The sequence below is a fragment of the Schistocerca cancellata genome, chromosome 5 (assembly GCF_023864275.1).
Source record: "Schistocerca cancellata isolate TAMUIC-IGC-003103 chromosome 5, iqSchCanc2.1, whole genome shotgun sequence".
Lineage (NCBI taxonomy): Eukaryota > Metazoa > Arthropoda > Insecta > Orthoptera > Acrididae > Schistocerca > Schistocerca cancellata.
The window spans coordinates 224,432,437-224,504,525 of NC_064630.1; positions in this window are offsets into that span (position 1 = coordinate 224,432,437).

The following is a 72,089-nucleotide window of genomic DNA, read 5'->3' on the forward strand; positions in this document are numbered from 1 at the left end:
CTGCTGCACACGTGGAAGCATTTCAGCGGATATGTTTGAGCAGGCTGCAGTAATGCATCGTTGCATATCATCGACTGTAGTGTGTATGTCCTAGTAGATAGCATCTTTCAGCTATTCACACAGAAAAAAGGCATCAAATCCGGAAACGGGCCGCCCTAAGTAAAGATCCTCTGCGTCCAATCCAACGGTTTGGAAACAATTCAGGTAGACATGCTGTAGTACTTCGTGCACTGTGTGCTGGACAGCCATCATGCTGGTACCACTGGTCTCTCCTGGTCCGCAGAGGAACGTTTTCTAGAATCTGTGGAAGATTGTCAGTCAGAAGGCTGCAATACTTACATGCGTTCACTGTTCTCTCTATGAAAAACAGGCCAGTGAGCTGATGGTTCAGTGTCCCACACCACAAGTTTATACTCCATGGACCTTGAGACCTTTCACCTGAAAAGACAAGTGGGGATTGTCAGAAGACCAATAGTGCATGTCTCGGAGGTTTATCTGGCCATGATTGGTAAACGTGACTTCATCACTAAACAAGATACATTATACATCTAGAATGTCCTGTCTTAATGCCCATGTACAGAAGTCAACATAATTCTCACAATCGTTTCCATGCAGATCTTCATGGAGAGAGATGTGGTTGTGATGGAACCTATGTCGATGGAAAATGCGATGGACACTTGCCTGACTCATGTCAGTTCCTCGCGCAATTGTTCAGGAGCTACCATGCGGATCAACTGCAATGGCAGCAAAAACATTAATTTCCCCCTCTTCTCTCGTCACTTTTATGTTGTCTAGGTGTTACACCACCACTTACACAGTCGTTGATAAATAATTTCCGAAATTCTTGACGTCTACTGGAATAGTTTGCCACATACACCATACAAGAACGAACTGCATGTCAGCTTTTCCTGCCTTGGTAAATCCCATCGTGCAGTCACGACCTACTGCCTGGACTCTCACACACTGACTGATTAACATGTCGCAATGCACTCAAGGAACACACAACCACACTGTCAGTAAACATAAAAACATCGTACTTGGCAACTAGACAGGTTGAATGGCACAAACAATTGACAGTCTGGAAACTTTGCACAAGACGATATCTCATAAACGGCTCACACTAGACTCATATAGCAGACACCACTGACATTCTAATTTAACCTACTTTTAGTCCGTTAATGTCAATAGGCTTTGTTGCACTTAAAAAGCGTATGTTTACAGAAAACATACATTTTATAAGTATTATTACTAATTGTTCGTTAACTAACAATACGTCCCTTACTACCAAATAATTCAGTGAAAACTACACATCAATAACATTTTCCATTTCCGCAATATTTGCGGTGCAAGTTTTACGTGATTAACCCTGCATACAAATAAAAATGCAAATGTTGTTTGTGCAGAATCATAAATCTCCAAAAGTTCTTCACTGATTGCCTTGACAATTTGACACTTTGACACAACGTTGCGTCCAAATACACGCGTTATTATATGTCTAATGGAGCTCCAATAGTACACACACACACACACACACACACACACACACACACACACACACACACACACATATATATATATATATATATATATATATATATGCCATGAGGAACGGATATGCGGACTCACCGATTTTCGAGTCGCGTTCATGCCAAACTTTTCTTTCAGTTAAACAGTTAAATTGTACCCAATTTACACCTCCACAGTGAGGTATCTCGTGTATTTCTTTTTGTTCCTGTTATCTGCATTTAAACATTAAGACATAACATGAACTTGCTACAAGTGTAAACGACCACTTTGTTCCGTCCATGACACAAATAAAGCCAATACAAAACCTTAACTCTCTGAAAGTTCTTCACCAATCACTTTAAAGTTTTGACAGTACATTGAACAGAACATCGAATTCTAATACGCTAATGCTTTTCAATACCTACTAGAATGCTACATATAATATATAAAAATGTTTGTGATAATTTCAAGGGAAATCTGTATAAAAATGTAAATGCCCGTTTGTTCAAAATCTTAAATACCTGAAAATTTTTCACCAGTTGCTTCCAAGTTATGACACAATGTTGGATTCGGATATGTACGTAATTTTATATATCTTTTTCAGATATAATTAATATGTCAATAAATTTGTAATTTATAAAGTGTAAACGATATTTCCGAAACTCTCGGAAAGTTTTTATTCAGTACTCTAACGAACTTTTGGACGGAAATAGGCTATATATTTTTAATATACAGTTGAAGAAAGAATGTTATAGGGTACAATAAACACAACAGATAGGCTACGCTAGATTGCACATTTTGCTATGAACAATAATTCCATTCTGTACCTTTGATGTCCAGGCTTAGAGAAGGTTTCAAAGCGACCGCCTTGCATTTGAAAACACTGCGCTACTCACTGGATCATATTTTGCTGGACCCTACGCAACACACCTGCTTGCACTACTGCCGGCGTGACACGCACGCGAGCTATAAAGGTAGTGTACATCCATGGGTGGAGTACTATGAACTTGTTCCTTGAAGAGTCCTCACAAATAAACATCTAGTGAATTAAGGTCCAGCAGACGTGGAGGCCAGAACACTGGATTTTAACGACCAATCGATTTCCCTGGAAACACTTAAAAAGTTATGCAGAAAATCATTCCAGTGTGGTCGCGCACTATCATGCTGAAACCACAGCTATCGCTGAACACCAAGTGGAACGTTTCATAATGGGTCAGACACAGTACTGCAAAGAAACGTACGATACAGGGGAGCATTCAACTTGTCTGGCAATAGGTAATGCCCTAAAACCACTCCTTCCAGGATTCCAGCCCACTGGTTTATTTCCAAAGCATGCCTGAAAGCCACGCTCACGAGTTGCATGTGTGTTGTGTTCCGACTCATAATGGCTGTTTTGGAGGCTGAAAATACCTTCACCGGCGAAGCTAGATTCGTCAGTCCACATCACGTTATTCACAATATGTTCGTTATCTTCCACTTGGTGACAAAGCCATTCTTCTGGTTGCTGGTGTTGATGTAACGTGTAATGATATGGATGCAGTACATCGTGCGACACTACAATAACAGGTCTTTGAGATAACTGGAACTGCCATGCAGTATCGTGGGTACTTCAAAATGGTTCAAATGGCTCTGAGCACTATGGGACTTAACTGCTGAGGTCATCAGTCCCCTAGAACTTAGAACTACTTAAACCTAACTAACCTAAGGACATCACACACATCCATGCCCAAGGCAGGATTCGAACCTGCGACCGTAGCAGTCGCGCGGTTCCAGACTGTAGCGCCTAGAACCGCTCGGCCACCCCGTCCGGCATGGGTACTTCGCCGAGGTGATTGATGAATGGTTCAAGAACCACGTCCTCTGTTTTTGGAGTACGTCTATTCCTTGGGCGATGTCTGCCCATTACTTGTGGATGAAGAATACCAGTTTGCCGAAGGCGTTGCTCAAGGCGAAGAAAAACATTCGTATCGGGGTGGCGCCTGTGACGGTACCGTGCAACATACACACGAACATCATCAACAGCTTGGTTATCGGACGCACCCAGCACCGAAAGGAAATCGACATATTCATCGTTTGTGTTTTCGATCAGCAAGCCGCCCTACATGAACGTTACAGGGCCAGCTGTGGTTGTGCACTGCACAGTTAGTAGATACACATGCGCAGTTTAATGGATCCCACTGTCATGTGATACGATGTTGTCGTGTGACAAAAAGTTGTCCTCCTTATAAACAACGAGAACTAGGAGACGGACGTATAAAAAATTAAAAAAGGAACCAGACGAGGATCCGAACCATAGCTCTGTTACAGTTGTGGGTTTAACTTCCCAGTTGTCTCGTAGGTGAGCTACAAAGCCTGGTACTCTATTGTGGGGCGATACAGCTTCCTCCGTAAATTCCGATGCGCTGCAAATTCTGACAGTGTTGCCAGCTCCTCGTTTTCGCGAAAAGTTGTTGGCAAACAAAAAAAGTTGTGTTTGTAGCTTTTTGGCTTATGATTTGAACAGTACTGTAAAATTTGAATTCACAATGCTCAAGGTGAGAGAAAGGGGGCAGGAGGAGATGGAGAGAGCAGAGAAGAAAAAGATGGACAGAGAAACGGGGAAAAACAGGGTTCAGGAGGAGACGGAGAGACTGAAGAAGATAACAGAGAAATTGGGAGGAGGTGAAGAAGAAAGAGAGAGGGAAGACGGGGGGAGATGGGCAGAGAGAGGGAGGAGGAGGAGGAGATGGACAAAGAGAGGAGGAAGAGACTGCGGCAGAATGAGATTGGGATGTATGTCCAATTCCCATACTTGTTAGAAACCTGTGTTTTCCCTTTGCTTTTTTTTTCATTTAACCAGACTGAGCCACAGCAATATGTTCCTGGGAATTGCTAGTTAGACAATAAGATCTATTTTTTTATTTTCTTCTTTCTGTTTCTTTCGAATCTTCCCGTTTTAAGAAGATATCTTCTTCTGCATTTCCTCCTTCAAAGAAGTTTTATCAAAAATCTTAGTGTATCTGTCAGTTAATGGAATCTTATATTCATAATCCAAAACACAATTAACTTCCTTACTGAAGTTGCTTTCTTCGTAATTGAATCTACAGCTACGAAATACCGCTTAAATCACGACATGTTTCTGTTCATACTGTAACTTTATTTAATAATTGTACGTACCTGATACTAACTAATTTCAACCTCATGGCTATATTAATCATTTGTATGTAAATTATCGTATTTCTACTGTCTGTAGATCACACTGAGGTCAATAATTAAAATATTAGGAAGAATGAGAGGCACGTTACAGTCAGTGTTGTCGAACCATGGCATATTGGCAATTATTGCTGAACGTTTCTTTGTCTTAGATCTAATGTTCTGGTAATAGCTTGCGGCTGTTAGTTCCTGTATGGGAACTATATTACTTCAGTCAGCTAAGGAAAATTAGGGGTAAAAATTCATGCAGTTGCAAAGTACTGTATAGTAGTAGGGTAGAGTGTTGTGGACAACATAATAAAAATCTCTACCGGTGGGATGTGAGCATGGGATCTCGCGGTCTTTGAAGGTCAATTTTTTATATTTTTCTAGAATAACTCGAACACTGCGGATTGTAGCGAAAATATTCCCTGGTAAAGGTCATATCATTTTTTTTCTCTTGGAGCTTTTTTAGTCCCCACAACTGAGCTATAAGTACATGACACAGTTGCAACATTTTCGCTACTGCATTGGCTTTCCGGCTGTTTGGAATCCAGAGGGCAGCAACATGGGTCATGTTCAACATGTCGTGCATGATGCTTTAAACTATCCACGACTAAGTTGCATGTTCTCTTCTATCGCCTCGACCGTGGTTCGATGGTCTTATAGCAGCTAGGATCGGAAGCGAATCTACCTGCTTTACATGTGGAGTAGCGTGCTGAGGTGCATTGTTGTTTGCACACTTCAACCAAGTATCGACTGCGGAAACTTTGTTCCATTTCATATGCAGAAAACGAATTAAAGCACGATTCTGCGCTTTTTCAATAGTCTACGTCAATTTCTTTTGGTTCTCTCTGTGTAGCGTACTGAGGTTCTGCGACGCAGGTGACTCAAAAATTTCCACGGTTGCAGGCATGTACCTCCAAACAAGTAAAACATTAATTACGTCGTATTTAGTTTTAGAGATAACAAAACTTTTTTCCATCCTTTCTAATGTCTGTCCCTAAAGACCACGTACAATTACGTCAAATTTACTTTTAGAGGTAGACTTTTTGCCATCTTTTCTAATGTCTGTCTCTACAGACCTCATTGTCGACTGAACGTCAAACCACAATCTTCCATTCTCTTCTTCTTTTAATCGACGTTACGTCAATATCGGGTGAAATTTTTCTTTACACTAGTAACACAGTTAATTTTAGTTGCTAGAAAATATCCAAATACACAAAATTTGACATTATGGACTATTGATATCTACATTGTGTCAGTGTAATTATTGCTCTTGTAGCTATTAAATATTTTCATTCACAAATTCATGACCTACAGAGGCCTTAGAGAGGAGAGATAATAGGAAACTGTTGAGCTTAAAACAGAACTGTACACTTGAAATACCTTCGGGAATATAAGAGTGGTTCCTTAAGTCAATACAAGTGAAAACGTTCAAATAAATGTATGTCCGTAAAAGTTTCATTTATTACACGGTCAAACTGTGTTGAAACTCGGCGTGATGGCTCACTGGAGCTGACGGTCGCTCCCATCAGCAGCTGCTCCGAGTGTCAACACAGTTTACCGTGTAGTATCAGATAGCAGCACTATATGGTATTTGAACGTCTATGGTATGGTCTATGGTGTGAAGTTGGTGTAACGTTATTTCATCGCAGCTGTTACTTTATCAAACATTAAAGAGAATAAACGTAGCTGATGCTAGAAATATTAATGTCACAAGCAGTCTCTCTTTAACACTAATGGTTTGACCCCGAATAGTATCTAGACTGATAATTTTGGGTCCAATTGTAAAGAATATTCCTTCCATCTCCGTCGCTGTACTCTCGTAAAAATTTCGGTATTGTTTAGATCTTCCATCGCAAGCTGGGTAATGAGATTATTCCTTGCTTCAAAATCATCCTGCTGCCTAAACCGCTGTCTTATCCGATGTGAACACTGGTGTTTATGTTTTTTATTTGCCACAAAAATATTAAAAGCCCGACGCTCTTCCATTGCATCCTTTTCCTTCACGCACAGAAATACGACAGCAAAAATCTCGAGGAGAGTGATATCTCAATTCTCACCGACACCCTGGCCCTGCGGTGTGTAAACGCTTCCAACATCTGCTCTCACAAGACTCTCTGACAGTTACAGAAAGTGCTCGCAAGGAGCTTTCGGACAATAACGACCACTGAAAATTGGCCCCAAGTGTAAACAATTCAGCGAATACTATCTGAGTGTACCAAACTGTCTGTGAACAGAAAACTATCACGTATATCCCAGCCATTACTACGTACTGCATACTGAATATCGCCTGGTAATGCTCCAGGTACATGCTACAGTAAGGTGAAACGTTTCGCCGTTTCAAAATCTACTGAAGTGTAAAAGAATTTGTCACCGTTCGTGGCAACAGCTAATACTGTGAATAGTTCATCAAATGGGTGTGTAAAGTCAGCGAAGTAAAAATACCTGTCTTCTTCATTTTTATCTGTTTTCCGTCTTTCCATTAGTTGCTCTAAATTCGTGGAGGCATGCACTGTCTATGCAACTAAATGAAGGCAGTTTGTTTGTTGCCATAAGCGTTTCGCTTCATTTAATTGGGAAGCACCATCAGTGGCCTGAAATACATGCTTTTTTTATACATACAACAAACGTATTATGTGATTGATATAAAAAGCTGATGTGTTACATTTTGTCGTGTTTTTCTCTTGCTTTTCAGCTTAGAAGCAACTTCTGTAGCACAAGTTTCGTATTGTGACTGTATCGTTCGATGTTACTTTCGATTTCCAGAGCTGTTAACACAAGTGTGTGTTCGTGGAGATGCATTTGTTGTTCTTCATACTCCAGCTGGTCGATTTCTGGCGTTGTTTCATACACACGTGTCACATTGCATGTTTCACTTTCGCTTCCGTTTGGTGATAAACGTAATTATGTGTGTTTTCGATGTGTAGTGTTGCTGACTGTTGTTGTGTGTTTATCTGGCTTTTGTTTCTGTTGTGTTTGATGTTTTTCATTTGTTGTGTGTGTGTGTTCGCGTGCGCACGTGCGCGCGTGTGTATTCTGATTTTTTTTTTTTAATAAATATGAGTATGTGTGTGTGTGTGTGTGTGTGTGTGTGTGTGTGTGTGTGTGTGTGTGTAATTTGCTGTGTGCATATGTATTATTATTATTATTATTATTATAAATACGAGTTTATGTGGGTGTATTTTCTGTTAGCAATTTTTTTAATAGATATATTAGAGATATGTTTTCGACATTTTCTGTATGGCAGATGAACCAACAGAGAAAATGGATAAATTTCATACAGATATAAACAACGTACATAAAAATATTCAATTTACCATGGAAAAAGAAACACAAAAACAATTACATTTCTTGTATTTGACAACAGAGAGAGAGAACAATAAACACACATCTGACATCTTCAGAAAGCCAACAGCCACAGACGTAATCATACATGCTTCATCCAACCACCTGCAAAATCAAAAATTAGCTGCCCTATGACACATGTTACACAGGCTGAATAACATCCCACTCTGCAAAGGAAACTATGAAAAAGAGTTACAAACAATACAACTCATAGCCCACAAACAATGGTTACAGTACCCAAGTAGTACAAAAAATCAATCAAAAAATTGAAACAAAACTAAAGAAAAACCAAAACAAGCGGAGAGCACAGAACCCCACAGACACTATAACACACACGGAAACACAAACCACTAACACTCATGACATGAATAACAGAAAGAAATAGTACACACTTACATACAAACACAAAGCAACGCACAAGATAGCAAATAAACTAAAGAAACAGGGATTACAAATAGCTTACAGAACAAGAAACACATTACAACCACATTTACATACAACAGGAAAACCAGATAAATATCGTGGAGCAGATATATACCAGCTAGAGTGCCAAGAACGTAAATCAGTGTATCTGGGGATGACAAGCAGGAACTTTAAAACTAGATATAAAGAACATATAAGAAGTTGAAAATATTAAAACAGTCATTCTACCTTCGCCAAACACCTGATAAAACATGGACATGAGCCATCCAACATGTAATGTGACATGGCAGTTATCAGAGTGAATAATCACAACAAAAAGCTCCTGACATTACAAGAAAATTTTCACATACAAAGAGCCATTGCAATGGACAAGAAAGTACTCAATGACCAAATCCATATGAACAATAACTCCCTGATCATGCTAGCCACCAAAACCAAAACAATAAGAAACCGAAATGTAACCAGGATAAATAATTAATGAATCTCCTTCCCCTCTTCTCTCTCTCTCTCTCTCTCTCTCTCTCTCTCTTTCCCACACACACCCAACACACACACACACACACACACACACACACACATACACACACACATGAAATCATATTTATTAAAAAAAATACATTTGCACACAGCAAATTACACACACACACACACACACACACACTCATATTTATTAATAAAAATAAAAAAAGCACCCACATCAACTCATATTTATATAAAAACATTTGCACACTGAAAAATACACCCACATAAACTCATATTTATGTAAAAAAAGAATAATACATTTGCACACAGCAAATTACACACACACCTACACATAAACACCCACCCACCCACCCACCCATCCCCCTATTTTTTAAGAAAAAGAGAACAGCAGAATACAATCAGGTGCGTGCGCGTGCACGAACACACACAACAAATGAAAAACATCAAACACAACAGAAACAAAAGACAGACAAACACACAACAACAGCTGGCGACACTACACACCGAAAACACACATATGTTTATCACCAAATGAAAGTGAAAGTGAAACATGCGATGTGATAAGTGTGTTCGAAACAACGTCAGAAATCGACCAGCTGGAGTATGAAGAACAACAAACATATCTCTACGAACAGAAACATGTGTTAACAACGCTGGAAATCGTAAGCAACACCGAACGATACATTCAAAATATGAAACTTGTGCTACAAAATTTGCTTCTAACTAAAAAAGCAAGAGAAAAACACGATAAAATGTAATACATCAGCATGTTATATCTATCACATAATACATTTATTGTATGTATAAAAATAAACGTGAATTTCTGGCCACTGGTGATGCTTCCCAAATAAATGAAGCGAAACGCGTATGGCAACAAACAAACTGCCTTCATTTAGTTGCATAGACGGTACATACCTCCACGAACTTGTCTTCTTGTTTTGTTCTTTACTGCAACAGCCGATTCTCGTAGATAATTTGTAATTATTCCGATCTGCAGGCTATACTTGTTATATGTATAGTAATCGAGATTACAGACGCACCATTTTAAATAATATTGTTTATTGTCACATTTTTAGCACTGACGACCTGCTGGCTGTATATGTATATAAAAAACTAGTAGTTACAGTAAACACTAAAATGAGTCAATCATTATAAACAGACTTTAAGTGAATTACAATTAAAAGTTTTAAATTGAAATTACAATTATGGTGACAAAATACTTCTAATTTACAGATACATGTTTTGAAATAAAAAGTAATTTTTGTGTTTTCGTAGTGAAATACGAGATGCTCAGTTTAACAACAATTCAATTACTTCTTTCTTTACTTATGGCCAAACTAATTAATAAAAAGAGTTCCTTCCATATACTGAGAGACGAAATTAAATATGGAATTTCGTGATATAGGTTACAAGAAAGTTAGATTTGCTTTCACTTTATAATAATGTCCTCACCATGAATTGTACAGTTTTAACATATTAACTCGTTTCTGTAGCTTTAAACACACGAAATGTTAAAGAAAATTTAATAGAAATATATTTGGATTAATATTACACTGAAATATGACAGTACTAATGTTTGATCAATTACATCGCAGCATTCATTGTTTGTGAATACATTCTTGCGACTTTCAAGAGAGCCAGATAATCTTATTCATTCTTACCAATGTCAGCAGTCCATTTCTATGCGTAGAACATTATTACATAGTTATTATTTCCACAACATTTCCCTAAGGTAATTTTTACTCATGTTTGCGCGTTTTGTATTATTGTCCGAGGTATTGTTTGCATCTACAATTACATGTGTTTGCTAGTAAATTCAATATATATCAGTATATGGGCATCAGTATTTCGTAAATGAATATTTTATTTGTGACTTCGGATATGGTTGAAATCAGCTGTTACGGTTCTAAGGAAAAGTAATTAACCGGACCAGAGATGAACGAGGAATCATTCTAGCAACGATACAGTATGCAACGCAAATATGGAAATTCAGTTACACAAATGACTTCGACGAAGGGCAGATTCCTATGGCCTGGCGCTTGTGGACGAGCATCTCAGAAACGGAGAAGCTGGTCGGCTGTTCGCATTTTACTGTCTTCGGCCGCTATATAGTGAAACCGCGTACAGGCAATACCTGATGATAGAGTACAGTGATAGTGCAGGAACAAGTGCTTTGGAGCACACTGTTCAGCGTACGTTGTTGAACAAGAGGTTGCAAAGCAGACGGTCCCTACATGATCCCATTTTGACCAAAGGACATCGTGAATTATGATTGCAGTTGGCACGGAATCATAGAGATGGACCGTACGTAGATCAACGGAATGGGTAGTCTTGTCGGATGAGTCACATTCCTTGTTACAGATGACCGATATTCGTGTCAGTATACAGCATCATCCAGGCGTACGACTGCTTGAAACATGCACCGCCCCACGGACGTCGGCCTCTAGGGGCGGTATTATGCTACGACGGACGTTCACCTGGATTTCCAAGGGACGGGCCTGTGGTAGTGATTTAAGGCGCTGTACAGCTGTGGAATACGTGAACACTATTGCGAACCACCTGCTTCCCTTCGTGGTTGATGTCTTCCTCAAAGGCAAAGGCGTCTTCCTGCAACATAATTGTTTGACAGGCCTGAATCCTGATACAGTTGTTTGAGGAGCGTGATAGTGAACTCATGATGTCTCGGCCACCAAATTTTGTTCTCTGAACCTGACGAAATACGTCTGGGACTCTATGGCGTGGCAAATCCAAGCCCAGATAACACCGGACCGTCTTTTAACGGAACTGCGTGACCTGCGTGTCGGCATCTGTCGGCACATACCTCCAAACACATACCACGTTATTGTCGAAACCATGTCATGCAGAATTGCTACTGTATTGTCTTCCAAGAGAAAATCAGAACGCTATTCAGCAGGTGGTCATAATGTTTTGGCTCATCAGAGTGTACGTACATTAAAAAGAAGGTAGTATCTTAGGACTGCAGTCCTACGGGAGTCGTTCCGAAAGTAATGCCTCTTATTTTTATTATGGAAACTACAGGAGATACATAAATCACAACAGCACAGCTGAATAGACAAATATTTCAGCTACAGACTGTCATTTTTCCGCATAGTCGCCGGCCGTGGTGGCCAAGCGGTTAAAGGCGCTACAGTCTGAAACCGCGCGGCCGCTACGGTCGCAGGTTCGAATCCTGCCTCGGGCATGGATGTGTGTGATGTCCGTAGGTTAGTTAGGTTTAAGTAGTTCTGAGTTCTAGGGGACTAATGACCTTAGAAGTTAAGTCCCATAGTGCTCAGAGCCATTTGAACCATTTTGAACCACATAGTCACCACCATTCGTTACGCACTTTTACCAACGATGAACCAAGTCTGCATGCCGCGCTTGTAAAAATCAGAACCAGCTGAGGCTAACCACTTCCTTACAGCTTTGGCAACAGCATCCGAGTCTTGAAAATGTTCACCCCTTAGCCCATCTTTCAGAAGCCCAGAAACATAGAACTCTGAAGGCGCTAAATCGGAACTGTACGGTGAATGTGGTAAGGCAATCCAGCCGAATTTTGCAATGAGCTGCGTGGTCGCAAAACTGGTGTAGGACCTGGCGTTATCACGTTTCGGGTGAAAATTGTTCTTCTTCTCTCGACTTACCCTGAAAATTCGGGCTTTCAGCTTAGTCAGTGTCGTCTTGTAGTGTGCTGAATTGACAGTTTCTATAGTCTCCAGGACATCCAAAAGAACCACATCCTAGCTATCCCCTAAGACTGTGCACATCACTTTGCCTGTAGACGGCTGTGTCTTGAACTTCTTGCTTGATGGAGAATTCGCATGTCGCCATTCCATGGACTGTCTTTTGGATTACGGCTCGTAATTGTTACCTTTAGCTTCATATTGATCCAGCAGGTCCCGACAGATCTCCATTCGATGAAGTTTTTGTTCTTCTGTAAGTATCCACGGGATCTGTCTCACACAGACTTCGCGATAACCAAGATGTTAAAACATTGTTTCCAAGGCATTACAACCGACATTTAGCTTTACATGCAATTCTCTGGTCGTTATCCGCCTATCAGCACGGATGAGTTTATCAAGACGCTCTTCATTGCGAGGGATGATAGCTGTGCAGGGTCGACTGGGCTGTGGCTTGTTGGTTACACCCGTTTCACCACCGTGAAAATGTTGTACTCATCGCCTCACATTGCTCACGTCTATTGTATCGCCTTCATACACCTTAAGCAAGCGTCTATGGATTTCAGTATGCACAATTTCTGCAGCAGTGAAGAAATCAATCACACATCGCTGTTTTATACGCGCTTCCATACCAGACTCCATTTTGGAACACTCCTCTGCCGGTGCCAACTACCACAGAACAACGGAACCACCTGCAGTTAAAGAGGAAGTTCCAAGCGTTAGCAATACACCAACGACATCTGGCACCGACATCCAAAGTCATCACAAAAAAAAAAAAAAAAAAAAAAATAGGAACGACCCTCGTATATAGTCTGATTCTGAAATTTAGTTTTCTTTATTTACAGGTAATGCAGGCCACAGTCATATATGATACAGTACTGTTCTCTTCCACCCGCGCTCTTAGCACTATCATTGTTTCACACGTCATTTGGCAGGCGTCAGTTAATCAAGTACGTGACACATATCCTCAGCTTCGAAGTGTCTCTTGTTGGTTGTCTATACCTACAACTGCAATTGTCTTTCAGGTGAAAGAAATCGCCAGGTTATTATGGTATAATATCTTCCTTACAGGTATTCTATTACTCATATTTTACCGTAGTTTGTACCATGGCAATAATTTGTTGAATGTTTACAACTTGATGCATGATACTTTTCATATAAACAAATGTCGGTTTCCGACTACAGGCCTACGCAAATATTAGCGAAGCTTCGTTTTTATCTCAAAATCACATTAACACTACATGGATTTCGAAATTAGTCATCATGTAAATTTAAGAGGTGTGTTATTCCAGAGACAAAATTTAAGAGAGAATACTAAGACTATAGATTCCGAACAAAAGTGTGTGCAGTTTCTAACTTATTCGACTATTTCGCAGATTGGCAAGGGTTTCTGCGAGGGCGTTAAATAAGTAATGAAATGTTTTTTAGTGAAAGTCGGTTGGTTTTATTCTATGTTCCAATACACAATATTGTTCCCCATTCTTTTGGCTACAAACACCTATTTTTCAACATAATCTCCGTTGAATGCGACGGCCTTTCGCCACTTCACTGGGAGAGCCTGTACCTCTGCATGGTACCACTCTATTGGTCGACGTCGGAGCCAACGTCTTGCTACATCAATAATCTCCCCATCTCCACACACTGCTCCCCGCAGAGTCCATTCTTCATTGGGCCAAACAGACGGAAGTCGGAAGGTACGAGATCGGGCTGTAGGGTCGATGTGGAAGAAAAGTCCAGTGAGCTTTTGTGAGCTCCTCTCGGGTACGCAGAATTGTGTGGGACCTTGCGTTGTCATGGAGATGGAGAAGTTCGTTTGTATTTTTGTGGCGACGAACACCGTGAAGTACACTCATGCTCACAAATTAAGGATAACTGCAGAATGTGGTGCCACGTTGTGCCACAACGTGGCACTACGCAAAACTGGCGCTGATATCAAATGCACATAGGGGACACACACGACACAGATCTGTAAGTCCACGGTATTGGTGATAAGTTGAGAAAACCGTCCCGAAACACATGTGCTACAAAACGCCACTGTTTCCTGCGCATGTACCCCGACATCAATATGGGATATGGTCCCCATGCACACGTACACAGGCCGCACAACGAGTTGGCATACTCTGGATCACGTGGTCCAGCAGCTGCTGGGGTATAGCCTCCTATTCTAGCACCAGTGCCTGTCGGAGCTCCTGAAGTGTCCTAGGGGTTTGAAGACGTGCAGCGATATGTCGACAGAGAGTATCCCAGACGTGTTCAATGGGGTTTAGGTCTGGAGAACAGGCAGGCCACTCCATTCGCCTGATATCTTCTGTTTCAAGGTACTCCTCCACGTTGGCAGCTCGGTGGGGCCGTGCATTATCATCCATCACGAGGAAGGTGGGACCCACTGCACCTCTGAAAAGGCGGACTGGTGCAAAATGACGTCCCGATACACCTGACCTGTTACACTTCCTCTGTCAAAGACATGCAGGGGTGTACGTGCACCAATCATAATGTCACCCCATACCATCAAACCACGACCTCCGTACAGGTCCCTTTCAAGAACATTAAGGGGTTGGTATCTGGTTCCTGGTTCACACCAGATGAAAACCCGGCGAGAATCACTGTTCAGGTTATACCTGTACTCGTCTGTGAACATAACCTGGTACCACTGTTCCAATGACAATGTACTGTGTGATTCTTGAGTTTCTCCCGGCGTATTTGATAATCAAAATATCCACGGGTGTGCTGCCGGTCTATAGTGTCCAACGGGCACAATATTTCGGCGATCATACATGTCGCCATCATCAGGTGAACTGACGGACTGAGCTCCTGCGAACGTGCCGGCACGGAGATCCGTACGCTATGGCTGCTCAGAGGGAACTGGGTTCGGTCGCGGCGGCGGCCGATTTAAATACCCTCCGCCCGCGGCGCGCTCCCTCCGCCGTCCGCGCCCCGTGCCACGGTCGCGCGGTGGAACAGATTGCGACGGCGTCTGAGACGACGTCGGTGTGATGGCTCTGTCCGCCGTGGTCGTCACAACTATACGTTTGCTCGATTTACTCTTGATTAACCCAATCGCTGGTTCCCAAGCCTTGCTAAGATTATAGCCACAGTCACGGTTTATGAGGTCGTCATTGGTGCGAATTTCGATGGCTTCTCTAACAACGTTGTCCCAGTATCTCGACGTCTGTACCAGAATCCTCGTGCGGTCATACTCCATGGCGTGATTTTCCGACAAACAATGTTCAGCGACCGCCGACTTGCTCGGATACATCAGTCGAGTGTGCCTCTGGTGTTCACGGCATCGATCCTCGACGGTAGGCATCGTCTGACCAATATACGACTTGCCACATTGACACGGAATCTGGTACACGCCGGCCTTCCTCAAACCGAGGTCATCTTTGGCGCTCCCCACCAGTGCACGAGTTTTATTTGGAGGACAAAACACAGTTCCGACCTGGTGTTTCTTCAGAATGCGGGCGATTTTCCCCGAGAGTGCGCCTGTGTATGGAATAAATGCAGTGCCTACCTCCTCCGTCGTGACTTCATCCATCTCAACAGGTTGTGCTGCAGTGGTTGGGCGGAGAGCACGTTGAATCTGCCACACTGAGTACCCATTTTTTCGAAATACAGTTCTCAGGTGTTCCAATTCCCGGGGTAGACTCTCTGCGTCAGAGATAGTGCGCGCCCTATGTACTAGAGTTTTAAGTACCCCGTTCCTCTGTGAAGGTGTTGGCAGCTGTCTGCGTGCAAATACAGATCAGTGTGCGTTGTCGTCCGGTACACCCCATGACCTAGGGTGCCGTCAGCCCTTCTCTTGACCAAGACGTCAAGGAAAGGTAATTTACCCTCCATTTCAGTCTCCATAGTGAATTTGATGTTGGGGTGTATGGAGTTTAGATGTGTAAGGAAGTCAAGGAGTTTATCCATACCATGTGGCCAGATGACGAACGTGTTGTCCACGTAACGGAAAAAGCAAGTAGGTTTCCATACGGATGACGACAGGGCTTCCTCCTCGAAGTTCTCCATGTACAAATTCGCTACCACTGGTGAGAGTGGGCATGTACTGTGTTCTTGACACCAGGTTTTACGGACCATGGGTCAGTGGAATGCACCTTGCAGGTCTCTGGGTGAATAAACCATGTCTGCTCAGTCGTCTGTAGACTGTGTGACTGGAGAAAACTGTTCCAGTGGTTGCGGTAAGGTCCCGAGCAAGGCTACCTGCTGTACTCCGTGGCCGTCTACGGGTACTGATGGTGAGATATCGGTCTTCTTGTGGTGTTTTACACTGTGGACGTCCAGTACTGTAGCGCCTGGACACGTTTCTTGTCTGCTGGAATCGTTTGCCATAATCTTGAGATCACACTTTGTGGCACACGGTGGGCCCGCGCTACGACCTGCTGTGTTTCACCAGCCTCCAGTCGCCCTAGTATTCTACCCCTCATAACGTCATCAATACGTGTTCTTTGAGCCATTTTCAATACACAGTCACCATTAGCACGTCTGAAAACGTCTGCACACTTACTCGCTGCACCGTACTCTGACTTGCACCAACACACCTCTGCGCATGTGGACTGCTACCAGCGCCACCGTGCGACGACGGCAGGTCAAATGCACCGCATGGTCATACCCTGAGGTGATTTAAACCCGCAAACCGCCCACCAGAGCGTTGTTTCACCATGTATCAGCATTATCCTTAATTTAAGAGCGTAAGTGTAAGTCCATCAGTTTCCTGAGGATAGCACAACTGCATGCGGACGCCCTGCACGCGGGAGACACCACAGATCTGCGCGACCTTGTTGCGATGATCACAGACGCCTAGTCAAAAGACCCACAGCGCTTTTGTTCACTGCCTAGTGTCCGAAGACATTGTGGGAGCGCTTTCCAATGTCTGCGATGCTCTGGTTTTTTGCCAAAAGAAAATCAACGACAGCGTCCTACTTGGAACGCACCTCCGTTCCAGACGCCATTTTGAAGGCTACGTATGGCGCCGCCACCTATCGCAACTTCCTGAAACTGTAGTGGCTGAAACGGGGTATTCCACAGTGACCCACAACAAATTCCACACTTTTTCAATCGAAATATGCTGAGAAAAAATGTGTTGCATTAGTTATTGAATGCCCCTCGTACTAGTGAGCTTCGTTTTTATCTCTTAATCACATTAACACCACACACTCGTTATATAAATTTAAGAAGTGTATTAGTCCAGTAACAGAATTTCAGCGAGAATACTAAGACTATATATTTGAAAAGATGCTGTGCAGTTTGTAATTTCTTCGCCTATTTCCCAGCTTTATAACGATCCCTACCAGATAGGTGAAAAGTGTAAATACAACGTGTCTGTTAAAAGAAGTGTCGTTAGCCAAGCTACAGGCACGCCTCACCCGCACCCACTTGGTTTGTTAGATTTGTCTTTGAATTGAGCGACGGTGTAACCTGCAAAACTCACCTGCTTCATTTTCACTGCATAAGCTCCTCTGACGCTCCGCTTCTTTTTATCACACATTTATCTACTATGAGTGAAACACAAGGTCAGGAATAAGATTTGTTCGCCAGCAAATACATGCCAAACTCACCTAGTAAAAACGGACTATATTATCGAGGCCCTATGTCCTCCAGTTAAGCTGATATAATATTTGTAATCAAAGCTTTATACTCGTATGCGTAACAACAGAATTCAAAGAGACTGCACAGGAGCCACTAATTCAGAATAATCGTCTTCCGAGCGTACCCTCTACGAATCTGTGACGCCAGTGAGAGATAAAACAGCCAGACGAACATTATTCACACAAACTGAACGACACCTGTGTAAAATGTTCTGCTGCGCGTGACTGTACATGCACTCTACACCACGTTGTTAAAATACTGCCTGGCACTGTTCACCATAGGATTCTCGACTCCCGTCGACCACAGGGCCATTCGTGATTATCAGAAACAATATCTGCTGCAGCTCAGCTACAATGGCCCTTCTTGCCACTACAATAGAGAGCAATGACACAGTGGAGTAGTGTAAGCTTTGTTCGTTTGACGTCAGCAAGTCCAAGTTTGTAATTATTGTCACTAATTAAAGTTATTTCCTAACGCTACTGTATATTTTTCAATTGGCAACATCAAACATTGCAGCACCACTGAGGTTCGGCCAGCACCGGTGTCATAATGTGCTCTCGGCCAAAAGACATTACGATCTCTCTCAAACAAGATACAACTACCGATACTTGTGTGCTCTTCTCCTCCTGTCACGTCAATTACGTCAATATCCATAGCAACATAACAAACATATTAAAATATCTTTGTTAGCTCCAATTGGTTCAAATAGCTCTGAGAACTATGGGACTTAACAGCGGAGGTCGTCAGTCCTCTAGAACTTAGAACTACTTAAACCTAACTAACCTAAGGACATCACACATATCCATGCCCCAGGCAGGATTCGAACCTGCGACCGTAGCGGTCGAGCGGTTCCAGACTGAAGCGCCTAGAACAGCTCGGCCACTCCTGCCGGCTACCTCCAATTGTGATGAATTCTTGCTCATATCAACTACACTCTAAGCCAGCCGGAGTGGCCGAGCGGTTCTAGGCGCTACAGTCTGGAACCGCGCGACCACTACGGTCGCAGGTTCGAATTCTGCCTCGGGCATGGATGTGTGTGATGTCCTTAGGTTAGTTAGGCTTAAGTAGTTCTAAGTTCTAGGGGACTGATGACCAAAGAAGTTAAGTCCCATAGTGTTCAGAGCCATTTGAACCATTTTTGAACTACACTCTAAGGGGGGGGAAATGAAAAGAAAGGCACGACGAAGGAATTATCCGAATGGGACGGAAATCGGTAGATATGATGTACACGTAGAGACAAACAAATTATTACAGTTTCAAAAAATTTGGATAATTTATTCAAGAGAAAGAGCTTCACAAATCGAACAAGTCAACAATGTGTTGGTCCACATCTGGCCCTTAGCATTGATTGATGGAGTTGTTGGGTGTCCCGCTGAGGGATCTCGTACCAAGTTCCGTCCAACTGACGCGTTAGACCGTCAAAATCCCGAGCTGGGTCAAGGGCTCTGTCCATAATGCTCCAAAAATTCTTAATTAGGGAGAGATCCTGCTATCTTTCTGGCCAAGCAGGTTTTGGCAATCACGGAGATAAGCAGCAGAAATTTTTACCATGTGCATGCGAACATTATCTTGCTGAAATGTCCAAGATGACTAGCCATGAAGGGCAACAAAAAAGCTTAGAATATCGTCGACGCTCCGCTGTGCTGTAAGGATGCCTCGGATGACAATCAAAGGGGTCCTGCTGTGAAAAGAGATGACACGTCAGACCATCACTCCCAGTTGTCGACCCGTAAAGTGAGCGAGAGTCAGGTTGGTATCCCACCGCTGTCTGGGGCGTCTCCACACACGTCTATGCTGGTCATCAGGGCTCAGTTCGAAGTGTGACTTATCACTGAAAACAAGTCTTCTCGAGTAAATGAGGTTCCAGGCCGAGGATGTGTCTGGCGACGCGGTGGGACACCAAGAAGACCGTCGGCCGCCATACAGCCCGACAGCCAGGAGTGGTAGACTGGGGTACAACTTCTTTTCATAGTAGGACCCATTTCGTTGTCATCCATGGCATCCCTACAGCAGAGCTGTAAGTTGACGATACTCTGTGCCTCGTTTCTCTTGCCCTTCATGGCAAGCCACCAGTAGTGGGACAAAGGAGGCACCGCTCCACTCATCATTGATGCTAAATTTATTCAAGAAGGCGAATCCAAGAAAGCGACCATAGATGGTTCAATATCGTCCTGACGACATGGCGGGAAGTTCAGATTTTGGCGGGAAAACAGGTCAATTTGGCTACCTCCACTGACATAACTCCACTCCCATCCCCTCCACCATCTGGAAATTGGCGGGAGAAGGACTCAGTCTGTGCTGGGCTGCCAGATAAGATGGACGTAAGTCTTTATTTGGTATGCATTGTGCCATATTGTTCATTTAAACAATTTGAGTCGTCACTGATCATGCACTAGACAGTATCCCCATCCACTGTGTTCACCTTGAGGTCCAGAGCCCAACTTACCTGATTCACAGCCCCATCACCAGAGGGCGCTGTTGGCCCTTCCCCCTCCCATCCCCCTCCCCACCCTTACTGTATTCCAATATGGCAGTCCAGGGAATAATGACGATAAATTCGTTCAGGCTGAGCTAAGCTTACCAAAGGGGTGGATGTAATTATTTACTCTTCACTATGAATCAAAACATGGTTCAAATGGCTCTGAGTACTATGGGAATTAATATCTGAGGTCATCAGTCCCCTAGACTTAGAACTACTTAAACCTAACTAACCTAAGGACATCACACACATCCATGCCCAAGGCATGATTCGAACCTGCGACCATAGCAGCAGTCAATAGATGAGATGTCTGTGCTGGAGAAGGAGGAGTTTAAAGGTATATTAACCGTAATCACGCAGTTGAGGACTGTGTCCAAGCCACCTGCACGCTGCTTAGAACCCAATGATACTTGGTGAATATATGAAGCCGGCCAGAGTGGCTGAGCGATTCTAAGCGCACCAGTCTGGTTCCGCGCGACCGCAACGGTCGTAGGTTCAAATCCTGCCTCGGGCATGGATGTGTGTGATGTCCTTAGGTTAGTTAGGTTTAAGCAGTTCTAAGTTCTAGGGGACTGATGACCTCAGCTGTTAAGTCCCATAGTGCTCAGAGCCATTTGAACCATTTGAATGTATGAAGCAGACAAATACACGTCGTCAAATAATGAAGATGCAGTAGGATGGGGCTAAGTTACACTTCACAACTCATGCTGATAAATGCGTGTGCTGTAACTGTAGATCATATGATAAAAGTCCAGTCAATGTTTCAAAGTGCAAGAGGCAAGACGTTCACTCACTCTGGTGCAAGCACTCACGGCATTGGCACGCACGGGCATGGATGTGTGTGATGACCTTAGGTTAGTTAGGTTTAAGTAGTTCTAAGTTCTAGGGGACTGATGACCTCAGATGTTAAGTCCCATAGTGCTCAGAGCCATTTGAACTGCAGTGGCCGCAGGGCGGCCGTACACCCAGCACTTTTTGTTGATCTGGAAATACCCGCAGCCTTCCGCCTCATCTGTGGTGCACGGATATCCCTTGTCGTTGAACAAGAACTGCCTCATGAGTTATTCAATCTGGTGTCCGAGCAATTTGTGGAATATTGTCACATACATATGTTGAACACGTCACAGGAATTAAATGTATCACTGCACAAAGAGAGAGAGAGCTTTGCAGATGATGCAAGAATATTTAAACGACTTGCGATGTAATTACACGTTTTATTCAGAGGAATACCTCCACTCTTGAACACTGACTTTAAGAAGTTCGCGTCACAGTTGTGAAACCTGCCAGCGTTCCTTCTTGAGGCAATTTGTGCGCTTTTGTGAGAAATACCAGGTCCTTCCCTTGTCCTTGAGCACGAACTACTTCAAGAGTTATTAAACGTCCCTAAATACACTTTCAAAAAAGATCGCCGCACAGTAGGTTGCTTCAATTTTGCTATGTATTCCGCCACACTTGAACACAGACTCTAAAAAGATCGCGGCACACTTGTGAAACCTCTCAGACTTCATCCCTGAGACACTTCGCACGCTTTTGTGGGAAATAGATCCCGAAACCGATATCTGCTGCAGTATCCGATTTTACACGCCAGGACGACAGAATCTGGAAGTCGAAAACAAAATCTCTGTAACTCTAAATAGGACGCTCACCACTTTTCGTGTTTTAGCTGATTGTTTGAAGGAACTGCCAGAGAAAGAAAAATTTCTGAGTCCTATAGCTGCTGTGATGTTCATCACTTTTCTGAAAAGCTGAGTGGGCTTAGTTTATATTTGCTGCTGAAGTCATGGATGTTAAGGCACTTATTTTTTATTTTCCTCGCTTCTCGAAGCACACTGATGTCTAAGCACAGATGGGAAAATCAGAACAATTATATATCTAACAGTTCATAACATATTTCGAATACCACAACAGATCGTGATAAAAACAGAAACAGAAATCGGACGACTGTCCTACAGACGAGAAAAATGGGTGGAATTTTCGGTGAATTTTCGATGTCATACAACTGCTGGTTTGGAGAAGCTTTAAAGCCGCAATGGTGAGTCGGGAACAGCATTCCACCTGTCTGAACCAGAGGAGGTTGGTATGCTTGGACTTGTCTCTGCACGCTCGAAAAAAGAAGACGGTAGGGGTTCCCTTCTTGAGCCATCAGCGTTTTGACTGGTTCGACGCGGCCCATCCGAATTCCTCTCCTGTGCCAACCTCTTCATCTCAGAGTAGCACTTGCAACTTACATCCTCAATTATTTGCCTGACGTATTCCAATCTGTGTCTTCTTCTACAGTTTTTGTTCCCTACAGCTCCCTCTAGTACCATGGAAGTCATTCCCTGATGTCTTAACAGATGTCCTGTCAACCTGTTTCTTCTCCTTGTCAGTGTTTTGCACATGTCGCTTTCCTCTCTGACTCTGCACAGAACCTCCTCAGTCGTCACCATATCACTCCAGCTAATTTTCAACATTCGTCAGCAGCACCACATCTCAAATGATTCGATTCTCTTCTATTCCGCTTTTCCCACAGTCCAAGTTTCACTACCATAAAATACTGTGCTCCATAAGTACATTCTCAGAAATTTCTTCTCAGATTAAGGCCTATGTTTGAAACTAGTAGACTTCTTTTGACCATAGGTACCCTTTTGCCAATGCTGGTCTGCTTTTGGTGCTCTCCTTGCTCTTTCCTTCATTTTTTATTTTGCTGCCTAGGTAGCAGAATTCCTTAACTTCATTTACTTCGTGTCCCTCAATCCTGATGTTAAGTTTCTCGCTGTTCTCAGTTCTACAACTTCTCATTACTTTCATCTTTCTTCGGTTTACTTTCAATCCATATTCTGTACTCATTAGACTGTTCATTCCATTCAGCAAATCACGTAATTCTCCTTCACTTTCACTCAGGATAGCAATGTGTTCCGCGAATCGTGTCATTGATATCCTTTCACCATGAATTTTAATCACACACCTGAACCTTTCTTTTATTTCCATAATTGCTTCTTCGATGTACAGACTCCCTTTTTAATCCGAGTACTTTGCTCTTGGTCGTCCGCTCTTATTATTCCCTCATGGCTCTTGTACATATTATACGTTACCAGTCTCTCCCTATAGCGTACCCCTATTTTTTCAGAATTTAGAACATCTTGCACTATTTTACATTGTAGAACGCTTTTTCGAAGTCGACAAATCCTATCAACGTGTCTTGATTTTTCTTTAGTCTTGCTTCCATTATAAACCGCAATGTCAGAATTACCTCTCTGCTGTCTTTACCTTTCCTAAAGCCAATATGATCGTCATCTAACACATCCTCAATTTTCTTTTCCATTCTTCTGTACATTACTCTTGTCAGCAACTTGGATGCATGAGCTGTTAGGCTGATTGTGTGATAATTATCGCACTTGTCAGTTCTTGGCGCCTTCGGAATTGTGTGGATGATGTTTTTCCGAAAGTCAGATGCTATGTCGCCAGACTCATACATTCTACACACCAACGTGAATAGTCGTTTTGTTGCCACTTCCCCCAATGATTTTAGAAATTTGAATGGAATGTTATCTCTCTATCCCTTCTGCCTTATTTGACCGTAAGTCCTTCAAAGCTCTTTTAAATTCTGATTCTAAAACGGGATTTCCTGTCTCTTCTAAATCGGCTCCTGTTTCTTCTTCTGTCACATCAGACAAATCTTCCCTCTCATAGAGGCCTTCAGTTTACTCTTACCACCTGTCCGCTCCTCCTCTGAATTTAGCAGTGGAATTCCCGTTGCACTCTTACTGTTACCACCCTTGCTTTTAATTTCACTGAAAGCTTTATCGACTTTCCTATATGCTGAGACAGTCCTTCCGACAATCATTTCTTTTTCGATTTGTTCACATTTTTCATGCAGTCATTCTGTCTTAGCCTCCCTGCATTTCCTAGTTATTTCATTCCCGAGTGGCTTGTATTTCTGTACTCCTGAATTTCCCTGAACATTTTTATACTTCCTTCTTCCATCGATAAACTGAAGTATTTCTTCTGTTACCATGTTTTCTTTACAGTTATCTTCTTTTTATCTACGTTTTTCTTTTGCTCTTTTTAGATATATCCATTCCTCTTCGACTGTACTGCCTACTGAGCTATTCCTTATTGCTGTATCTATAGCCTTAGAGAACGTCAAGCGTATCTCGTCATTCTATAGTACTTCTGTGTCCCGCTTCTTTGCATACTCATTCTTCCTGTAACCTCTCCCTCACTTACCGACCTTAATGACAGTAAAAAATTAAACCACGTGCACCTAATGGAAATTTGGGAAAAGCAATCGTCACTGAAGTTAATTTATCGGTAAAGAGGGAGGAAAGGGTTACATCTAAATGAAAAGAAAAATGCAAATGAAATTGGTGGAAATTAATTTTGAGAAAAGGGTAAAATTAATAAAGTAAGTAAATGTGCGGTCGTTACGTTAACAATTAATTGGGGTTAATTAGATATTTAAGATTTGGGGAAAATTACGGTCGCCAGTCCTATGGACAACTACTATAATAAGTGAAAACAAAAGATTAATGCACATATAATTAGCACTAAAAGCATGGTAACTGAAGGTTGACACGTGTTGTCTGAAAACTGAATGTTTGTCAGAAGTAATAAATTTCGCTACACTCTGACTTAATTTAGCAAAAGAATTAATAAAACCAGAAAATTGAAAGTTAATTTAGTGACTGAAATTAATAGAGAACTTTGTTTCTGAAGCACTACGAAATTCAGTAAAATAAGGTTAGTCTTGGACTACCTCAACAAGCATTTCAAAAGCTACTAGAATCTACGCAATTTAGAAATAAGAGATTTAACTTTGACCTTGAATTAAATGATTCTGAACAATTAACAATAGTAAAATTTAGTACGTACCAAGCTGAGCTGCAGTCACAGGTAAGCTAAAATATGGTAACAAAACTCGCACTCTTAATTTGTGCTCGTGTAATCTAAATATTGTAGCCATCTATGAATAATTTAACTGAGCTTTGAAATTAAAGCAGTGAAATGGAATGATATTACTTTAATGCTGGCGTATGAATTTCAACGACACTCGGGTTCATTCCGGAAAAGGAAGGGACCCTGCTTGGTAATGCAATTGGGACAATGAGCAACAAAGGTTCATGCTAAGTTGCTGTATTTTAGTGATGGAATAGTTTGAAAAGCTGAGGTCTACCATACAGTTCTAAAACTTTACGTGCTTTCAGTCTTCCTTGTTGGTTGATTGAAGGTTTGAAGTCGTCGATCGAGGAGGTGGCGACAGTCACTCATTGTCGGCCGTTGCTGTTGCAGAAGCTGGATGTTGGCGCGCCTTCTTCTGGACATGGTCACCAGGCGAAATGGGCTGTTGATGTGCGCCGGCTAATGCTTCCCGTCTCAGAAACTATCATAGCAAGTCGGGAGCAATTACATGCTGCCAAACCCCGAAAGCGCGGCAACTCGCGGGAGCGTCACACAACACACCTGCTCCACCGCCCTACTCCAACCAGACTTTCTCTGCCCGCGCTCCATGCGGCAGAGTTAACACTACCAAAGATCCTAAACACTTTGGTTCTCCACACGACCTATCGATGTAATCGTTCGATAGCATAGTTTTCCCTAGGCCAGACCCAGCGTAAAAATACAAATAATATTTATAAAACAAACCAATTATACATCGACATAAATGCATATACATATATATATATATATATATATGCATTTATATATTATATATATATATAATGCATATATATATATATATATATATATATATATATATATATATATATATATATATATATATATATATATATATATAGTAAAACAATTACAATATATAAAGACACAGAAATGTCATATCTTCAGGTAAAAAAATCAGGAAAAAAATTTATAGTACAATAGATGGAAATAGGAGGATACGCATTTCCAGCGTTACATTCCTGATTAATCCCTTAAACTTTAGCCTACTCTTCACCAGTATACATTTGAATTTTATATCTCTCCTGGGTATACCTTAAAGTCCTGTATCTGATTTCGGAATCTGTCTGGCCATGATGTGATCTAACTGAAATCTTTCCACATCACTCGGTTTTTCCAAGAACATCTCCATCTCTTGTGATTCTTGAACAGATTATTCGCTATTACTATCTGAAATTTATTACACAACTTTATTAGTCTTTCTCCTTTCTCGTTCCTTGCCCCAAGCCCATATTCTCCTGTAACTTTTTCTTCTACTCCTTCCCCTACAACTGCATTCCAGTCCCCCATGACTATTAGATTTTCATCTCCCTTTATATACCGTATTACCCTTTCAGTATCCTCATATAGTCTCTCTGTCTCTCCATCTTCAGTCTACGACGTCGGCATGTACACCTGAACTATCGTTGTTGGTGTTGGTTTGCTGTCGATTCTGATTAGAACAATCCTATCACTTAACTGTTCACAGTAATATACTCTCTGCCCTACCTTCGTATTCATAAAGAATCTTACTCATGTTGTACCAGTTTCTGCTGCTGTTGGTAATACCCTATACTCATCTGACCAGAAATCTTTGCCTTCTTTCAGTTTTACTGCACTGGTCCTACTACATCTAGATTGAGCCATTGCTTTAACCTTTTCAGATTTTCTAGCTTCCCTACCACGTTAAAGCTTCTGACATTCCATGTCCCGACTCGTTGTATGTTTTCCTTTCGTTGACTACTCATGGTCACCTCTCCTTTGCAGTCCCCTCTCAGAGATCCGACTGGTGCATTATTCTGAAATCTTTTGCCAATGGAGAGATCATCGCGGCATTTTTTTCAATAACAGGCCACATGTCCTGTGGATACATGGTATGTCTTTAATGCGGTAGTTTCCATTGCTTTCTGCACTCCCATGCCGTTTATCATTGCTGATTTTTCCATCTTTCGGGGCAGTTTCCCACTCCAACGAAAGAGATTGCCCCGAACCTCTGTCTGTATCTCCTCCCTCTTTCACAACGCCGTTGGCATAATGAGGGTGACTTCTTATGCCGGAAGTCTTCGGTTGCCAATGCTGGTTATTAAGCAAAATTTATGGTGGCAGGTTTCAAACCCGGGACTGAAGACGGTTTGATTACTTCTCAAAGACACTACCCCTAGACCACAGGTGCAGGTCCTACACCTGTACGAAGGATGTCTTGTGACTCTCTGACGTCGTGGAACTTCCTGTGAATGGAGCATTGTGATTGGTACTTACTAAATTTACCCACGAAAGTTGCTGCTGCCATTGTGGTAGCACTCTCCACCACTTTCTGCAGATGGGCAAATTACTAGAATTCCAGCGACAAACTATTTTGTACAGTTCGAAAAATATTCAGTAGTCATATTGCACTGACAGTTAAACAGTTGGTCTACAAATCACGAATTACAGAAACTACCACCAAAGATACTTCCTCAATTACATTGCTCTGCTACTGTCGAGGAAATCTTGAGTTTTTAGGTGTGAAACCGATCTCCATCAGGCTATATCACCACAAGCGATTGTGCCACCATACCATAGCGATGCAGTAAACACAATTCGTATCCTACACCATATAAAATCATCACTCCTGTGTCCTACATAAAGTTATCGACCACCAGACACTCTTACACACACCGCAAAGACAGACAGATCCCAAAAAACGCAAGCACATGCATCATATATAGTCGCAGCACTAGACATTTCTCGCGAGGTCGGTCGGTCATCCATTGCGGCCAATGGTCACGAGTCAACTGCCCCCCAACTGGCCTGATACGCGATCAGAGCGTCCTCCGCGGAGCGTGGTCACTCTCCGAAGTGGTGTACAAATGCTGGATTGGTCCCCCCATCCCAGGCATAAAGGCGTCCGCTGATAGTACTGTTTCCGATCCCGCCTACTTACAATCATGGTTTCTACAACGAGTTGCGATCATTTTCAGACTCTGGGATTACAAGAACGTATGTATTTTCACATGGTTTGCCAGAATATCATACCACTTACATGATAGTTCTCGGATCAGTCACGTAGCACTAAGCTACCGATCGATTACACTGTATAATTCCGAAGATAAAGAGTGGAAATTATACCTCTAGAAACCCAAAAGTTTATCGAGCCCATTATGTGGGAAGTGCTGAGATCCACTGAGTAACTAGTAACTTATCTCGTCTGAGAAGATCTTTAGATGAAAACACGAAAACAGAGGAAACTGTTAGTCCCATTCGTATTTTTTAACGGATACCTATGTCAATGATTTAACAGATCACAGATCAACTAAGGTGTTTCTCATGTGTAGACAACCAGCAAATGTCTCTTCCACCTGTTTTTCGCCATCTGGATGCACACAACGCACGTCATAATCTATGTTCTCGCAACCAAATAAAGACGGAAAATGTACAGAATGGTAGTACGAGCAGTCCACCGGTCAGCTTACATGGGAGTGAATAACTGTACAGCACAAATGCTCGCTCAGATTGAATCTCCTCAAATTTTCACGAAGAATGCTCGCAACACTCGCGATCATGATGATTGTTCAACACATACTGAATATCAGTTCGCTATTCAGCCGCCTAGAGGGCGCTACGGTTAGGCCCAGCTTCTCCAGTTCAGGTGGCTCAACGAAACCTCTTGCAATAAACTGGAAATGTCAATCGTTCCGGCCACAGGCTACCTGCGCCACGCGCTCCCGCATGCCAGGGAGAATCGACATAGGAAACCAGCCACATATTTATCACTGTAATTACAATTAAATAGTGAGATTGCAGCCTCAATCTGATGACCTTCAACAATGAGCGAGGTATTGGAAACACAGCATCCCGCCAGTTCCCAGATGGGATGAGGAGGGGAGGGTTCGGGGTCGGAGTTAAGCTAGTGGAGGTAGTCCAATTTTCCGATTTTCCCACCAAAATTTGAAATTCCCACCATGGCGTCAGTGCGATGTTCACAATCTATGGCCGCCATCCTGGATCCGCTATCTTGAATAAGTTTGGCAGCAATTCAGAGTGGGGTGATGGCTCATTTGTCCCTCTACTGCAACCCTGGGCGTACATTTCAGCAAGATAATTCCCTCCCTCACAGAACGAGTGTCTCCTCTGCTTGTCTTCTTGCTTGCCAAAGCCTACCCAAAGGCTGTCCCTCTCCTTCCATTTTCAGACACATTCAACCTATTTAACAATGTAATCCGTCTATGACGTCTTATTTTCGCGTATAGCACTTACCCATACGCGAATACGTCTTTAAGACCGGGCAGGTAAGGGACACCAGTCGGCGAAACAGAAGTGATCCGTTTATACGGTGTAACACATTTTGATTTGCAACTTCAAAATTAAGTTATGTCATTATTCGAAGAGTATATAACAAAAATCTGTTCAATTTTTCTTGTTCCCTGAAGAGAGGGGAGTCTGCGGAGCGGAGGAGGAAGCACCTGGGCTGTGGCCTGTAGTAAGGGACCAACCCCGGTATCTGCTAAATCGAAAATGGGAAACCACAGAAAACCATTTCCATGGTTGCTGACGGATGGATTAAAATGACCTCGCCTCCCGAATCCAGGTATTGCTAGCTCAGCGGCCCAACACACAGAATTACCCAAGCCAGAATAGTAACAAGTGGAGAGCAGAGCTCTCGCAATACTTCCAAAGCTCACGATTTGCACTTCGGACGGATTGCTTGCTCTTGTGTAAATGACGTGAGAGAGAGACAGGTTTCTTGAAAGAATGTGTTTGGATAGACGTTTATCTTCACATGCGGTAATTATTCGTAGCACATCACAAAGACAAAGAAAGAAACGCACACATATTAACTACGTCCGCCTCCACAGCTGAGTCGTTAGCCAAGCACGTAGCCAGGATTTTGTCATAGGGGGATTGTCCGATTTGTTGAAGAGAACCTTAAAAAGACTCGTGTTTTTCATTTGTTCTCAAAATTTCCGAAAAGAACAATAAATTAATTTATTCGACAATGATCTCGGAGTTCTCACCAAGGCAGATATAATCTTGTTACTTAGTAGAGCTGTATTTTGCCAAACCACTAAGAAGCACTCAGGCTCCAGTCACCCTTCACTCTCCAAGGTCATTTTATGCTCTTTCTGTTTCAGTCTGGATTTGAACTTAGGAAGTGATCAGGGACAGACGAGCGCGACTATTATCGACAGAGCTTTTGGAGTAAGGAGATCTCTGTTCGACAGAGAAGCTATAACAATTTTTGGTAGCGAAAATGCAAAGGATCCAAAATCATCCAACCTTACACTTGCCCAAATTTCTCATTTTAGTGTGCATCTATCACTTTTTGCAATTTAGGAGAGATCTTCTCCCAAGAGATGCTCGGCTCACCTTCGCTGCAACTCTTTTCATTTAAACTTCTTTAAGCGAAGGGAACTTAAATCTCTCGTGAAGGAAGGGTATTCGAATGGAATTGGCTGTGGCCTGTAGTACGGGACCAACCCCGGTATCTACCTCTACTGAAAATGGGAAACTACAAAAATCCATCTTCATGGTTGCTGACGGATGGATTCAAACCACAATGCTTCCCGAATCCAGGGCTAGCTCAGCGCCCCAACACGCAGAACTACCCAAGTCGGCAGATAATTTGGAAAAACTGGTCATTTCACATTCTTTTAAAATAAAATAAAATACATCACAACGAAAGACTGAATTCTGACATTGCATGCTTTTCCTTTACTTCTGCGTGTTTGGTCATTTGATAGTGCATGCATATTTTAAGGTTTAATTATGCATGCAATTACTGGCTTCAGTTATTACAGTATTACGACAGCGTAATAGACATTGAACAAAAGGAGGAGGGAGGGATGCAGTGCGCTGTCAGGTCGGACGAATTCAAGCAGCCCGCAGAAAAAAAATCTTTAAGAAACGTGCTAACTATAGAATGTGCTGCCACATGGTACGCCTTCTGCTCTCCACAAACTCCTCCCCATCGTTCCGTATCAAAACTGAGTTCCGCTCAACTGACCAGTTTCGGCGATATGTTGCCATTTGGGTTACTAATGATAGAATATTGAGCAATTTTTTTAAAGCAACCATCGTCGCTTGGGCGATATTCTTGTTGATCAACACGATTTTTGGGTTACACAGACAAATATAAGTGCATTTTTATGCACTGATTTTAATTTAATGTTATTTGTAATGATATTTAACGCTCCGCTGCCTTGTGAAGTACTGAAATACTGCAACTCCAGAGTTCAGCCAGCCTCTAAATAACAATGCTGTAGATGGGTAATTAGGCATATGGGTAATTAGGCTATAATAACAGTGCGCACGTATTTTTAACTTACCATAACGCTAGCGGATAAACATAATCGATTTTCGTCTTTTTTTGTTACAATTACAACAAACGGAATTTCAAGTAAGAACTGAAACGGATTAATAAACCAACAACTGAGCTCAAGTAAGACCAGCAATTGGTCTTGGCTAAAACAGGGATGGCTGATAGTGCTATGGATATATAGATTCTTTAAACCTACCGTTGGCCTCGCTGACTATCGATAGTGTGTATGATTGAAAATCAAAATACGTTTCAGTTTCACTGCACATCTAGGTCGTGTACATTTTATTTAGGTGACACTATAGCGCTGCATCCACTTTCAGTAATCTACTACAAGAATTCAAAAATCTTAGCAGTAACTCACGTGCTTTCAAATAGAAACTGAAGAGTTTCCTCATGAGCCACTCCTTCTGTTCTATCGAGGAGTTCCTTGAAAAATTAAGCTGTTCCCTGCGTTATATTGTTGATTGTGTTTACATAATCTTACAGCTTGTTTTTTCTTGGGTTCATAAACATGTTATCTCATCTGTTATTACTTTTGTGTTATAATACACAAACTTGGAGATTTGGTCCTCAGTTTGGACCTACGGAACTAGACACGTAAAATAAATAAATTAATTCGTATCAGTTCTAGGAGGAAAAATCAGGAGAACAACTCGAGATGAAAATAAGTCTCATCATTATGAGGGAAAATAATAAATGAAACAATTCAACTTCATCAAAAAATTAACAACAAATTATTGTCTTTACTGAATGCTGTTACGTATTATTGTATAATTTAGGACAGTTCAGCAGGTATTTCTGTAGCTGCGCTAATGATGGTAGTGTGTTTCGTTAATGTAAATCCTATTGAAGGAGACACTTGTGATACAAATATTAGTGTACTTTTCTTGGCTTCGTGCTTGTAAGAGATACACTCCTGGAAATTGAAATAGGAACACCGTGAATTCATTGTCCCAGGAAGGGGAAACTTTATTGACACATTCCTGGGGTCAGATACATCACATGATCACACTGACAGAACCACAGGTACATAGACACAGGCAACAGAGCATGCACAATGTCGGCACTAGTACAGTGTATATCCACCTTTCGCAGCAATGCAGGCTGCTATTCTCCCATGGAGACGATCGTAGAGATGCTGGATGTAGTCCTGTGGAACGGCTTGCCATGCCATTTCCACCTGGCGCCTCAGTTGGACCAGCGTTCGTGCTGGACGTGCAGACCGCGTGAGACGACGCTTCATCCAGTCCCAAACATGCTCAATGGGGGACAGATCCGGAGATCTTGCTGGCCAGGGTAGTTGACTTACACCTTCTAGAGCACGTTGGGTGGCACGGGATACATGCGGACGTGCATTGTCCTGTTTGAACAGCAAGTTCCCTTGCCGGTCTAGGAATGGTAGAACGATGGGTTCGATGACGGTTTGGATGTACCGTGCACTATTCAGTGTCCCCTCGACGATCACCAGTGGTGTACGGCCAGTGTAGGAGATCGCTCCCCACACCATGATGCCGGGTGTTGGCCCTGTGTGCCTCGGTCGTATGCAGTCCTGATTGTGGCGCTCACCTGCACGGCGCCAAACACGCATACCGCCATCATTGGCACCAAGGCAGAAGCGACTCTCATCGCTGAAGACGACACGTCTCCATTCGTCCCTCCATTCAAGCCTGTCGCGACACCACTAGAGGCGGGCTGCACGATGTTGGGGCGTGAGCGGAAGACGGCCTAACGGTGTCCGGGACCGTAGCCCCGCTTCATGGAGACGGTTGCGAATGGTCCTCGCCGATACCCCAGGAGCAACAGTGTCCCTAATTTGCAGGGAAGTGGCGGTGCGGTCCCCTACGGCACTGCGTAGGATCCTACGGTCTTGGCGTGCATCCGTGCGTCGCTGCGGTCCGGTCCCAGGTCGACGGGCACGTGCACCTTCCGCCGACCACTGGCGACAACATCGATGTACTGTGGAGACCTCACGCCCCACGTGTTGAGCAATTCGGCGGTACGTCCACCCGGCCTCCCGCATGCCCACTATACGCCCTCGCTCAAAGTCCGTCAACTGCACATACGGTTCACGTCCACGCTGTCGCGGCATGCTACCAGTGTTAAAGACTGCGATGGAGCTCCGTATGCCACGGCAAACTGGCTGACACTGACGGCGGCGGTGCACAAATGCTGCGCAGCTAGCGCCATTCGACGGCCAACACCGCGGTTCCTGGTGTGTCCGCTGTGCCGTGCGTGTGATCATTGCTTGTACAGCCCTCTCGCAGTGTCCGGAGCAAGTATGGTGGGTCTGACACACCGGTGTCAATGTGTTCTTTTTTCCATTTCCAGGAGTGTACATCTGATTTCGGGACCACAGAGGTATGAGAACGGTTCTAATATCAGAGGCAAGAACATAGGTGAAGCGTCCTGGCTTTGGGCACTTTCACAGTAAGTCAGTGATTACACTCACAAATCACTTTACTGACACGATCAGTTTATGTTCACAAACTCTTCTGCACTCTGTGAGCAGTTCAAAAGAAATAAGAAAAATCCTTATTGAAAAATAAAGGAATGACTTCTTTGACAACTAAAGTTCTTGGAAAACAACAAAAATAAAACCTTGCATGAGACTATGCTTTGAAAAGTTCGTTTGCCAACAAAAATGACTATCTTCATAGAAATGCACAGTTGGTAGAAAATTAAAGTCTCATCTCACGAGCAATACAAGGACCAGCCTCAGTGTCAACAGCTGGAGCAGCGGATCACCATGCACAGTGGTCCCGGGATGGCAAGGGCGACGTCGAGTGCTTGTGGCGGCGTGGTACTTCCGAAATTCTGCTTCTGCTGACAGAGCCAGGACTCCTGGTGCTCGCCGGACGAGGGCAGTTTTACCTACATGGTAACCTAGACCAATAGCTGTCTAGTAATGTGGGCTCGGATGGGTGAGGAAAATGGCTTGGCGGATGCACCAAAAGGTGGCATCTACTGCTCTTGTGCGCGCCCTCAGAACTAGCCTGCTTCCCGCAGGCCAGGCGAAGATCGGCAGACTTCGGCCAGTGCGCCTGCGGACCTGGAGCGACGACCCGCATAGCAGTGTGGCGTTACGGGTTGGTGTCGTTGTTGGAGACCCAGGAAACACGCCAATACGAATGCAAAAGCAGTTTGCAGATATAAATTCTAAAGCATTTTATGTTTCCTACAGTAGTCATTCCCTAAATATAATTGTGAATGATGCTGAAAAGGCATTAGGTATGCAGTTTCATTCTTTTGTTTGGTGAGAAAACTTTAAGATTTCTTTTCTGCGTCTATGTGACGCTGGCAGTCCCGAATGATCATGTAACTGCCCTAAGTTGAAGCAATTGAGTACATCAAGACGCGGAAGTATGAGTAACACCGACATAAAGTTTTTTAAATTTTTTAATTTAATCATATGGCTAGGGCCCCCCGTCGAGCAGACCGTTCGCCGGGTGCCGGTCTTTCAATTTGACGCCACTTCGGCGACCTGCAGTCGATGAGGATGTTAGGATGATGATGAGGACAGCACAATACCCAGTCCATGGACGGAGAAAATTCCCCGACCCAGCCGGGAATCGAACCCGGGCCCAGAGGATTGACAATCAATCACGCTGACCATTCAGCTACTGGGGGCGGACGTTTTTTAAATGAACACACCAATACACCGCCATTTGATTGTATTGTTGTTTATTTAGTTATGACCTAGGTTTCCGCCTTTTATGCCATTTTCAAGAGACTGAGTTTATGTCATTAACATGTATTGGAGCACAGCAAGCTCAAAATTGTGCATAATTTAAGAAAAATATTGGCTCCCCACGAAATGTCATATGTAAAATCATCTTGTAAAAAGGTCAGTAAATAACAGTGGGAGCACGTCATATTTAGCAAAAACAGGTTTACTTGATATATACCAGTAAAACAGGTTTAGAGTTTTACCAAGTAAAACAGCTTTACAGTTTTACGGGTTTACTTGGTATATTCATATTTAGTAAAAACAGGTTTACTTGATATATACCAAGTAAAACACGTTTACAAGTTTACTAAGTAAAACAGGTTTACAGTTTCGCAGGTTTACTTGGTATATACCAAGTACACCTGTTTTTACTAAATATGACGTGCTCCCACTATTATTTACTGATCTTTTCAGAAGATGATGGTTTTACATATGAGATTTCGTGGGGGCCCAATATTTTTCTTAAATTATGGGCAATTTTGAACTTGATGGTTTAAATGGTTCAAATGGCTCTGAGCACTATGGGACTTAACTTCTAAGGTCATCAGTTCCCTACAACTTAGAACTACTTAAACCTAACTAACCTAAGGACATCACACACATCCATACCCGAGGCAGGATGTGAACCTGCGATCGTAGCGGTCGCGAAGTTCCAGACTGTAGAGCCTAGAACCGCTCGGCCATTTGAACTTGATGTCCAACAATATTTGTTAATGACATAAACTCAATCACTTGAAAATGGCATAAAAGACCGAAACATAGGTTGTAATTAAATAAACAACAACTCAGTCAAATGGCGCTGGGTTCATTTAAAAGTTATTATATAACTATTGCTCAGCAACATCAAAAACTGTTTACCGATAAAATGGTTGCACATCAAGCTGGCGGTTTAGTAAACATTATCGGTGATTTTACGTTCCTTTGTTAGTGAAGATATGGTATGATACATTACCCCATATTGATGTTGTGAGCATAAACATACAAATTATTACCAGAGTTATATCGAAAGATCTTGACTTCACTGAAATGACAGAGTATTCAACAAACTGCAGGGAGTACCTCAAATTCTAAGAAGACCTGCTGCGCACAAAGAACTGGTAACCCACTTTGATATAGGAAACCAGACCATACGTAGCGCAACGCAGGTACGAAAGAGACGAATGAAGTAACAGTTCCAGTATGAGGAACAAGATAAGAAAATTTGAGATCCAGAAATGTATCAGAAACTAGATTTTTACTTTAAAATACTGGATGTTATAAAATGCGTTCACGGTGACAGGTTAAAAATCACTGTGAGCGTTTTAGTTTTTTGGTACATTAGTAAACTTAAAGACATGTCACCCGCAGTTCTAACTGGCAATTGTTTCAAAGAGTGCAACAGTTTTAGTTACGGACAGGCTATAAACATCAGTCTTGCCGACTTTAAAAATGAACTTAAATTGGATTCAACCTTGGTAATTCTCGTAGCTTATCCATTAAAATTTTGAATCTCATACAAGAATATGGCTTTGCGCCCAACGTAAGTTTAGCTTGGTGAATTTTGCCAACACAACTGGTGACAGTGGCAAATGGAGAAAAAAGCTTTTCGTGGCTTAAACTGATCAAAACGCACCTGAGATCAACAATGGGCCAGGCATGACTCTGTGAGCTGGCAACGGTGTCATCTGAGTATGATCTAGCCGAATGTTTGGATTTCAACGAAGTCAAACAATAATTCGCTAATGCCAAAGCGAGAAAAATATCTGCAATATTAGGTAAGTGTGCAAATGTATGCTTATCATTAATTTTAGTTTTGATTTATTTACTTAATGAAGATTTGTTTTAGGGCAGGCATTCATTAGTTTTCTCTAGCTGCCAAATACACTATGTGATCACAGGTATCCGAACACCTGGCTGAAAATGTCTTACAAGTTCGTGGCGCCCTCCATCGATAATGTTGGAATTCAGTAAGGTGGTGGCCCACCCTTAGCTTTGATGACAGCTTCCACTCTCGCAGGCATACGTTCAATCATGTGCTGGAAGGTTTCTTGGGGAATGGTTTCCCATTTTTCACGGAGTGCTGCACTGAGGAGAGGTATCGATGTCGTTCGGTGAGGCCTGGCAGGAAGTCGGAGTTCCAAAACATCCCATAGGTGTTCTACAGTCAGGACTCGGTGCAGGCCAGTTCATTACAGGGACGTTATTGTCGCGTAATCACTCTTCCACAGGCCGTGCATTATGAACAGGTGCTCTATCGTGTTGAAAGATGCAATCGGCATCCCTGAATTGCTTTTCAACCGTGGGAAGCAAGAAAGTGCTTAAAACATCAATGTAGGCCTGTGCTGTGATAGTGTCACGCAATACAACAAGGGCTGCAAGCCCCCTCCATGTAAAACACGACCAGACCATAACACCACACTCCTTACACCACGCGAGGCGTCGTTTGGCATTTGCCGGCGTGATGTGCGGCTTATGAGCAGCCGCTCCACCATGAAAGTCACGTTTTCTCACTTCCTACCCAATTATCATAGTACTCGCAGTGGATCCTAACGCCGTTTGGAATTCCTGTGTAATGGTCTTGGCAGATGTCTGCCTATTACACATTACGATCCTCTTCAACTGTTGGCGGTCTCTGTCACTGAACAGACGAGGTCGGCCTGTACGCTTTTGTGCTGTACGTGTCCCTTCACGTTTCCACTTCACTATCACACCGGAAACAGTGGACCTAGGGATGTTTAGGAGTGTGGAAGTCTCAGGTACAGACGTATGACATAAGTGACACCCTATCATCTGACCACGTACGAAGTCCGTGAGTTCCGCAGAGGGCCCCATTCTGCTCTCTCACGATGTCTAATGACTACTGAGGTCGCTGATATGGAATGCCTGGCAGTAGGTGGCAGCACAATGCACCTAACCTGAAAAACATAAGTTTTTGTGTGTGTCTGGATTCTTTTGATCACATAGTGTAGATTGCCAAATATCATCCGCCTGTGCAGATCCATTGTTGGAGGTGCTCTTCAGCCTACTATAGTCCGTTTACTTTTTCTTGTTCCATAAGATCATGAAGACAACACAACACCGTCCACGAGAGGAGAAAATCGCCGGTTCTGCTGGGAATCGAACCTGGACCCCTCGCTGAGCATTCTGCCGTGCTGACGCAAGGCCAAAGCCAAAAGTGGGGTGCGGGGGAGAGGGGTCCCTTTCTGCACAAGAGTCAAGGAAGTGACATCCAGTTAATATAGACTAAGTGAAAGCTGCTAATTCTTGGGAATAAGCAGGTATTGATAACAAGAAACGACAGTAAGGAATATATAAATTGGGAGGCCAGTGTCGGAGTACCTAGACAACAGAACAGGAGTTGACAAGAGGTTTTCGAACTTACACCACTTATTGCCCAAACCGCCCATTTCTGAGCCAAAATTATCCTTTGAGAATGGGAAGAGTTACCTCAAAATATAATACTGTACGTCATAAGTGAATGAAAATAAGGAAATTAGACTACCTTTCGTTTCGAACTACACTTACTTCAGATCACGCTCGAATAGTGAAAACGGTAGCATTAAGTCTTTGAACAAGATCCTGAATGTGGGCTTTCCACGACAGTTTACTGTCTGCCCGAACACCTAGAAATTTGTACTGTTAAGTTTCACTAATCATAATCCCATTCTGTGAAATTAAAACGTTCGATTTTATTGAATTGTGTGTTACAAACTGTAAAAACTGAGTCTTACTGTGATTTAGCGTTAGTTTATTTTCTACAAGCCATGAACTTATATCATGAACTGCACTATTGAAACAGTGTCAATATTGTACACAACATCCTTTACTACCAAGCGAGTGTCATCAGCAAACAGAAATATTTCAGAATGACCTGTAATACTAGAGGGCGTATCGTTTATATAAATAAGGAGCAGGAGCGATCCCAGCACTGGCCCCTGGGGTCCCACCCCCCCCCCCCTCCCCAACCCCATTTGACTGTGCCCCCTTCAGACCCAACATCATAGCCATTATCAACACTGTGGATGATGACCTTTTTCTGTCTGTTGTTAGAGTAAGAGGTGAACCAAATGTGAGCTACTCCCTGTACTCCATAATAGTCCAACTTCTGGAGCAATATTATGTGACAACACCATCAAACGCCGTAGTCAAATAAAAAAAGATCTCCAGTGTTCAAAACAGTTTGTTTAATCAATCCACTGCTTCACAGAGAAAAGAGAATATGGCCTTTTCAGTTGTTAAACCACTTCTAAAACCGAACTGTATATTTGACAATAAATTATGTGAAATAAAATGATCAATTATCCTTACATTCATAGCCTTTTCAATGACTTCAGCAAACACTGGTGGCATAGAAATATGTTTAAAATTCTCTGCATTATCCCTTTCTCCCTTTTTATAAAGCGGTTTTACTACTGAGTACTTTAATCGTTCAGGAAACTGACCATTCCTGAAGGATAAATTACAAATATGGCTCAGTACGGGGCTAACATGTGCAGCGCAGTATGTAGTGGGACGTGAAATTGAAGCGTCCCCCATCCACCAGTGTCAGCCCAGTTTGCAGGTGAATATAAGTTTAATTTATTGTTTTGTTTATGTATTTTTGTAATATTTGTAATAGCTGTGAATTATCTAAAGTTTTGTATTTATTTTTTATGTTTCATGTACGGAGAGGGCGGCGCAACGAACGGAGACAGCATCTTCGCTGCCGGGAGCAGAGAGAAAATTGCTGGCCACTATACGTCGCGGGTCGACAGCCAAAGAGCAACAGAAGATCCTGAAACCGAGTTGTTGCGTCGTGCTTCTAAAAATTAAATAATTGAGAATTTGTAATGTTTGTACAACAATGACGTCATAGAAAGTTTAATCATGTTGTAAATGTTCAGTCCAGTCTTGTCAAGGCTCAGGTTCACGTCTATATGTAAGAAGATAATAAACTAGTGGATGCTAGAAAAGTTTAAATACGTGTTCCGAGAATTTATTTATGAAGAATTATGTGAATGAATTAATAACATATTTGACAAGATTATTAATTTTTGACAACGTTCATCACGAGTTTGAATCTCGAAAGTTTATTCAATGTGGTTCTAATATTTATTAAATCAGATAATGTGCATTAATATAATTTCTGAGGAGAAACAAACGACATCTAAATTAAAAAAGTTTGCGCAAACCAATTGGACCGAGTGACGTAATTCGGCGCATACGACACAAATGATGTTTTACAGTTTCGTTCAAGAACCATTCTGAGACAATTTAAAAAGAATATAAATTATTTTGAAGTGTGTTGTAACTGACGTAGGTGACGAAGTCTACACATGGTCATACGTCAAAAGAAAATCATTTATAAAAAAACTTACGTCGTTACACTACAAGTACTTTAATGTTCTGTTAGGTACTCCATCACATCCACAAGAAGTTTTCAGACATCAGTCTCAGAAAGGCCTTTGCCAAGAGAGTTATATGATTCCCTGTAGAATTTAAGTTTTTGTTTAATTTACTAGCAATGCGCAGAAAGTGATTGTCAAATACTGTACATATATTAACTTATCAGCAATAGAAATATTTTTACCATGAAGTCGACCTCGTGCTGCTACCAGACACTTCCTTCACGACTGAGTACATGGTTTTCATTTTATCCCGTGAATTAGCTATTCCATTTGCGTACCACATACTCTTTGCCTAATAATATTTTTAATCATCTTACAATACTGTTTGTAATGGGCTACTGTAGCTCGATTGTGACTGCTACTAACATTTTGATATAATTCCCACTTCGTTCTACATGATATTCTTATCCCATTATTCGGCCACCCAGGCTGCCTTTTACTGACAGTAGCCTGTTTAGAAAGTTCTAATGGAAAGCATCATTCAAAGAGCATGAGAAATATGTTAAGGAAAGCATTATGTTTGTCATCCATGTTGTCAGCACTATAAACATCCTGCACTCTTGTTCCTTGAGGTTTAAAAAGTTATATTGTCGTTGGATTAGCTTTTGTATATGATTTGTAATTATATACATAACATTTGTTTGAGTACAAAAACCTGTTAGTCTTAAAATTTGTGCATCGTGGCCTGAAAGGCCATTCACCCCTTTACTAACAGAATGCCCATCTAGGAATGAAGAATGAATAAACGTATTGTCTATAGCTGTACTAATAACCCCTTCACCCTTGTTGGAAAAGACGCAGTCTGCATCAGATCATATGAATTCAGGAGATCTTCCAATATCATTTTTCTTTTACAATCACATCATCATCATCATCATCATCATCATCATCATTTAAGACTGATTATGCCTTTCAGCGTTCAGTTTAGAGCATAGCCCCCCTTATACAGTTCCTCCATGATCCCCTGTTCAGTGCTAACATTGGTGCCTCTTCTGATGTTAAACCTATTACTTCAAAATCATTCTTAACCGAATCCAGGTACCTTCTCCTCGGTCTGCCCCGACTCCTCCTACCCTCTACTGCTGAATCCATGAGTCTCTTGGGTAACCTTGCTTCTCCCATGCGTGTAACATGACCCCACCATCTAAGCCTGTTCGCCCTGACTGCTACATCTATAGAGTTCATTCCCAGTTTTTCTTTGATTTCCTCATTGTGGACACCCTCCTGCCATTGTTCCCATCTACTAGTACCTGCAATCATCCTAGCTACTTTACAATCACATACAAAATTAATATTGAAGTCACCACAAATAATAAATTTTTGGTGTGTCCTATAATGTGAACCAAGAATCCTCTCTAGCTAGAGCAAAAATGCTCTGATGTCAGAGTTAGGAGACCTATAAACAACATCAATAGCTTCACTAAATTCAACTGCCTCTACACAACATTCAAATACCTGTTAAGTGCAGTGCCGTGATAAGTCTACAGACTCAAATGGAATACTGCTTTTTACATACATGGCCACTCCTCCACTCCGCAAAGAACGTATTGAAAAACAGCCAGATAATCTGAATCCTGGTAAAGCAAGCCTCTGAACTGCTAAATTATTTAAGTGGATCTCCGAAATACCAATAATGTCAGAGTCAATACCTCTTATACACTCCTGGAAATTGAAATAAGAACACCGTGAATTCATTGTCCCAGGAAGGGGAAACTTTATTGACACATTCCTGAGGTCAGATACATCACATGATCACACTGACAGAACCACAGGCACACCGAGCGAGGTGGCGCAGTGGTTAGCACACTGGACTCGCATTCGGGAGGACGACGGTTCAATCCCGTCTCCAGCCATCCTGATTTAGGTTTTCCGTGATTTCCCTAAATCGCTTCAGGCAAATGCCGGGATGGCTCCTTTGAAAGGGCACGGCCGATTTCCTTCCCCATCCTTTCCTCACCCGAGCTTGCGCTCCGTCTCTAATGACCTCGTTGTCGACGGGACGTTAAACACTAATATCCTCCTCCTCCTCCTCCACAGGCACATAGACACAGGCAACAGAGCATGCACAATGTCGGCACTAGTACAGGGTATATCCACCTTTCGCAGCAATGCAGGCTGCTATTCTCCCATGGAGACGATCGTAGAGATGCTGGATGTAGTCCTGTGGAACGGCTTGCCATGCCATTTCCACCTGGCGCCTCAGTTGGACCAGCGTTCGTGCTGGACGTGCAGACCGCGTGAGACGACGCTTCATCCAGTCCCAAACATGCTCAATGGGGGACAGATCCGGAGATCTTGCTGGCCAGGGTAGTTGACTTACACCTTCTAGAGCACGTTGGGTGGCACAGGATACATGCGGACGTGCATTGCCCTGTTGGAACAGCAAGTTCCCTTGCCGGTCTAGGAATGGTAGAACGATGGGTTCGATGACAGTTTGGATGTACCGTGCACTATTCAGTGTCCCCTCGACGATCATCAGTGGTGTACGGCCAGTGTAGGAGATCGCTCCCCACACCATGATGCCGGGTGTTGGCCCTGTGTGCCTCGGTCGTATGCAGTCCTGATTGTGGCGCTCGCCTGCACGGTGCCAAACACGCATACGACCATCATTGGCACCAAGGCAGAAGCGACTCTCATCGCTGAAGACGACACGTCTCCATTCGTCCCTCCATTCACGCCTGTCGCGACACCACTGGAGGCGGGCTGCACGATGTTGGGGCGTGAGCGGAAGACGGCCTAACGGTGTGCGGGACCGTAGCCTAGCTTCATGGAGACGGTTGCGAATGGTCCTCGCCGATACCCCAGGAGCAACAGTGTCCCTAATTTGCTGGGAAGTGGCGGTGCGGTCCCCTACGGCACTGCGTAGGATCCTACGGTCTTGGCGTGCATCCGTGGGTCGCTGCGGTCCAGTCCCAGGTCGACGGGCACGTGCACCTTCCGCCGACCACTGGCGACAACATCGATGTACTGTGGAGACCTCACGCCCCACGTGTTGAGCAATTCGGCGGTACGTCCACCCGGCCTCCCGCATGCCCACTATACGCCCTCGCTCAAAGTCCGTCAACTGCACATACGGTTCACGTCCACGCTGTCGCGGCATGCTACCAGTGTTAAAGACTGCGATGGAGCTCCGTATGCCACGGCAAACTGGCTGACACTGACGGCGGCGGTGCACAAATGCTGCGCAGCTAGCGCCATTCGACGGCCAACACCGCGGTTCCTGGTGTGTCCGCTGTGCCGTGCGTGTGATCATTGCTTGTACAGCCCTCTCGCAGTGTCCGGAGCAAGTATGGTGGGTCTGACACACCGGTGTCAATGTGTTTTTTTTCCATTTCCAGGAGTGTATTTTGATGAAACATGCTAATTCTTTCACTACTTGGATACCATACCTCATCTGAAGGTGATTCCTTTGTTACAGGGACTTAGAGGGATACCTGTCAACTGACTTCAATACAAAAAATGTGCAGCTCTAACACCAACTACAAGAGGAATCTTCCCATGAGTGATCCCACCACCCACTACAATGTTACCTATAAGCTCTGCCAGCCTCCCCTTCCCATACCTACTGAGGTGATGCCATGTCTAGTGAAACCCAATATATTGATAGACTCAATTGGCGCCACTGCACTGTGAGACATACCCTCAGCCATCAGCGTCTTATCCAGCCCCATGTTAACACATCTAACAGCAGTTCTAAGATCAAGACGCTGAAACAGTTGCAGGAAGTGCACGTTAGTGCCACCAGTTTGAATGGCTATCTTTTCCAGGTCACCTCCTATATCGTACTCCCCGTTTCTAGCAAGGCTATTCCCAGCACCACCCACAATCACTACCTGATCCTTTTTCGTAGAATTCCTACTTAACTCCCCTACGTTAGCAGTCACCTGAGCCAACCCTTCAAAATACTGTTGACCTGGTACTCACTCCCCAAAACTTCCTGCAGCTGCTGGCCCACCCTTCAGCCATGCGAACTACCTAGCAGCAGTACTTTCTTCTTTCTGTTAGAATTTGCAACTGACTTAGGCTTCCTAACTGCTGAAGACTGCTGTATGTTTCCTACGGCTACAAGAGGCTCCTCTCCACTCACCTCTGAGAGTTGGTCACGTCTATTGGTTATACGCTAAGTACAACTGTCTGAATATCTCCTCCTCCTAGCTGCCTTCTTACTAACAGTCAGTTCCCATTCCCCAACGCCCTTCACTCTCCTCTATCTATCTAGTTCCTCATCCTTCACGTTTTGTAACTGCATCTGAAGGGAACAGGTCTTACGCTCCTTCTCCTCTATCAATTTCTTCCAACAACTTTAAGAAATTCCCATTGTTGTGAGTAAACAGTTTGTCTGAAGTTCCTCCTAAAGGAAGACGCTTCAGCCAAAAAGTGGATAATTGGTATAAGGCTTCCGATTACAGCTTTTCAGTACAGTATGTCCGTATTTAATATCCGCAGAGATCCTTCATGGACACTATGCCCAGATTGTAATCTTCTGGAGAGCTCCACTCACTTTTGATGCGATTCTCTAAGTGTACTTGGGACCTACAGTGGCTAGCTAATGTCTCAGAAGTATGCCGCCAGTTATTGTAATAATATGAAGTGAGTAACATTTTTAACGTCAGGGAAGAATTTACAGCAGAAACAAAAAGAACAGCATCCGCACTTTTCGAATCAAACTAACCATTTTGTCTGAACAGTTTCACCATTGTACAAACTATAATTCTAATTTTTAGAAGTAGGATAGCTGTCAAATTCAGTAATTTAATCCGGAGCGCCCCCTTTGACTCAAGTTATCCTAACAAGATAGTCTATTCCGTCGGGTCATTTAGCAGGATCTGAACAAACTACATAACTTCTAATCTGATTGTGAGTAGTGCAGTTGCTGTATTAAGCTGGAAAAGTTGCACACACAATGCTCAATTAATCCAGTCAAGCTGAACGTACATCCTCACCTACCGAAGGTTCACCCTGATATATGTCTGCATCTGCATTCCTGCATCGATCATCTTGATCAAAACTATGCCTGCCATTCGTCCTGTAAGAAGCTGGACAGTCCTCCTGTTTTGCTTGTGTGTCCCGCCTACCCAGAATTTTGTTAGATTCGAATACGTCCCTTATTTTCTTGATACCGTATTTCTAAATTAAAAACCGACCTATTTATTGCTATTTCCTGTTTTGAAAAATGTGGATCGTCGCTTATCTCACAGTTGTCATTGTTTAACATGTTCTGTGAAGAATGAAAACGGACGACGTTTGCTTAGTCTAGTGTTGACAGTTGATGTGATGTGTTTTTATTTGAGTGAACGAAGATACTGTGCCTAAACCCAAATGCACCTTATCTTCCAATTGAAAGGAGAGATATCCTTTTCTCGAAGAGAAAACTTAGTTACGAAGTTCACTGTAAAATTTTCAGTACGATATTTTCCGTTGCACATGGTTGGAACTCTGATACTACTCAGCATGATAAATCAAACAAGCATAAGCTGGCTTATTCCTCTAATGTTGCAACATCTTCTAAAATCTATTACCTCTTAACAAAAAATAATAGGTATGTTTATTTCACAGATCCTAACAAATTCTGTTGATGTTTTTTCTACGAAACACGCGTTAAAAATGTAAAACTTTGCGAGCATCAACATGCTTCATTAAATGATTGTTATCAAATCAAATAACTGATACTCAGTATCACAGAGTTTTTACATTAGTTATAACAACGAAAGACATAGTGTTATAGTTGAGGATCGACCTGTTACTTCAAGGTAATAGCTGTATTTCCATTAATGTCGGTTACATATTATGGGAATCTCTCTTTCTATAATTATAACCTTTAATTTGTATCAATATACAAACTGGTACACCTGCCTAATATCGTGTAGGGCTCCAGCGCGCGCGCAGAGGTGCCGTGACACGACGTGGCATGGACTAGACTAATGTTTGAAATAGTGCTGGACGGAAGTGACACCATGAATCGATAAGAGTACGAGGGGTGGAGATTTCTTCTGAATAGCACGTCGCAAGTCATCCTATATATGCTCAATAATGTTCATGCCCGGGCAGTTTGGTGGCCAGCGGAAGTGTTCAAACTCAGACAGTGTTCCTGGAGTCACTGTGTAGCAATTCTGGACGTCTGTGGTGTCGTGTTGCCCTGATGGAACTGCCCAAGTCCATCGGAATGCACAATAAACGTGAATGGATGCAGGTGGTCAGACAGGATGCTTACGTACATGTCACCCGTCAGAATCGTATCCAGACGTATCAGGTGTCCCATATAGTTCCAACTACAGGCACCCCATACTATCACAGAGCCTCCCCAAGCTTGATCAATCCCCTGCTAACATGTAGGGTCCATGGATTCGTGAGGCTGTCTCCATACCCGTACACATCCATCCGTTAGATGCAATTTGAAACGAGACTCTTCCGACCAGGTAACTAGTTTCCAGTCAACAATCCGATGTCGGTGTGAACGGGCCCTGGCGAGGCGTGAAGCTTTGTGTGGTGCAGTCATCAAGGGTATACGTAGCATGCTGACACTTATCGATGGCCCAGTGTTGAAATCTGCAGAAATTCACGGAAGGGCTCCACTTCTGTCACGTTGAACGATTCTCATCAGTCGTCGTTGGTCCCGTTCTTGCGGCGATATCGGAGATCTGATGTTTTACCGCATTCCTGATATTCACAGAACACTCGTGAAATGGTCGTACGGGAAAATCCCCACTTCACCGTTACCTGTGAGATTCTGAGTCCCATGCTTCGTGCTGCGACTTTAACACCACGTTCAAACTCACTTAAATCTTGATAACCTGCCCTTGTAGCAGCAGTAACCGGTGTAACAACTGCGCCAGGCACTTGATGCCGTATATGGCGTTGCCGACTACAGCGCCGTATTCTGATTGTTTACATTTATTTGTATTTGAATACACATGCCTATACCAGTTTCTTTGACACTTCAGTGTAGAATGGGAAAAGAGTAAAAGTGTGATGTATGAAATTGCAGGAAATGAAGAGGACACATTGTGCAATACCCGCGAGTAGCCAGATACCGGCGCACACGTCAGAAAAACAGGAGAGATACGATGACGACACAAGGCAGGAAAACCGCCTGCGGATGGGACTCAAACCCACACCAGAGTCAAGCAATAGGGCAGACCGAATGGTGGACCCAACACAACAAGAGCAAGTCTATGCAAAAAAGAAGTACAACGAACATTCGACACAACGTTGTCAACAGACCAAATACAAGCCATAATCCAAATATGGACCAAAGTTAAAAACCAATACTAAAGCGAAGTCGTCGACAAGTAGTCAGTAGTACAGTGGAGATAGTAACGAACACTATCAGACGAAGTACACGACTGACTGAAAGTTTTTTTTCTTCATTGTATTTCCAATTCCCCATCTGGCAGCAGCATAGGCGCTGTTCTTTAGCTGAAAGACATTACAAGTAGACAGGAAGACATTTACAACAATATAAAGAAGAAAACATAGCGAAACAGAGAAACAAAAAATGCAGAACGTAAGAGAAGAAAGCATATAAAAAGCAACGATTGTAAAACGGAGATAGAAATCTAAAAAAGTATTGTACACACAAAGACACCATGGATTAAAAGGCAGCAGACCAAATATGACCAGAGCATAAAAGTTCACAGAGCGATTAAAACAGCCACTTGACGGATGCCATAGCACGGAACAATCATGGACTACATACAGGTCGAGCACCCAACTAAAGCCACATCACTGATGACACTGTAGAACGGCACCAGGCACAACACTAACGCAGCACACTTTATGATGAATAAAAACCTGGGAAAATCTGTCAGAGTTGGAGGACGAGGGAGAAGGGAAAGGAGGCGAGAAGGAGGGGAGAGAAGGGGGGATGAAGTGGGGGGCCCGCCGAAGGGGAGCCGGAGAGGGAAAGAATGGGAGAGGAAAACAGCCGAGAAGGGTGTGGAAGGACTCAGGGGGTAAGGAGGAAAATCCACTCTGGGAGAAGGAGGGGAGAGGAAAAGGGGGGCCTGGGGAGGGGGAGAGGAACAAGGACAGGCTACAGTTGGTGGGAAGGATAGACGTCACAGTGAAGTTCAACATCCGGGAGGGGGAGGTGCCGGAAAAATGCCCTGATGAAGGAGATGGAGAGTGTGGAGGTGGAGAGTGATTGGGAGGGATACAGCGATAGAAGTGCAGCAACGGGTGGGGGTGGAAAGGAAGGAGGAAACCAGGGGGTGAGGGGCATCAAGCCTGCAGACAGTGCAAGGGATGCAGAGATGTTGGAGGAAAAGGGGGAGGTGGGGGAAGGGAATGAGGTCATACAGGAGTCATGTGGGGGAAGGAAGGCCGATACAAAAGGCAATGTGGAGCGCATTCTAGGATCTGGAGGGCCCTATAAAAGCTGTGGGGGGGGGCAGAGATCCAGACAACGCTGGCATAACAGAGGATGGGATGGATGAGGGACTTGTAGATGTGGAGGATGGTGGAAGGATGCAATCCCCCTGTCTGGCCAGACAGAAGTTTCAGGAGGCAGAGGCGGGATGGTCAGGAGATGAGGGGTCCACCTCACTAAAGTTTGGGATTGGTTGAGGAATTATTTCCTGTCTATATCTTTGGAATTATGTTGAGCAAGTGATCAGTAGAATACTGACGTGTGCTTGATATCTAGAAGTACAGCGAAAATGGTCTAATATAATGTGTTCATGTAATCCCAGACTCTGGAGATGGGTGTATAAACGCAAGCAAGCAGGCAGGTCCGGACCAGAAATAGTAGCGCGTTTGTACTGCGGGGGAAACGAGCCTGTCTTTGTACATCAGTTCTGAGAGTGATTTCGATTCACTGAGGGCTTTCTGATGTAAAAGGGGTGATTTTGTATGGCGTGGGATATGAACTGTATGTTTGCTGCATCAAGAGGGTATGCGTTGATATGTTGCTGAGCTAGGGATCGGTTTCATGCACTAATATTCAAGCTCCTGGCCCCAGTGGGAGGACAATGTAATTGAGTAGGTGTCTTTCCGTATTTGGCGACATGTATGGCACTTTGCGAGGTTTAGTTATCGGTGCAATATGGTGATCAGGGCAAAACAGTTTATCGCTGCTGAATTTCACGTCTGTAGAAAGAAAGAAAAGGCGGAGGGTGCCTCCCTAAGACTGAGGAGCATCGTGACATATAGTCAGTGTGAGTGTAGGTATACGATAATTTTTTGGGTGCTGTACAGATATAAAAGATAACTGCACTGTTTGTGTAAAATGTGTATATATTGCATTGTAAAGTTACTGTGGTTTATGTTGTGGCATGTCTAGAGAGGATGACTGTGAGTCCTATCGTGAGGAGCATATAGATTCAGCATATCAATAACCTCGAGTACATGGGAGAGATTTTTTACCTGGAAAGTTATGTGTGCTATAGACACTGAGATTCGTTCCAGAAGCACAGCTGTCAAGAGGAGACATTACCTGCACATCGATTGGTGTCAACTGTAGCAGCAATTGTAATATTTAATTGTAGTTACACTGGTAAATATGCTCCTGGCTTCCAATATTCTTCTGAGTCTCATATGTATTTGATGATCCATAAACAACTTTGTGGGTTTAACTGTCAATGCAATTTAGTGATCTGTGCAAAATAATTTTACCACTGAAAGTCCTGTCTGCAGAAAGAAAGAAAGAAAGAAGAGGTGGATGCTGCTTCGATACTGACAGCATCAGTAATTCGATAAGAGCTAATCATAATGCTTGATTCATTCACATCCTTTGTGCTTGGATATAGGAGCCTCTGCATAGCGGTGGGAACGTTTTTGTGTGTTGAAAGTAGGAAGGGTAACACATGATGAACTGGGGGATCACGTTAGGACTGCTGGGAATAGTGCATTCGACGTTATTCTGCGCTATTTTCGTTAACAGATTCTGTTAGGGCAAGAATTTCCGTGCATATAACCTGAGACACTATGCAATTTACTAGAGTTCCACTTGGTTATTATTTTAGATAACCATGTGGCTTCAGAACATTGCTAGATGCGCTTGCGATGGTAAGTCGGTAAGTTTCGCAATGCATCAGCCACACATCGCGCATGGTCCATTAGAATCGATAGGAGGAAAGTAGCTTGTGCTATTCTGGAACGGATTTCTGCAGTGTCTTCACCAGACCACAGTTAGAGGGAGGGTAGCAACGAACTCACCCACGCATAACCCAGTCTGGAGTGTCTGCGCTCTGTAAATAAGTCTTCACTCCTGTCCAACCATGTCATCAACGGCGCCTAGGTGATTACGTATTCCGAGGGGAATTTCTCAAGTACCAAGTATGAAATGGATGTCGCCGCCTCATGCATGTCAGCATCTGTGCGTGTTTTAACAGCTGACGGCCGCGTCACTTTGCGAGACTGTCGGTGTCCTCCTGTGCGGTCTAGTAGACAAGGGGCAGTGGGCGGTGTCTGCTTATGTTTGTGTGCCTGTTGCATTATGTTGTGAGCAGATCTGTAGGCTGTGCTATGCATTATTTGGGCAGTTTACGACTTGATTTCGTGTCTGCACATCTGTGTACTGCATTATTTAGGAAGAGTCTGCATGTCTGTAATGAAATTATTTTGGTAAATTAGGAGCTGTTTGTGTGTCTGCAGAGAGTTATTTAGGATTAGTTTACAGGTCTGTGGAGTGTGTGGCATGACCCCAGCATGTGTTTTGCACCAGTGTGATAAATATATTTGATCCCTAAACAAAATGTTCCAAAATAAATAGAGTTCACTCCTTCCTTACTCTCCCCAGCAACCCAGCGCAGCCTGACTTATTTTCGCGCCATTTTCCCCCTACAGACCATCATCTGGGATGAGGTCACAGGAGGGATGACAGTACATTCTGGTGGCAGTAATGTGTACTAGGTCAGTTGAAGCCTAGATCTCATGGTGGAGACAGTGTTTGCAAACTAAAAACCATCATGGGCAGAGTCGTTTTCTGGCCATTTCGCCCCACCATCTTGGATGACGTCATGCATGTTAGCACACTTTAGTACACATTAGTACATGTTAGTTTACGTTTGCCCAACAACATGGCTTGGTAAGGGGATGTGGCAGTCGGTTGAGAATTGTGGTGGAGACTTTAACTATTACCTTCGAAATTCAGGTGGGTGTGGTATTCACGAAAATTCTTTCCAAGTCCACAGTAGCACTCTCTGGTGGTGTTCATATGCACTAGGCCTCATGGTGAACACAATGTACGCCGCCATCTTGAATAACGGTAGTAGCATCATCAGATGACGTCAAGGATGACAGTGCCCTAAGGTGATGGTACTGTGTACTAAGTCACTGGGAGTCTGGAGCTCTTGGTGAACACAATGTATGCTACCATCTTATATTACATCACAGATGAGAGCGCTCTCTGGTGGTGGCACTGTGTACTAAGTCAGTTGGTGTCTGGAGCTCTTGGTGAACACATTGTATGCCGCCATCTTGGATAACAGTACTTGCATCATCACTGGACATCAAGATAGTGCCCTCTGCTGGTGGCGCTGTGTACTAAGTCAGTTTGAGTCTGGACCTCACGGTGAACTCACTGTTTGCCACCATCTTGGATTACATGACGAATGAGAGCAGCCTCTGGTGGTGGCGATGTGTACTAAGTCAGTTGGAGTCTGGATCTCATGGTGAACACACCGGATGGCTATTCTGCTTGAAATTGTTTAAATAAAGACTTATATCCAAGTCCTCTTCCCACAAATCCTTAGGAGGAGGTGGCAGTTGGGTGACTGAGGTTAGTACAAGTGTCCTTTCTTTCGCACTGTTTTCTTAGCTTAGTAGAGATACACAAATTGACCTTTGTTTACCTCCAAAATTCAAATTTGGCGCCAGTTCGTAGGAATAGGTGGCGGTCGGGCGACTTAGGTTAGTGGAGGTAGGCCAAGTGACCTATCTTCCTGCGATTTTTGTAGGTGTGATGCATTATTCTGTCAGAATTTGAACTTCCCGCCATTTTTCTGTGGGAAGTGGCACCCAGTTGACTGAGGTAAGTACAAGTGTTCTTTCTTTCACGCCAGTTTCTTAGCTTAGTAGGGATATGCGAATTGACCTTTGTTTACTGCCAAAATCCAAACTTGGCGCCAGTTTGTAGGAAGAGGTGGCGGTCGGGTGACTTAGGTTAGTGGATGTAGGCCAAGTGACCTATCTTCCCGCGATTTTCTTAGGTGTGATGCATTATCCTGTTGAAATTTGAACTTCCCACCATTTTTCTGGGGAGTAGGAGGGGGTTAAGTTAGTGAAGGTGACCTTCTTCCTGACTTCAAACTTCCCGCCAAAATCCGCCATGTTGAATGATGTCATGGCCACCGTCTTGGATAACATCATGCACTGTAGCCAAGTCTACATGCTGCCATCCTGGATGACGTCATCGCCACCATATTGGATACATCTGGCAACAATGCAGAGTGGTGTCGTACTCCCTTTGCCCCAATACTCACAATCGTTTATATCTTTCTTTCCAACTATTCTGTTATGGAGTATAATTACATCACTGTGGCATTTATTGGTAACTCATCACTGCTCTTACTGCTGTAATTACATTATTTCATCTCTATTTCGACATTGATACCTTCGTCTCTGCAAACCAACATTGATATGCTCTCACACTGCAATCTTGAGGTACCAGACCTCGTAATATATATATAGCCCTTTTGTGTAAACTTATTGGGAGTCCTAAAATCAATGATGTGGTTGAGGGTGTGATATTACGCTTATATTTAGGCCGAGGTAACATCAGGGGTTGGTAGAATCTTGTGATGCACTAAACTGGAACACAACAACTTTCACATTTACATCTATATATTTGTACGTTATAGAGCACATCACTACTTTCATAGGTGTTTTTGCATTTGCTTATCCTCTATAGCAGTGGATGGTGGTCATTCAGTCTTGTGTTAGGCATATTTGATGGTTCATTGTGCTTACAAGGCATGTGAAATCGAATTTTCGTAGTTATTTTCCTTACATTACAGTAAATATATATTTTTTAATATGTTGTACAGACAATTTACGTGCAGGAATATTTAATATGTGCTTGAAGAGTATAAGATGTGTCACAGTATACGGTACATAGTTATGTTTATTTTCTGTGATATATGCTCTGACATTGTCTTTGGAAATATAACATCTCTCACTGTTACCGTCTTTGGTCGTCTGTTTATAAGCTGTTCATGCCCTTCTGTAGTTTATGTGATATTTATTAATAAAAGCACATTATTCCTCCCTTCCTTAATAAGGCAATTGTGTTGTGTTTGTGTTTGTGGAGGTGTAGTTGATTACATGTTTTATTTTCACAGACCACACTTTCCAGATATGCAACTACACAGATTTAATACACACTCTATGGATTTAGATATAACTTCAACATGAACATCCCACTTTTTAAGTTGCTGACGTATTTTTTAGAATATTGTGAACAATAATATTGGACAAATACAGCCTACAAAGCCTGTAGACAGTATTTTGATTGGAAACTGCTTGGAGGTAAGAAAGTGCTGATGCTGATTTGACATGAAACGTTGTTCCCCACTCCTTCCCTCTCCCATCCTTGGCAGTGGCACATTGCCAGATGTCAAGGTTCCTGGAACAGACTTGGAGATAGGGAAGTGCTGACGCTGTCAACGAACTATGACAAGCAGAGCTGCATCATTTTGCGATTGTTGAAAGTGATAACATATGCTGCATCAGAAAATTCTGCCAGAATACTCACTGTCATACTACTATAATATCGTGTTTTCCTTACCATGTCTTTTCTTGTAAACCTCTATGATACTATCTCAGACTTTTCTTGCCAGCTGATCGTGGATGGAGAGATTAATTACATTACTCCTGCTATTGGTATCCATACAATATTATTGAATACTTCGGGTTGAGGGGAGGGACGAGGTAGATGTAGGGACTAACATATTCAAAATCTCTTCGAAATGGAGGATGAATTCTGTCTATTTTGTATACTTCAGCTTACACTGTATCTGTTCTTACAGTCTTTGCTTCTTCAATCTATCTTTTGGTGCAGGGTCCTTTGTTGCAGGCTTCGTTCTTGAGGGCAATTTCCCTAGGGACAAAACCGCTGGCCAACGAAGTATCAGGTCTTACCTGCTGTTCGCCATCCTTGTGGAACAAGTGTTTAGTGGTTATGTGTCTCGCAATTTTTTCCTTTACCAGCTGACTCCACTCATCAGAAAAAGCGAGGAGAAGCTGTGGCCCCTGCAGTTACATATGAGGGATGAGGGTGGTACTACAGGTTTCTCTTTGCGCCACCTTTCATACTGATCCGCATCCTTTTCGTCTTACAGTTCAGCTTGCTGCACATAACTTTCTCCCAATGCTGCAAACACCTTCTCTATTGCACCACATGTCCAGCTGACCTCTGTGGGGGTGTGGAATTCATCCATGGCCGAGAGAAGGTGCTGGATCAGAGCTGTAATTATTTGTCTACATACCCGATAAGGTGTCTTCTTATATATCAAGGCCATATGTTCCTCTGGTCCAAAGATAACGTAGGCGATGCGCTAATGAGACTTCATGCACAAGAATACCAGCAATATCACATAGTTAGCCTTGTAATTAGGCCTTGTTCAAATGGTTCAAATAGTTCTGAGCACTATGGGATTTAACTTCTGAGGTCATCAGTCTCCTAGAACTTAGAACTACTTAAACCTAACTAACCTAAGGACATCACACACATCCATGCCCGAGGCAGGATTCGAACCTGGGACCATAGCGGTCGCGAGGTTCCAGACTGTATCGCCTAGAACCGCTCAGCCGCACCAGCCGGCAATTAGGCCTTGTCATCAGCAGGCAGTTTACTTGTTGTTGTTGACTATCCTCCCAGTACTGTGGCAAAAATTTCTGCTTCAGTGCCAAGTAAGACTTGTAGCATCCCGCTATAGTTTTGTTTCTCCCATAAGATACTGGCAAAAGGAGTTGGTTTGCTGTTGTTTTCATAGTGGCAGTTATAAAGCACTCTTTGACGTTCTCACCAAACTCTACAGGGTGCGCTGCCCACTTCTATTCCCAGAACTTCTCAAATGTAGGAACTGCACTTAGCGGTGGTGTTTTCACGAAAAGAATGGTCTATCATTCCTCACTATGCTTTCTGCTTCAGCGTCCAGGTGGGCCTCTGAGCAGGCTCTAAGAAAACAACAGTGCACAACAGCAGTCGCAGTCACCTATTGCTCGTGAGTCCTGTACTTCAGTCGAACCTGTCGAATCATAACTAACTTCGGCGACTTCATTAACTTTCTGTGAAGTAGTTCTACTCATTAACTTTCTTGTTCTGAGGTACGACGACATTTCATGCTGATGGTCCCTGCTGAACTCAAAGATCTATCAGTCTGTCACTGCAGTATAATCACTCAGTCCACTCTCTACTTCTGAAAAGTTGCATATTGCTGATCTGACACCAATTTATGGCTTACAAACTGATGATTTATCTCAGTAGTCAAAAAATGGAGTTTTGCTTCAGGCAGAGCGAGTTTCGTCAGGTGATTGACGTTACTCCATTCGTCTCATATTTTCGGCCCCACTGGCGATGGTGGTGCGAGCATCAGCTCTGACGATGTGAGTGGCATCTCAAGGTGGCGGCAACCCTCGGGTCGTGAGGCGTCCAACGGAGGCTGCATGGTGGTTCCTACCAACAAAGGATTCAGGCCAGATATCGCAACTCCCGCTGTCAGCCGTTGGGCCACTTAAGTCTTGTGCAGTGGCAACAAGAACTGGTAAGATACACCCCACTCTCTTCCATCTACACATCCTCCATTGTCCTCTGGAGTAACTGTCTCTTTCTGGCCTTACTCAGTTGCTCTCACCATGCGAGGTGACGCAGTGGTCAGCACACTGGTTCGCATTCGGGAGGACAACGGTTCAACTTGCGTCTGGCCATCCAGATTTAGGTTTTCCATTACTTCTCTAAATCATCACAGGCAAATGCCAGGATGGTTTCTTTGAAATGGCACGACCAGTTTCCTCCCCATTCTTGACACAATCCGAACTTTTATTCCGTCTCTAATGACCTCGATGTCGACAGTACGTTAAACCCAATATTCCTTGGATTGTTCTCAATGCCGAATGTGCCCTGATTTCCCACATCCTTGTACGTAATTAGAGAAAAGTTTTTCTAGTTTCAGTAAGTTAAAATGAAACCTTGTAGTCACCAGGACTGAATACGTTTGATACCCACCATTTTTATGGTAGCCCAGTTTTTCAGCGATGTTCATTGCTCTTTGTCTGGCTGCGCAAACAGTGGGAAAGCTCAAATGGTAAATCTCTACAGAAGGTCTAGTAACTGGTATAAGGACGGCTGCTGTGACATGTTACATCAATTCTGATGCTAAACCTCGCCTGCCTACGCTTCCACTCAGAAATGTCACCCAGTGGAGGGAATATCATACGGTGTAGCCTTGGGAGCATCTGAGTCCACCCTATTTGCAGGTACAAATAAAGCAGTCAATTTGAACAGAAATTAATCAAAGCTAATTATTAGGATGTCGATCAACAAAAAGAGCAGTACCACAATCATGGCAGTGGGAGGAGCCCAAATTCGACTCCTTAATACCGGTACAATCTGCAGTCAAGATTTGCAAGGCAACTGAAACAGATATTAAGAACTTAAATACGGAGCAAAGAGTACCCAAATGTTCGATATCACGTTCAGACGGCATCAGGCAAGAAAGAAACAAGAACTTCAAAAATGTAATCAATAATACTCGTATAAGGTTCAGAGAAGCGAGAGAGAGAAATGAGGAGCAACGAGGAGCAACAATGGAGCATGCTGGCGTGTTACCTAGCCTGTAGCCCATATCATCTAGCTGTGTTGAGCGGATGGTGGTTGGTGGTTGACCATTAGGTCCTCTGTGATGGACACAGATGCTGTATGGCGATTGTTCCAAGACACCGACAAAAATGAGTACCTTGTTGGGTTATATTTTAAAACTTGGTCCAAGCAAGAAAACAGCAGTCTCCAAAATAGATATACTGAAAGAAAACAGCAAGCTGTCAGGGTAGGCACTGTTTTCTATTGCCACACTAAATGGCTGTTCCTTCACGAGGCTATGTGCACTACCAGCAGGTGAGTTCGGAGGGAATTCTCCAAGTCCCTTAGGTAGCCATTACCTGACTGGTTCTGACCATCAGCTACCTCCCAGGAACGTATCCCTTCTTCCAACCAATGAGCTTCTCTAATAGTAATCGCCTTGTTAGTGACCTCAAATAAACAGTCGATGAAATACGTTGCCTTGAACTGAACCCGGCCTAAAATTACTCCTGTGCAGAGAGAATGATGGTAACTAATTTCCGTCTCACTTCGTCTGAAGAACACACAGAAAATCTGAACGCAGGTTTTTTTTATTTATAATTTATAGCTTAATTCCCTAAGAGGTGACAATAAAAGTAGTATCACACTGGGATGAGTGACAAATTGTAGTAGTTCAATTATTTGTAATACTGAAAAATGAAAATGAGTTAATGAGTTTGATATTGATGAATGTAGTTACTATTCAAAATGGAATGATTGAGGTGCCGAAAATATACAAGACAAAATTTTAAATGAACTTTCAGTTGTCCACTAAGTGTCAGCAAGGACTAATAGCAATTAGTTTCAGATAAAATGTCATGTTACATGCCACCTTTGTCGTAAATAACAACGTACAGTAGAGGTCAAAGCAGCAGAGAAGGAGTGAATGCAGAAACTCAGAGAGACTGCTGGCTTCAGATACCCTCCACAGAGAGGATGTGTCCAGGGATAGAGTTAAGCTTGTGCTGCACGTTGAGCAAAGAAAGACTGACTCAAAAGTAAATATGTGAAAGCAAGTATGGTGACCTCAGTGAACGCTACAGGTCAGCGGTTGAGCTGCCTATTCTGAAAGGCAACAAAGGAGACAGACCAAGAGTATGTGATAAGCACTAGCAAGTGGAATTAACTAAAATGTATTTTCTGTTTCAGGAACATACGAACATAATTTTATGTATTAATAGTATCGTTCTCATGAACAATGTTAGAAATGAAGAAGTTGCTGGATTACTATTTTTATCAGTCCATAATATTGTTACTGACAGAAGTCTTTTCCTTTAAATGTACTTTAGTAAGTTCAGATCTCAGTATCAGGTTAAAATTTAGTGAATCTTTCTCTTTGTAATACATGAATCATACGATAAATTAATTGACACATGTGGTAATATCAACAGGTTTCAGGAATACTTCCACCAGCATTTTCGTCTATACTATGATAGTCAATTAGTCAAATACTTTGATGTGATAACAACAAATTATTTTCCTTTTCTCACATATTATTCCTGTAAACATGTTTAACTAGTATAGGAATTTTCACATAAACTTTGATTTGATAACATACATGTAATATATACAACGATGCTTTCTTTCATTTATAGATTTGGATTTTGAGTGCCTTGTTACTGTAAGATATAAGATTTCTGAGCAACTGGGTAGATTAGTTAGATGATTTCCATGAGGTATCACAATCACTCATCTTGCTGTGTTTCATAAGAATTATATATATATATATATATATATATATATATATATATATATATGCTTCACTACAATATAATGAGGTTAAGATCTGCCAGAAAACACAAACAAATAAACATTTCCACGTATGCCTCATAAAAGACCATCTTCTAATATCTTTGTATTACATCACGATTCGTGTTGCAATACAAGATTGTTAACAGAAACATGTGAATGAGTAAAATCTATAAACTACTAGATTGATGCACCAGTTCGTATCATTTTTCCTTAAGTTTAAAAACAGAACAGTTACACATAACGGAGACTTCAGTCGTCGATAATATATTCTCTTTCACTATTTACAACAGTTTGCCAATGCTAAGGTTGCGCCATTCGGCAAATGTAGAAATCATGTGGTTCTGAGCAACAAAACTCGTCTAACCAGTTTCGAAACGCATTTTCGCTCGGAAAGGAAGTTCCTTGAAAGTTTTTCGATAGAGAGTGGTAAAGGTAACACCTGAGGCGCAAGATATGGTGAATAAGGATGTGCGGATTGACTTCCCAACCCAGCTCCTGTATGACGTTTTTTGTCAGTCTAGAGAATGCGGGCGGGCGTTATCATGGAGTAGCATCACATCACGCAGTATTCCTGGTCGTTGTTCTTCGATTGCGTTTGACAGACGTCTCAGTTGACGACAAAAAATGTCAGCAGTGTGGATTACACCCGAATTCGTAGTACACCACACTTTTACTCTTCCACCAGATACATAATATTGTGTTTTGCAGATGCACGCAGGTCTTTGTACAGGGAGTGGGTGCTTTGTTTGGGTTCAACCATTCCTTTCCTTTCCTTACATTAGCATAAAGACACAATTTATCGTCGCCAGTCAGGGGACAGGAATGGTCGGTGTTGTTCGTGAGCCATTTAATGGCGAGCAAGCAGAGATACACATGTAATCATCCTCTTTTTGTGTTTTTGGCTTAGATCATGCGATACCCACACAACAGATTTTTGAGCCTTCACCATTGCATGCAAACACACTTCATCACATTTACCACTTCTCGAGCACATTTACGTGATCATTGTGGGTTAATGCGTTTAACCGATCTTCATCAAACCCTGAAGGTATTTCTAAATGTGAAGTGTCAGTAATGTCAAAACGACCCTCCTTAAAATAAGAACAATATTCTTGCCGTGCCCTGTCCAGTGGAATTATCCCCATATACGACGCCAATGTTTTCTGACTGCCTCCACTGCGTCACCCCTCTATTGATCTCAAACAGAAGAATATGTTGGAAATGTTCCGATATCTCCACTCGACACTGCATTTTCTAACGTCCATAGCTCCACTCACTCTCTTCAAATGGCAATACGAAAATATGTACACTCAAATGGCAAAAGTGAACAACAAATAAAACATTATAATCAGTAAATATACCCGTAGCAACCGGAATACCAACGCGCAAAACAAAAAGGCTACGAACTTATGCACCAAGTTAATATATGTATTTTCTGTACTTTACAACATGAATAGGTTTATTTCTATTTTTCTTTGGAGAGGACAACAAAAAAGATACAAGTTTCTAGGTATTTTTGAAACATTTATTTAACCTTTTCGCTTTGTCTGAGCCAGTTTAACCAGTGTTTTCAATTGAAAACTATTGCTGAAATGCAGGGCCATATGTGACGAGGTGTTAAATTCGAGGCAGTTATACAATATAATTTTTTTGTCAGTTTCTTACATAATTCATTTTGAAGTATCTAAATATAGACGCCAGTATAATGTAAATATAACAAGTCGCACTATGTGGTAGTCGTGTGGGGAACAATTTGTGTAAATGCTTTTATTTTGTCAGTACAAAGTTGAAATTTTGTATTTCATCATTGTTAAACTACATGCTCTTAAGGGCTCCAGAAATATGCCAACAGTAGAATGTATAGTATAAAATAAAATACATATATAAACACTGAAAGAGAAATGCACTGTATAGGTCAATGACATAATTTATTTTTGGAAGAGTTGAACAGCTGTAGTCTGTTGCTGGAAGTGAATATCAGTTACTTTGAATATAACTGCGTGTACTTGTGTATGGAGGAAAACATGTCGCTTGGTATATGTGTGGTGGCTACTGAAATGGCGGAGGAAGATGGTTATCGCCATGGATCAGTAACCATAAAAGAACAGCCACAGAGAAATTGAGAGAGAGAGAGAGAGAGAGAGAGAGAGAGAGAGAGAGAGAGAGAGAGGAGGCAGAGAGAGAGAGAAATATGCCACCCTGTTACTAATGCCATGATACCCACTTCAACAACGCGTCTACACAGATAACATGACCAACAAACTTTATAAAGTGCAGCTCTTGATAGATCTTTCGTCAATATAAAAAACTGCAGCTAAGCTGCCTTTTAAAAATCATTTTTAAATCCATCATAATAAAAGAATTTTAGTTATTCCACTGAAATGTTTCAGTAACTTTATTTGGAACCAAAGATTATTTTATTTCACTTCACAAATTGTTCCAGATAATACTTCATATTTAAAGGCCATTACAGTCACATCAAAGAATCTTTTTAGCTGCGCAATACATTTTAATATTGCAATAACTACAGTGGTATTTTCTTGCATGTTTAATAACGTCGTTTGTATGAAAGTGTGTATGAATGCTTTCCTACTGTTACGTCGAATTGTTAATACACACATAAAGTGTTGTAGGAAACTAAATCATATTGTATGAAAAATTTATTTTTTCCTAAATTTTGTTTTCAACATTGTCCACATGAAAGTGAAGTACTCCTGCTATATGTGCTTGTAAAATTTTTCTTGTAACTCGGTGTTGAAGGAGCAATATTTTCAAGGTCAGTAACACCAACTACTAATCGTGTTTAAGTTGTAAATCCCGACAGCTGTGTTACAAGTAGTTGTAGTAGAAATTAGCCACACTAGTCCATAAGTCCGACACTTAACAGTGCACTTCCACATAAGACTGGTAAATCAGGAAGAATGTAGAAAGCTCTAAGAAATAAGAAATAAGAAATGTAACGGGAGACATTAATTTTTACGTATTTTCCATATATAACAAAACTATTAATTATCCATTGCTTAAAGTTACATAATGCATCAGAAGCAACTGAATGTGATTACAAGAAAAAATTAAGTTCACTATAACATTTATAGTTTCATTGTTTACAACTGAAAAACATATGCTCGTTGTGGATACAGCCAACCACGTAAGATATTTCAGAGATGAGAATACATGACACATTCTTCACTGTGACTCAGGTCTTCCAGCTGATGTGTGGCCATGGCAGTGCTAACTAAGAGTGCCTGCATAAATAAACGCTATCAAGTTTGATTCTGCTTTGCATTACCTGTAAAACGAAGAATAATGGACTTTAGAACCATACAATTTAAAACTGCAGTTCAGAACTATTTATTTTTTTAATCTAGATGTTCTTCAACAGGCGAAATTTTGTAATAGCTTTAGAGTGATTTAGCTGCATATCTCATGTTGAGATTGATAATAAAGCTTGCGATGTGAAACATACACAAGAGCTATACATGTGCGATCAAGATTTTTGGCTACACAAACTTCTAATCCGTATATCCTATTTAGAATTTAAAACCAGTATTTGCATAATTATAAACCTTAACACTGTCAACATATCCAAACATTCCTTGATCTGTTAAGGTTTTGTGTCATTAATCAATATCGTAGTTTCGATTGTTAATGATATGTACACAAATAAAGCTATCCTGTTTATTGCTGTGTGTTATGATTTCACAAAATTTTTACTTAGAGCTGTATTTGTTTTCTCAAGTCCATATCCTATAAGAATACTGTGTGTCTAAAAAGAAACAAAAGAAGTGCAAAATTATTAACTGAAAACACGTTCACAGTAGGATAAAATTTTTCCAAAATGGACAAAAGATTGCGATATTTTTAATACAACTGTCAAAATGACAGTCAGGGAGCATTAAAGAAACTATTTTCGATTATTTTGAAGTCAACCTATTTTGGAAACTTTTGTCCATCTTAGTGCCACATATGACACCGTACCAAGTTGTGTGTGTCTGGACTCAATATTATATAGCTGTAAGGAAAAGAATGACTCTTAAACATAATTATTTGAATAATTTCAGCCAACTAAAATAAACTGTATGAGTTAAAGACAGCACCAGAGTAAAGAGAAACAGATTTTGTGTTGATTTTTTTGATAACGAAGTTACGCTACATCCGTATAATATATATCTTGTGAGATATGAAACTCGCTTCAGCTCTGGTGTTGGTCAGAGGTTACGCAACGATACGGAGTATAGAGTCCCCAGTGAAATAATACGAAAAAACTTAAACAACATTATTGATAAAGAAGAGACATTTAAAAATTGAATAATATACATTTTTCTCATGTACCCGCAAAATAATAATTTCTCTGTGTAATTTTCGAGGGCAAGGAAATATAACAAAATGATCTAAAGAGACGACAAGATACGCTCTTTTGTGAATTTTTTAGTCGTTTTCACTTCTTCTTTTGTCTTGGTTGCGTGTAAACGGACGTCTTGCGAGTGCTGGCAAATGTAAGCATATTTGTACTAATTAAGCAGATAATATATTGATTTAATATTAGTGTTCACTTTTAATTTGTAAGAAGTGATCCCGATTTCATGTCCGCCTTCCTTGAATTAACCTGCATTCGAGTAATTTAAAGTGCGACAATCGCAGCGGCCGATGCAGCCAACGACGCCATTACGTGGTGACATTAACTTATAAAAAATTAGCAGAAGCGAAAAACTCGCCCGCTATTAACATAATATGCATTTTTCTCCATAGCCGCCCGACGTTGCAGAATTACGTAGCTTTAAGATTCTTATTTTCAGTACGACAGCCGAGAGCCAGAGCCAGGACTCCGACTACAATGCAATAGTTAACGGAGGCAAGAAGAAATACCCTCGCACGTGTATGGGCCGCAATTGTAATTAATAACTAAAGATTTTTTTGCTTTAAAGTGAGCTGACTAGCCGAGGAAATTAATATGAAAAGTTTATTCCATTGCTCAACTTATATGTTCATGCTTTAAGATTCAGCGAGTCTAACATTCATTAACGTAACAAATAATTTAAGATTAATATTGTTAAAAAGGAGAACTTCACAAAAGCATTTAATTGTAAATTAAAAATTGAATGAAATATTTTGATTAAGGCCCACCACGTAAGTCGGCAACAATCCACGTGACCAACAAATAATATATTAAATTACGACGGCCGACGGACGCGAGATTGGCGCCGCAACTTTGGGGCTCGATCAGTATGATTCTATTGTAATGAATGTAATTATGCATATGCCTAATTGTTATAAAATCTTAATGCCTATATGAATTCTTCTTCATGTACAACAACAAAACCACACCCTGAGGAGATATGGAGAAGAAAAAGTGTAGAAAATGAAAAGGATTACGAGAAACTGAAATAACAAAGGTAAGGCCCATTGTGCAAGCATCCTGTGTAGCTCTCCGCGGAATATCGAACCCATATGCACATTAGATACCTTCGGTGAAAAATAGTAAGTAAAGCGCAAATTAAATTGTGTGTATTTGTGTATTGATGTGTTTATTTTTGGAGGGAATAATTATCTGTGTATGTGCCATTGTTAAGGATTTGTCAGTGGCCTAAAGTGAATTTATTATGGGTAAGATAGGACAACCTAAAGCATCCGTATCAGATGAACAAAATTCTGTTAACATGAAAAGTGAGGATCAATTGCAGTACGTAAACGAATCCCAAGCCACCGCCTCGGATAACATAATTTCCGGAGCGGGGGGCGAGGGTCTGTGGACGGTGAATGACGCTCCACAGCAGATTGGGAATAGAAAAACAACGACTCCACTGTCTGGGCAGGGGGGCCAATCGAGTGCTAGATTAAGCGGGGCACCAGTATGCTCACCGACTGCAGACCCATTTGCAGAATTTCTGCGCAAGTTAGAAGAAAGAGATAGGGAGAGAGATCAGAAACTGGCTCAGATGCTCTATGAGCAAGAGCAACAAAGAGAACAGAAAGAAAGGGAAAAAGAAAGAATGTCAGAACAGAGGGAAAAAGAAAGAGACGAAAAACTGGCTCAGATGCTACGTGAGCAAGAACAGCGAAGTGAAGCGAAACTAGACAGTATCCAAAGCGAACTTGCCGAGATGCGGTGCGCTTGCAAAGAAATGCCCGATCTTGTGCAAAGCTTAGCCTGCGAGATGCAAAAATTACAGATATCGCAGGCTAGGCTTGAAGACAATGTCCAGACTAACCAACCGCGTGGATAGTGTGGAGATAGATGCACGGAAAAGTATTTATACATATTTGGAAGTGCAAGCTCAAAAAGTCGAAAAAGAATTTAATGAATGGCTAGAAGTAAAGGATCGCGAGATATCTGCAAAAATTTAAAGCGATGTAAAAACAGCTGTAGAACAAGCGACTGCGGCCGCGAGTGTAAATATTGACGCTAGCGCAGCCACACTACACGCCGAATCAACACAGATCAAATCCTGTGTGACAGCGGAGTTGCCGAATTGGCAACAGGAGGTCCCGAGGAGACTGTCTGCGTTGGAAAGCAATGTAAACAGTGGCGGACAGATAATGAATCCGACTCCGCGTACTGATTACTATAATAACGCAGACTGTATCCAGGGTGCGAGTGCGCAACCGCAACCTAATGTGAATTACGGGCACGAACAATATGCGATACCGTGCAGCGCACATCACAAAGTAATGAATGCCACAGAAGGTAGCAATCAGATGTGCAAAAAGGAGGACAATGTGATAAAACACAGGACATTCTAACCCTTCAATAGCAAAAAACGAAATGTTCACCCTGTGGTATTCGTTAAGAGCTTCAGGAATGTGTTTCCCAGGACAGGGACGGAAAGACCAAGAATACAGTTCGTGGTCTTCTTTATTCAAGGTGACGTGGCACTGTGGGCCACCGACGTGTCCGAAAAATGTCTAACGATGCAACAGTTTGAAGATGCATTGTCGCAAAAATTCTGGTCCGATAGCGTCCAAGAAAGACTACGCAAGGAGTTGCACAGTCCAGAAATGTACAATACTAAGGTGGGAAGGTTACGCAAATATTTTGAAAAGAATATAAACAAAACCAGGTACTGGGACGAGCCCATGTCCGATCGTGTCGTAATCAGATTAATAAAAATGAAGCAGTCCAGTGAAATTAAAATATATTTCATCAATGTGCCGGAATATGATATGGAAATAGTGGATTCTGTTGACTTGTTGATCGAAGACATGAAAACCGAAAACAAGTGGAACCAAGCAGGCTGTAATCAACAAAAAGCCGATTACAATGGCAGCCACAGTAACGGTAGTAACTTAGTACCAAATGGTAACAGGAATAGGCAAGAGCACCGGCAACAGAGTCGAGGCACAAACAATGGGAATGGTTATAACGGCAACGGTTATAATCGTCAAAATCGGAAGAGACATCATGATGGACGCATGACTAATGGATATAATGGTAACGGCAATCCGCAATGGCGGAACAACCGAAACCAGTGACGTGGTTGTAGTGAAACGACACCACAGTGGCAACAAAGCACAACGCCACAATGGAACGCCAACCCAGGTCCATCACAGAACATGTCAGGAAGTTACAACCGACCACCGCAACACCAGAGCCATACACAGTATCAAAATACACCATCGGGGAGGCAGGGCGGCCAACCCAACAGTAGCAACAACAGCAACCAGAACCACAATGCGGGATTATTGGAAGTGACAGACAACTGTCAACCCACTAATGCTCATCCGTTAAACTAAGAACAGCCACAATACGCTCTCCGTTGTTGGCTGCAGGATGACAGCCATAAACTTTGTACGCTGAGATACAATTAGGGAATAAAAATAGAAAAGGAACTTGTAGACGTACCGCAGAAATGTAACCGAACCGACAAAATTGTTGTGCAGGCTATATTGCAAGCAGATATGTACGGAGCCCCAATACAGATAATAGTCGATACCGGTGCGTCAACCAATGTCATGAGTGCAAATTTTTACAAGTACTTGAGTCAAAATAATAGAATACCAGTATTGCCAGTGAAGAATTGTCGTGTAACAGGTGCAATAGCTGCACAATCTCATATCATAGCAGGTGCACGTCGAGCTTACGGTAGGAAATGAAGCAATGAAAAGCTCGTTCCTAGTAGTTAAGGTTCAAATGGTTCAAATGGCTCTGAGCACTATGCGACTTAACTTCTGAGGTCATCAGTCGCCTAGAACTTAGAACTAATTAAACCTAACTAACCTACGGACATCACACACATCCATGCCCGAGACAGGATTCGAACCTGCGACCGTAGCGGTCGCTCGGCTCCAGACTGCAGCGACCAGAACCGCACGGCCACTCCGGCCGGCAGTAGTAAAGGGATTAGGTGTTGCTTGCATCCTGGGGATGGAATTTTTACTACAGAGGGACGCAAAAATCGACCTCTTGTGCGATGAAGTAAGCCTTATGAATGGGGGTAGACGTGTAATTTTGCCATTGTTGAGGACACGGGAGTGCACGGTAAATATTGCCGGAGCTTTCAGTCTAGATTCGAAGGAATACAGGTAATGAATTTATATTCTGACTTACGTACAAGACAAGCATGTTATAAAGAGTTTATTACTGAAGACAGAGAGGAAAAGAGGAAACTGATAGCCTTGAAAGTCAGGGAGTCAGAACGTTTGACTGAAGCACAACAGAACGAATTGACTCAGCAACTTACATATTATGAGAATGTGTTTTCGGAAAAACCCGGCGTTATCGAGGGCTACACCTATAACATCGAAGTGCTACCTCACGATACTATCTGTCACGCAAACTACACCATCCCGTGGTCAAAGAAGGAGGCAGTTACGAAGGAAATAAGAAAAAATACAAAGACAAAGAAATTAGCGCAGTAGAGCAACTTTTACATATATGTGTAGTTTATAGTGTATTTTTCTCTGTGTGTAAATGTTCAGATTTTAGTGTAACAGGTAAAGATAATGAGGCACACAGGATTAGTACAAGTCAATTTTGTAGATGTTAAGGGATAACAGTAATTTTAAAGTAATTACATTAAAAAAGGAACGTAGGTTTAAGAATAATTTACAAATTTCATTTAAAAAATGCTTTAAAAATATTTTTTAAAAAATTCAACAGCATTTAATGAGGAAAGAATTTTTCATTAGTGTGTCATGAATATTTTTGAACTGTAGTAGTAATGAAACTTATGAAATTCAATATTATAGTGTATATGTTGTTCCATGTATTTATGTCTGTACCGATCCTGAAATATGATCAATCATAATTTACTATACAACATGAATGCAGGGTGTACATCACCTGAGATACCTCATGTGTTGTGGACAAGGTATAAAGCAAATTAGCAAACGCGACTAACCCTAAGCACTGTTAAAATATATTGCCATCTGCTAAGGCAGAGATTTGCACGAATTTATCGTGTAAACTAAAGTTACAAATCTAACACTAATCTAGGAACTTGCACACTAGGCCTAGATTACAAAATGTGTAAAATAATGCGAGAGGCAAAGTTTTGTAAAATCGAGCCTGCCTCTGGAGGGCAAGTACGCAATGAGTGGGCAGACATGACATGGGGACTTACCTCAGATGAGACGGAAATACAATTGTATAGTCAAAAGTCTGAAGGCAAGTACGACTCTGCAAGTGGTAAATAGAACGAGGTAATTAGCGCGAGAGACTGGTAAAATCCAGCACGAGCCAAAATCCAGTTTAGACTTAATGAAGCACATTAGCGTTTGTGAACTAATCGAAAAAGTTGCTTTAAGCAGTGTGAAAAACTGTGAAGGTGAAACTGTGATACGGACAGTGAAGTGCTAGTATTGAACGTTCAACAGCGGTGAAGGCGCCAAACGCCAATATTACACACAAAAAGCTGTGAATTTGCTTATAAATGTGAACTGTTAACGTGAAGTGAACCCACGGTCAATATTTTTGGGACAGACTGTAATTTCAGTGAGTACAATAATGCGAGATTTGAATGCGATGCGTGGACTGTTGCAAAACAGCGACCGCAGAAACGGCGAATGTTTGTGCTAAGCTTGTATTGGGATACTCACCAGTGCCTGCGAGTGCGGCGAAAACATAAATAATTTTATCAAGACAAAAACTGGCGTGTAATGGAAACAGTATCGAATCAAAACTGCGTTCACGGGAGAAGATCCATGTCATGTATTCTGCAAGACAATGCTGGCTTGACTCTCGGAAACTGCCGAAAACTTAACAACCCACTAGCGTAACCATCTGCTGCAGGGGGGAAATATTACGTTGGTTGCGTGTATGTTTCATGTACTACGTCGGAGATGCGTAGCAGAGCTGACTCCTTCCAACAAGCGCGGGGGGCGGATATCATCCCACTCCGCCACGCCCGACCGAGACAGAAGCGCATGCCAACCCTGCAGCCGATCAGCTGATTCTGGTGTTCCACGACGGCGAGAGACGCGCTGACGTCGAGGGGGCATTGACCTCTCCGCAGCCGCCTCGAACGCCGAGCATTGAACACACCAATCGGCGCGGCGTAGACCATCAACGACACCGTATTCAATAACGACAATATATTAATTGTTATAATTACTTCATTTCTTTGCATAGTGCAACGAAAAATTCATCATAACGTATGCACATCATGTACTCCAATGACATCCCAGAAAGAATTAAGTGAACGTAACCAAAGCAGTTAGTCTGTCGCTCGCCGAGGTTTTTCCCAGGGTTTCCCTACGGCCGCGCCAAATGGGGAGCGAACAGTTGACACCCCTGGGACTTCAAGAATTACAAACTAACTCATGATTGTATACCTTTGAACACTGCAGAAGCTGTAACCCCAAAAAGAAGCAGCCAAAATGAATGTACCAATGTAAAAGGTTATAACGTAACTGTCAAACTAATTGTATTCTATGTCCTTTTATTTTGTACATGACTATGTTTGTAACTAATTGTACATTATATTGTTATGTAAATAACTTCATCTGTATTACACTTTGTGTGCATCAAACATTATTAAGTACAACGACTTAAACATACGATGTGACATATGTAGACTGTGAAAGAAAAATCTGCGTGTGGACATGAAACAGGAAACATTTATGTCAAAAAACACGAACATTTTTTATGACATAAACATTTCGGGAGGGCAATATAGCGTTCCCAGTGAAATAATACGAAAAAGACTTAAAACAGTATTTATAAAGAAGAGACATTTAAAAATTGAATAATATACATTTTTCTCACGTACCCGTTAAATAATAATTTCTCTGCGTAATTTTCGAGGGGAAGGAAATATAACAAAATGAGCTAAAGAGACGACAAGATACGCTCTTTTGTTAATTTTTTAGTCGTCTTCACTTCTTCTCTTGTCTTGGTTGCGTGAGACGGACATCTTGCGAGTGCTGGCAAATGTAAGCATATTTGTACTAATTAATCAGATAATATATTGATTTATTTATTAGTGTTCACTTTTAATTTGTAAGAGGTGGTCCCGATTTCATGTCCGCCTTCCTTGAATTAACCTGCATTCGAGTAATTTACAGTGCAACAATCGCAGCGGCCGATGCAGCTAACGACGCCATTACGTGGCGACATTAACTTATAAAAAATTAGCAGAAGCGAAAAACTCGCCCGCTATTAACATAATATGTATTTTTCTCCATAGCCGCCTGACGTTGCAGAAATACGTAGCTTTAAGATTCTTATTTTCAGTACCACAGCCAAGAGCCAGAGCCAGGACTCCGACTACAATGCAATAGTTAACGGAGGCAAGAAGAAATACTCTCACGCGTGTGTGGGCCACAATTGTAATTAATAACTAAAGATTTTTTTGCTTTAAAGTGAGCTGACTAGCTGAGGAAATTAATATAAAAAGTTTATTCCATTGTTCAACTTATATGTTCATGCTTTAAGATTCAGCGAGTCTAACATTCATTAACGTAACAAATAATTTAAGATTAATATTGTTAAAAAGGAGAACTTCACAAAAGCATTTAATTGTAAATTAAAAATTGAATGAAATATTTTGATTAAGGCCCACCACGTAAGTCGGCAACAATCCATGTGACCAACAAATAATATATTAAATTACGACGGCCGACGGACGCGGGAGGAGAACTCTTAGGCACGGGATGTGAATTATTGTCAATACTGACAAGACTCGCTGGTCTCTAGAGAATAATGTAAAATTAATTACGGTCATTGTAAAATCTAACTTATTCGTAGATTTTGAAAGAGTACAGTCATCCTAATAAGAAGGTATCTGTTTAGCTTAGAGTAATAAAAGTGATTACATGTTTAAATAAGACTCTTGTACCACATTCTTATTACATTCCTTTATGTTCAGAGAATATGAATAATTATGTGAACTTACTGTCATTAATGAATTTCAGAACAAAATCAGGAATAATACAGGCCTTAACTGGAACGGCAGTTACATGAGACGAGTACCTGATACTTATATTAATTACTGCACACAAAGAACCAGCTGTTTCATCCACTTATTTCAAAGATTAATTTTTATTGTGATCATATTACAAAAAGTTAAATTCCTAATTAGCTGTGTGCCACCAGGTAGGGCGAGCGAAAGCAGTATCAGTTCTTTCGCAAAA